Source organism: Chenopodium quinoa, unplaced genomic scaffold, assembly GCF_001683475.1.
Source record: "Chenopodium quinoa cultivar QQ74 unplaced genomic scaffold, ASM168347v1, whole genome shotgun sequence".
Classification (NCBI taxonomy): Eukaryota; Viridiplantae; Streptophyta; class Magnoliopsida; order Caryophyllales; family Amaranthaceae; genus Chenopodium; species Chenopodium quinoa.
This window is the reverse complement of record NW_018742556.1, coordinates 293,519-365,607: the sequence shown is the minus strand read 5'-3', so window position 1 is coordinate 365,607 and position 72,089 is coordinate 293,519. Positions and strand designations below refer to the sequence as shown.

Here is a 72,089-nt window from a genome sequence, read left to right as displayed (position 1 = left end):
CAACCCGTTTCAAATTTGGAATGTATTATCCCAAGTTAGGAATGTAATCTCTTCATCCACCACTAAAATATATACTCCAACCGTTTCTAATTGTTAGTCTCATACTCTTTTTTGGATGTTTAAAAAAGATTTACCCAAATTGAATATATTTCATTTTTTTTTCCTATTTTACCCATGTGGAATGTATTCAAAGCTTGTAAATTGAAGACACGCTAATATATATATATATATATATATATATATATATATATATATATATATATATATATATATATATATATATATATATATATTATTTGTACCAAAAAAAAAATTTAATATATATTGTTTATTATTAAAATTAAAACTCAATGATAAGGTATGAAATCCCGCTACATGTCGCCATTGCTTATGCGGCATCATGTCATCCTACAAGCAAACTTTAACTACTGCTCCAATCAGTGGCGGACCCATGAGTCCAAACTAGGGTAGCAATGGACAATAAAAAAAAAAGATAAAAACAATATAGCGTTGTAACGTAACATAATATAATCTGGCAAATATGGGTATAATGTGTTGTGCAGTCGTATAATAATTAACGATCAAATTCAAATATTTATATTGACAAGGTTATATATTTTTTTTACAAATAATTTATATTGTAGATACAATTATATTATTATAAACTTTCCACCTATTTATTTTTTATTTTGTCAAAGTTGCATATGAATTTGTACTTAAAACTTTGGTATAAATTTTTTCCTAGTGCACGTATGCTAACATTAAACTTTGACAGAAAATATCTTTAATAATAAAAATTATTACAATTGAATATTAATAAATTTTTCATTAAGAAGATTCCAACAAGTACTCACATGACTATATTTATTGTTATCTATAAATCACAAATATTAGTTAAAGGGGAATTAAATGAATTGTGGAAAAAAGTCAAAACGTTTCATTTATTTAGGAAAAATTTGATTCTAGTAATCCCAACTTTGGCCGGTTCATAGATAATAATCTCATCTTTAGGGGTCATATTCTTCTAATGGTCCCAAATCTATTGGTAACCGGTTAGATAGGTTAACATGACATATGTCCTTTCGTGATTCGTCTAAATATATAATTTTTATTTATACAAAAAAAAATATTATAACATTTTTCCCTTTTCCTCTTTCCTTTATTTTTTCCCTTCCCATTATCCTCCATTATAGAGGTGATCAACATTGGCCCAGCCCGAAAATAGGGCGGGTTTGGACAAGCATAAAAACACATTTTTAGTTAAAAAAGCCCGAACCCGGCCCAAAAATCTCACTTAGGCCCGACAAGCCCACTACTTTTTTGCGGGTTTGGGTACGAGGAATTGTGTTAAGGCTCGACCCAATTCTTTATCACCTCTACTACATTAATGTCGGTGACCTTCATAAAAAAAAAACCAAACTCAAATACCTCCTCCATTGAAATCGGGCACCCACATGTAAAACCGGACCTACAACCCCCCCCCCCCCCATTTTCTGCCCCACCCACATAAATGGCCAGCCACCTCCACCCACAAACCAACCTCCCCTACCTACGAAAAACCCTACCCAAGATCGACCAGCCACCCAACCCACGAAACCCTCACCCCCGCGATAGTAACTTTACTGCTTGATACTCAACGACAACAAGTAATGAAGTTACCTTAGATATAAGTACACTGCTGCCATTATTGTAGGAAGAGAGATAAATTGAGGTGGGATGGGAAGGGAAATGGAGGAGAGTGAATTGGGGCTAATTTTCTATGGAGATGAGGGAGAATAGAGAAATTTTTTTTACCTAATCTTCAGTTTACGGTCACTAGGGACCATTAGAATAGAAGATGACTCTTAAAGGTGAGATTATTAGATAAAAATCAATAGATGGGATTATTATCTACGAACCGATTAAAGTTGGGATTATTAAAATTAATTTTTCCTTTTATCTCAGCCACCCCAACCCCACGCCACTCCATCCCAACTTCCGGCAGCCGTCCCTTCCTACCCTCTCCCCCTCCGACAACCCCTTTCCCCATCCCACCACCACCAGAATATTCCCCTCTTCACGACCCACTGAACGACAACACCCCCCCTCCACATCACTTTCCCTCTTCTGTTCCCCTTTCTCCAACTTTCTCACTGCTCCTTCAATCTCTCTCCTTACTGAAGCTTTATCAATGGCGCCCAAAATCCCTAAACCTCCGCAAAAACCCCTTCAACGTCCTAATAAACCTCAACCAATTCAAAATTCTTTGAAGCAATAACAATCGCAACACCCTAACATCAAGCGAATTTGGTCAATAGCTAATTTCGAAATTGGAAATCTACCTTGCTCGCGAAATAAAGGATTTTCCCCAATTTTTGCAGTAGTAATAGTTTATTTATTCAATTGTTTTGAATATGTTTTTAATTTGCGACAACCAATTTGGAAGCGGTTCAAACCCTCAAAAGGGAAGCGGTTTTGAACCGCTCCGGCTTGGGGGGCTTCCCTTTAGGCTTTGGAAAAGGAAGCGGTTCAAACCGCTTCCCTTTTTGGGTGAAAAGGAAGTGGTTTTGGCGCCAAACTGCTTCCCTTTTGGATTTTTGGCAGCATTATGGTAAGGGTAATGGAAAGCGGTAAAACCGCCAAACCGTTTCCCTTTTGATTTTTTTTAAATTTATTATTTATAATAATAATATAATAATTATATTAGTGACCTGTGACAATAATAATAATATTACTGGTTAATAATAATATATATTAATTATTATTAACATTAATATTATTATTAATTAGTAATATTAATTAATAATAATATTAATATATTATTAATTAATTAATATTAAATACAACAAAAATACAACTAACATGTAATTATCATAAATATCAAAATGAGTAACATCATTAATATATTTAATTAAAAGTATTATGTCATTACACCAAAATATATAAAGATAAAACTCACGAATACTTCGTACTATTTAATTATAAGTACTTAACGTTAATATATAATTGACATAATAATATTTAAAAACATAACTAATAAAATAATGTTCACAAGTAATCTAAACTAGCTCGATCTCACTAGATGTCATCAAATGTCACGAAAAAATCCTAGATGTCGCGAATTTCATTGATTTCTTTGTTTGTTAACGGGCCTTCCCTTTGAATCTTGCAAACCTTTAGAAAAAAAATCAACCAACCATTATTATATATCAGTATATCAAGCGTATGACATGAAAAAGTTAAAAAAATATTTATTTCACAAACTTGTATGTCATGCATTGACAAATCACATCAAACATAGCAATTTACTAAGTTTTATGACACATTACATCCAAAATGGGCCACATAAGGCCTATACGACTTCTACTTTGCCCATTTTCTACATTTCTTATCAAATGAAGTGTTTCTTTCTCATAACATGTCAATATTACCTAGTCTTAAGTGTTTAATGTTTGAAATCACATCAATATAGCAATTTACTAAGTTTTAGGACGCATTCCATCCAAAATGGCCCATATAAGGCCTATACGATTTCTACTTTGCCCATTTTCTACATTTCTTATCAAATGAAGTGTTTCTTTCTCATAAAATGTCAATATTACCTAGTATTAAGTGTCTAATGTTTTAAATCACATCAATATAGCAATTTACTAAGTTTTAGGACGCATTCCATCCAAAATGGCCCATATAAGGCCTATACGACTTCTACTTTTTCCATTTTCTACATTTCTTATCAAATGAAGTATTTCTTTCTCATAACATGTCAATATTACCTAGTCTTAAGTGTCTAATGTTTGAAATCACACCAATATAGCAATTTACTAAGTTTTAGGACGCCTTACATCCAAAATGGCCCATATAAGGCCTATACGACTTCTACTTTGCCCATTTTCTACATTTCTTATCAAATGAAGTGTTTCTTTCTCATAACATATTAATATTACCTAGTATTAAGTGTCTAATGTTTTAAATCACATCAATATAGCAATTTACTAAATTTTAGGACGCATTCCATCCAAAATGGCCCATATAAGGCCTATACGACTTCTACTTTGCCCATTTTCTACATTTCTTATCAAATGAAGTGTTTATTTCTCATAAAATGTCAATATTACCTATTTTTAAGTGTCTAATGTTTGAAATCACAATAATATAGCAATTTACTAAGTTTTAGGACGTATTCCATCCAAAATGGCCCATATAAGGCATATACGACTTCTACTTTGCCTATTTTCTACATTTCTTATCAAAATAAAGTATTTCTTTCTCACAACATGTCAATACTACCTATTCTTAAGTATCTAATGTTTGAAATCACATCAATATAGCAATTTACTAAGTTTTAGGACGTATTCCATCCAAAATGGCCCATAAAAGGCCTATACGACTTCTACTTTGCCTATTTTCTACATTTCTTATCAAAATAAAGTATTTATTTCTCATAAAATGTCAATATTACCTATTAATAGGTGTCTAAGTTTTATAATCACATGAAAATAGCATTTTAGTAAGTTTAAGGACGCATTTCCATCGTATAAGGCACAAAGAATATTAAAATGACTTATTAACCAATTTTAGCAAAAATTACGCACCAAGTTCACAAAAATCAACCAAATTCACGAAAGGTAAACACATTCACAAAAATCACCTCGGCCACTCCCCGGCAGCGATGCAGCAGCTGCCTCGGCCACTCCCTGGCGGCGATGCAGCAGCTGCCTCGACTGCTGCCATGGCTGCTGCTGCAGCTGCCTGGGCACCTGCCTAGGCTGCTGCTGTAGCTGCCATGGGCAGCGTTGCCTTGGCTGCTGCTGCAGGTGCCTGGGCTGTGGCTGTAGCTGCCATGGGAAGCCCTGCCTTGGCTCCTGCTGCAGCTGCCTGGGCACCTGCCTGGGCTGTTGCTGTAGCTTCCATGGGCAGCCCTGCCTTGGCTACTGCAGCTGCCTGGGCAGGTGTCCTGGGTGCAGCTGCCTCCGGTGCAGTTGTCCTGGGTGCAGCTGTCTCGGGTGCAGCTACCCCGGACCATGCCTCGGGTTCAGCATATTGTTGGGCTGCTGCCTCGGGTTTTCTCTTTCCCATTTATGTGTTCGGTGCAATAATGGAAGGTAGTATTGATCGAACGGAAAAAAATAATAAAATAAACCGATACCTCATCAATGTGTTGAGCTTCCGTGCAACTATTGACTATGTCAAGCATAAACCACATCACGTACAGGGCACAGTCAACTCCGTTGTCTTGTTACGCACACTAAAATACCATGTGTTAATGATATCATGCATAGCCATTATCGATGTGAAGTTTATTAAACAAGTCACTATGTCAAGGCATTACATTTGCATATTTCAACGTAGGACCCGCAACCGAACGACAATTTAGCTTCTTCATAACACTGTAGGAAAATAAGCTTAAAGTTAGAAATATAACTAGCCAATAACTTAGGTGAGGACATTCAACAAGGGGTTGCAATTTGTACCTATTCAGTAGGTTCTTCACTAGCAGCTTTCGCGGTGGACTCACACGAGCCAAATCAAAATGGTAGATTGTGTTATTGGAAACACAAATCACTAAAAGAGTCCAATGAGCACTACACATATATTAACCAAATAACAATCCATTAATGATTAGACGTCAACATAATTACTAAGCAATCAATTGAATTATGACATATTTAGACGTACTTCTCAAAGCATGGCGCTAATATGAACTTGTCTCGCGCTCGGGTTGATTCCTTAATACTCCGCTCGAGGTAATCTTGCACATCACGCGGGTTGCATAAGCATCTGGTAACGGAGGTCTGCTTGGGGCATAACCACCCACCTGTAGCCTCAGAATTACCTTTACTAAGAAGGTGCTCCTGTAGTGACCTTCATGAAAGCAATGTGTGGATCATTTATTAAATGCACTATCTACATTCGAAAAGCAACAACAATATAATTAGGAATAGTGCCATTGAATTACCTTATGAAATTTTGAATGATGGAAATGTTAAGCATGGAACCGGTTAGAAATTTCGTCACATCCACTCTTGAAATAAATGCGATTGCATCCTCATCATAGTGGAACAATGCCTTAGGTAAATTCACTTCAATATATCTACCAAATGGCAACTCACTAACGCGGTTGTGAAGAAAAGTACAAGCCTTAGAGAGCAAACGAAGGACATCATCTTCAACTAGTGGAGTACAGCTCAAGGCAGAACCTCTCGAGCTCTTCTTCGACAAGTGTTCACCCTTCAACCCCTGTCCTTCTTCCATGCTGTTTGGAGGTTGGACGACCTTGGATTTTGTCTTCTCCACCTTCTTCCTTTTTGAGGATTGATTTTCCTTTGAAATCTAGTAACATAAAAGCACATGTCATATTACAAGATATGTTATATTTGTTTTTAAAAAATGGTATTTGATACTTACCCCTCCTATCAACCTCACCCAATCACGTGGCCATTGCACAAAGCTGCCCGTCGAATCTTGTAGCTTAAAGAAGTTATACTCTTCTCTAGGCACCGGTAGTGGTAAGTCCTCAAAACCAGGTAGTATAGAATTGATGCCGACCGAGATATATCAGGTACTAGTATTAGACTTGAAATGGACCTTGTCAAACGGTTGTGCGCTACCATACCCCCACCAACTTCAACTTTCCATCCATGTTTTCCCCACGGTGAAGAAGCTCACAAGGTGTCTCTTCCTACACATTAGATTAGGACATGAATTATGAAGTGACCGACGTAAGTCTAATAGAAGCACATTTGATTAGTTATTGACGTTTACCTTAATATCTGGCAAAGGATCAGGTGTTGGATGTGCAATCTCCAATGTGTCTGCATGCATAGGACTAGGAACCTGCAATAGTAAAATAAGTAACTCGCTCCCAACAAGTGTCTGGACCACGTTCATATTTTCACCAAATTTGATTGTAATAAAATTACCTCTCTCTCAACAACCGGATCATCCCCGACGCCTTTTGGATGACTACATGAGTGCACTTGAGTATTCGAGGGCAACAGCAAGATCGGCAAGTTCATGTGCTTTAAAATGGCGTTGAATTGACTTTGCAATTGTTCTTGCACCTCTTTGCGTATCTCCGCCTTAATTGATTCCTTTTCCTTTTCATTCATACGGTGTGGCAAATTGACACTTGATTTACTTCTTCCTGATCTGGTGTATTTTGGACCCATCACCTTTTCCCACCCTACTTATTTTCCTCGCGATCCAATAACTCGCCCATGGTGATATGGTTTTCCAAGAGCTAAGGTGAAAGGATCGTTGTCTATGCTTGGAGTGAGATTGCCTTCAACCACTTCCGACGTATGCTCGAGCTGTAACAACACCAAAAAATTCTAGTTCAAAGTTAGGTTGTAGTTTATATGAAAATACATAATAATAAAGTTGTAATATTATCATAAGTATCATAGATTGCTCACAAGTGCATCTGCTACGACTTTAGTATCCGGACGCGAGATGACATACTTGTCGGTGCCCTTGTCGATACCATGCATAGCACACCACCAATCAATTGGACGACATACCAAAGTGGAGACTGTGGATGACATTGGTTTATCAGATGTTGATAGCTTTGATGTGGGGTATAGACCCTCTTTGATCCACTTTGGTCTACTTTCCGCAAATGTCTTACAACCCATATGATGGCTATACGATTTCTTCCCCGCATTAATTCTAGCTTGCTCACTTTTTACCTACACATTACGAAATGTTAGCATCATTATTTGTATTGAACCATATTTATTTGTCAACTCTAATTGATAGATAGATAACTACATACAAGTGCAGTAAAACTAGTTGATTTCGCCACAAACTTCTCCCACTCCATCACCGTTATTTGTGGATATACATCCCATGGTTTCTTCTCAGGTTCCTCCTGTTCTCCATTGGCTTTCACTTTTTTCTTTGAACTTTTACGTCTTGTCTTATGGATCCATCTTGTTCTCAAGGAACTTTTGAAGTTTTTGAACCTCTCTTGTACAAATGCGAAAAAAGATTTTCTCTTGGCCGGCTCATCAACAATATTGAACATACTCTGGAACATTATATGAAAACGTCCTCGTTAGGCAATGGCAAAATAAAGAAAAATAATAAAACAAAAAAAATCGGGACCACAAGCTGTAGCCTAGGCAGCTGCCCAGGGAGCTGCAGCAGTGTAGACACCCATTTGTGTCTCCCCAAAACCAAACCCAGTGATGAGTACCTTTCTAATGTTGAAAGGTCTAGTGTTGCGGAAAGTTTTAATTTCTTTTCTCTTCTCTCTGTTTTTGAAAACTTATTTTAAGAAAACAGCTAATCTAGTTTGGTTGGTCCATGATATGGGTTCTATAGTACTGTAGTTGGATGGGGCTTGCAAAGACCTTTCCAACGATATATTATAAGCCCAATTCCGATGAATATTGAGGAAGTTATGGCCAACTTACTAAACTGGGCCCGGTTTGAGCTTTATGTACGGCCCAATGATCTAGGGGAGGGCCTAATATGATTTATCATTCCTAATGCAATTAGGAATGGTTTTAGTCTTCTAGAATCTTCTAAAAGGTTCTTTTCATTCCTAATTCAATTAGCATTGATAAATTGACTTTTGTTGACTTTTCAGAGTTTTAATCAAAATCAAATAGCATTTTCGAGGAAATTATATTATTTTATCCCTCAGTACGGTAAACTTATCGGATTTTCGAAAACGCGTTGGAATCAGGCTTGGCGCCTAACCCCAGGCCTTGGCGCCTGGAACTAGGCCTGGCGCTAGTGTTGGTGCCTGGCGCCAGCTAGCCAGGGTTGGCGCCTGCCCTGTTTTCTGAGCGTCAGACTCTGTTTTGTTTAATTTATCTTTTTGGTTGATTTTCTCTATAAATATCGTATTAAAAACTCCGTTTCATTCATTAATTACCATCATCTACATTCACTGATTCTCCTCATTCACAAGTTTTTATTAGCATACATTCAATTATTTCTTACCTTTGCTTTTTCATACAAAATCCCGCATTCGCAAAATCTAGAAACACCTAGCCATATTCGAAGTTGCCTTCGCCCTAGACGTGAAAGGTTTAATTTCTGAGGGTTTGGTCCCAAATCTTTATTTTAATTATTTAATTTAATTGTTGTTTTTTATTTTCCTTGAAGTTACTAACGTGTGTATTTTGTTATTAGAAAGAGGTATGAGGCATCAAAGTAAGTACTTTAATTGGTTTTTATTGATATTATGATGTAGAAATCATGTTTAGATTGTTATTATGATATTCCTAGTATCATGTCTAGGGTAATTTTAATATTAAATATGATTCCTATGATGCTTCCTAATATTTATGATTGTTAGTATCATGTTAGGGTTAAAGATTTGATTTTTATTGCTTAGTGACATGGTAGGGTTTGTTATTAATCTTGTTAGTATCATGCCTAAGATCTTGCTATTTTTATTATGCTTTAATGTTAACATGAACATGATTATGATTATAATTGTTATAATTTATGATTATTATTATTTTGATGATGATTATTTTATTATGATTATAATTTTGTTATCGCTATAATAATTATTATTATGATTAATATGGGTGTTATCATGATGATTATTCTTAATTATATTTGTGATGATTATAATTATTATTTTTTATTATTTATTATGTTGCTTTATTATTTATTATATTGCTTGATCACGCCTTTTATGCATGTTTAAAGGGAATTGGTACTTGTAATCACGCTTAATAAGATAATTAATAATCTTGTTAGGGTTAATATGATTATAATTCAAGTGATCGCCAATAATAGTTTATTTGTGCATTAAATTTAACCAACATAGATAAACAGGTTTAGGGTTAATCCTATTGATTGTATGTTAATTAAAAAGCGCACATGAATACGATCAGAATAAAGTAGAGGCCTATTATTAGGGCAGGTTCAATCTCTTTTAGGTTGGATTTGTACCTTCATCTCCGAACCCTTATTTGGTTCATGACCTTATGGAGTTGACGATCTCTTGGATCGTTAAGGGGTGTAACCTTCACCTCGTGAACGATTTACAAGTTCCTAAAAAACTTGTTGGCGACTCTTTTGCTCTATCTTCTTCCCTTTTGGACGCCACCGTACTTTAGTGTATGATCACAGTGGGGTTCAAGCTAGTGGGATTTTAAAGGCTTGAAATTATTCCCTACAAGCAGCACCCCAAACAGCTGCCCAGGCAGCTGCACAAGGAGCTGCAGTAGCACCCCAGGCAGCTGCCCAGGTAGTTGGAGCAGCCCAGGCAGTTCCACAGGGAGCTGTAGCAGGCCCGGGCAGCGGCAGAACCTTACCACTTGACTTTTTTTTTTTTTTTCCGTGCAACATTTGCCACTTCACTTATCATTTACATATACAAAGCTAATCGGAAATAAAACCACTTACCATTGTATCATCCCAAAACATCTGAAGCAACCCTTCAGGTACCTTGGCCTAATCAAGTGTAATGGGTATTTTACGAGTAAGTATGCCAATGTGACTAGAATATTGGCGGAGCCATTGGCCAGTAGGTTGATCAAACTCATCCCACTCGAGAACCATGGGAACCCCGGGTTTCTTAAAAGCTTTTGTTGCACCCCGTCCCTTTTTCTTTACCGGTGCCTTTACCCCCCCTCCACCAACGATGGTCTTCAATTGAGTTTGTGTTTGACTTTGTCCTTGTGAATCAGTTACAAACTCGGTAACAACATTATCCGCAATAGGGGGGCACATTCAGCTGATCTCTCATATTCGTCAAGCCTATGTAGCAACTCATCGTGAGCTTGGTCTTCTGGTTCACCCAAATTTGTCTCCTTATTGATATCATACGCCTCATCATCAGATTGAGAATTCCCATGGTCTTCATCATCCATATTGTCATCACAATGAAGGTACTCATCATCACTGCCCATTATATATAAACACCTAACATCACAAGCAAACAAAATCATTAGTCATCATTAAAGACAATCAAATTAATGGTGAGTACCCAAAATAGCCAAACAGTTACCCAACTTCTTTGTTTTGAAAACAAATTCACATCTAATTCATCTAACAACTCATAATTGGTATATATAACATGTTTATAAGTACAAAATTCTCACAAGTAATTGTTTTCAAGCTGCAGAAGCTCCTGGGAGCGAAATAAATTTAAAATGGCTCAAATGAGGTTTTAACTTCCCTAATTCTGAATAGTCATTAAATGTCTATATCTAATTCATCTAACAACTCATATTTCGTATATATAACATGTTTATAAGTACAAAATGCTCACAAGTAATTGTTCTCATGCAAAAACAAGCTTCTAGGAGCAAAATAAGTTCAAAATGGCCTAAATGAGGTTCTTACGTCCCTTATTCTACATAGTCATTAAAAATCACATGTAATTCATCTAAAAACTCATAATTGGTATACATAACATCTTTATAAGTCCAAAATGATCACAAGTAATTGTTTTAATGCAATAACAAGCTTCTAGGAGCGAAGTAAGTTCAAAATGGCCTAAATAAGGTTCTTACTTTGAAAAAAGTTGAAATTGCTTACAAGTACTTGATTTCATGCCCAAACAAGATTGTAAGAGTGAATTAAGTTCAAAAACGCAAAAATAAAGTACTTCATTCGAGTATTCCCTCGTTGTGGTCACATCGAATATAATTTGCATCATTGTCTACATCATTTGCTATATCAACTCTGGGAGCAGTGAAAGGGGTCTTCCACATCTCCAACCCCTTAAATCCTTCGTTTTCCAGCTAAGACGATAGACCATTTTGGATCGGCTGGGTCGGTTACATAGAACACTTGCTTAGCTTGTGACGCAAGGATGAATGGTTCCAAACTATCCCGCAAATGGCCAAGGTCTACAAGAGTGAAGTCGCCATATCTTACGTTGCGCCTATTATTATCAATCCATTTACACTTGAAAAGACCTACCTTGAACTCACGGTAATCCAATTCCCATATTTCCTGAATTCGACCGTAGTAGGATAATAGTGCGTCAACTGGTGATGTATCCTTTGCACTTGCAAACTCTTTTGATGAAGCCACTAGAGTCACACCACTATTTTGAGTCGATGAGGATTTCTGATCCCGACGCTCAGTCCAAAATGTATACCAATTTATGTCACATCCCTCAAATGAATGAACATCTTCCTTTGGACCATAAGCTAGCCACTTTATTGTATCAGAGACATTGTCATCCAATTGACGCACCACTCGATCATGGAACCACGTCACAAACGTCTAATTATGCAACTGCATTAGTGCCCTTTCCCCTTTTGATGGAAATTCAACTCGCAAACTTTCCATGTGCTCTTTTAAATATGGGTGAACCTCCGCAACATGATGAAGCACAAATAGATGAGCTTGCAAAAATTGTTCTCGAGTGGGTGAGATCCGTTTCGACTCGATTGTGCCATGACCATCAAGTCTTACTTCATGTCGGGAAGTGGGAAGCCCAATATGTTTGGCAACAACAACATACTCTGCAACAAAATTACCAATCTCCTCATCAACAACCCCTTGAATCATACTACCTTCCGGATGGGCTGGATTTTTAACTTTATCTTGCAATGTACCCATGTGTCTTTCAAAAGGGTAGCACCGTCTCATAAAGACTGGAACACACAACTCAAATTTGCACAAAGTAATAACAACATTCGCCTGAAGAGCATCAAGTGTAAAAGGATCAAGCACTTTGCTGCATATAGTATTGAAAAACGAACAAAGACTAGTAATATCTTCTCTAACGTGCTTCGGTAAAATACCACGAATTGCAATGGGTAGAAATACTTGCATCATCATGGGACAATCATGGAATTTCATACTTGTCAACTTCAATTCTCCATTTAAGGAAATGAATCTTTTCATGTTTGACGAGAACCCAGATGGAAGCTTGATGTCATACAAACAAGCACAGAACTTTCGTTTTTCTTCCTTTGACAATGTGTAGTATGGTGGAGGTAAATAAACCTTTTCCTTCTTGCCGGGTCCATCATCTGTCTTCTTTGATACACCCGTGGCCTTTCCCTTGCGCTTCCCCTTACGTGTTTTGCCAGCATCTTCGCTTCCTTTTTCCTTTTCCTTTGCCTTCCCTGCCTTTGGTTTAACCCACAATTCCGAACGAACCCCCCACACTTCCAAATCTAATCGCGCACCCTTTCCATCCTTTGTTTTGCCTGGAATGTTAATAATTGTCCCAACAATTGCATCACAAAAATTCTTCTCTATATGCATCACATCGAGACAATGTCTGACATCATGTTTTTTCAAGTACTCAAGCTTCCAAAAGATTGATTCTTTTTTAAAGAGAGCATGTGGATCAACAGGTTTTGATGTTTTACCAAACACAGTTGGTATACCCTTCACTCGAGCATAAACCTCCTTTCCACTTAATGGCCTAGGAGCAGCATCCTCTTCTACTTTCCCATTGAAGGCCTTTTTCTGCCTATGATATGGATGATCCCGCCTAAGAAATCTTCGGGTCCTCACGTACACATCTTTGCCGTAGTGATCAAGGTACACGTTCGGTGTGTCATCGACACAAATGGGACATGCTTTGTGCCCTTTGTTCTTGTACCCGGACAGGTTGCCATATGCTGGAAAATCATTAATGGTCCACAACAAGGCTGCACGCAGAACATCTCGTTCTTATGGGCATCATAAATGGAAACTCCTTTGTCCTACATCTTTCTCAAATCATCAACCAGGGGCTCAAGGTAAACATCAATGTTGTTTCCAGGTTGCCTTGGCCCCATTATCAAAAGTGAAAGCATTACATATTTGCGTTTCATGCATAACCATGGAGGCAAGTTGTAGATCACTAAAAGAACTGGCCATGTGCTATGTTTGGTACTAAGAGTGCCAAATGGATTCATACCGTCCGTGCACAACCCAAGCCTTAAATTTCTTACTTCATCACCAAATGCCTTAAACTTCATATCAGTGTTCTTCCATTGTCGAGAGTCGGTCGGATGCTTCAACAAACCGTTTTTCTTTCTTCCCTCTGCATTCCATCTCAAGTTCTTAGCGTCTTTTGGAATTGAAAATAGACGCTTAAACCTTGGAATAATGGGAAGATACCACAACACCGTAGCAGGAGGTCTCTTCATCCCAACATTGCAACTTGTTCTCTTGTAACACGACTTACCGCAACGTGGACACTCCTCCAACTCTTCATATTCATTTCAATACAGAACACAATCATTAGGACATGCATGAATCTTTTTATACTCCAAACCAAATGGACACATGAGTTTCTTTACATAATAGTAGGAATTAGGAAGTTCATTCCCTTCTGGAAACATGTCGCATAACGCAGACAACAAAGAAGTGAAACTAGTGTCACTCCAGTTATGCTTTGACTTAATGTTAAAAAGTGTTAGCACGGCCGAGAGTTTTGTGTATTTTTTGGACCCATGATACAAAGGCTTTTTGGCAGCCTCTGATAAGGAATCAAATACATCGGACCGGTCCCCGAAGTCACCTTCAACATCATGCATCATCTCATCCAAGTGATCAACGCCACCATCCTCGATCTCATCCCTCCCCTCATCCCCATCTCCCCCATCATCAGTCCCATATTCCTCTTCCACACGAATCTCGACACTCTTATCATGCGTATCATTTCCAACAACATTTTCTCTGTACGATCCCTTTTCACCGTGCCAAACCCACACATGATATTGAGGTCTAAACCCATGACATTGTACATGAACCATGATAGTATCAACACTATCGACCAATGTGACATTATTACAATTCACACTAGGGCAATAAAGGGCATTGACACCCGTTCTGAGCTGATATTGTGAAGCAGTCTTGCAAAACTCTTGAACACCATTAAAGAATTCCAATGTATCACGTCTACCATACATCCAACCGCGATCCATCGACGTTTTAAATTGCCTTTAAGCATACCAATACATATATGATTAAGCATACCAACACATTTATGATGTCAATCAGAGTACAATCCATATATATCATTCATATTGCGTAAAAATGAATTCTCCAAAAAGGTCCTTATCACTCCAACCTAACCCATCCTTGAACGTTTAATCTCACTAGTGAATGTATGTCAACTTTCCAATTTTAGGGAAAATCCGGCAGCATTTCCCCCCAGTTCTCCAAGTACACTATGTAGGTAATAACTTACCTACATATGACCTAGAGAACAAGGTGGGAAAATGATAAGCCATGATATTCCTTAAAATCGAAAAAGAGACATACATTCACTACCTAAGTGAGATCAAACGTCCAAGAACAGTCCCAACCGGGGATTATTCAAGACTTTCTCCTAATAAGAAAGACTTGAACAAGTATCTAGGCAAATGATGATGCAAGCATTCAATAATTTGCAATTATTTGACATTCAACAATACACAAGTTCATTCATTTATATAGTGGTAATTAGAGTAACTACAAGCAAACTAATGTTACTTTACAATCCATACATTCATTTATAACAATCCATTCATAAATTATATTTTACTAACCAATTTTAACAAACTAACTAGTTAACTAACAAGTAATATATTCAATAAAATTAATTTAAAGCTACTTTAATTTACACAACATATAAATATATAACATGTAAACAATTAAACAAAAAATTAACAATATGAAATAAACAAACAATTAATTAAACAGTTAAGTAAAATTGTGTTAACTAAATTTGAAACTCTAACTTTTAAGTTTGGAATAAACAAACAATTATATCAAATGAAAGTAAAATCGAGCAACAACTCACCCTAATTTGAGAGTGAGAAAGAGAAGGAATGTGGAGTAAGAGAGGGAGGAGTAGTGGTGGTGCTAGGTACTTATGGCAGGGAGGAGAGGTGGACACCAACAGCAAACCCGAGCAGCAACACCACGAACACCACCAGCTTCCGGCTGCAGCAACCCACCCACATGCAGCAACACCACAACAACAACCATAGTAACACGACCAGCTCCACCACAGCACAACACCCCCGCAACCACCTACGAGCACCAGCAACCCCGCAGCAACAACCACGACCAGCAGCAACACCCACGAACAGAGAAGGAGTGGTGGTGGTGGTGGTGGAGTCTCGACGAGACTGAAATGAGAGGGGAACGAAAGTATGAGAGGAGTGGAAGGAAATGTGAATTTGGAATGAAAAATGAGAGGATGGAAATCGAATAACAGAGAATGGTTTTTGTGCTGGGCGGCAAATGTTTTTTTAAAAAGGAAGCGGTTTGAACCGCTTCCCTTTTGATTTATGGAAGCGGTTCAGTTCAAACCGCTTCCCTTTGCAAATCTTTGGTTTTTTTTGGAGGGTTTTTGTGGGTTTTTGGAAGCGGAATTGAAAAATTGCTTCCAATTTAGGGCTTCCAAATTGGTTTTTTCTACTAGTGAAAGTATATAGTGGCGTTGAAAGTGATATTTAAGGAGCGAATTGAGAAATATGGATTGCATCATCAATTTTGGTCAGATAAATATGGAGGCTTTATGGGTGGTCATGGTGAAGAAAGGATTGTTTTGATCCTTGAAATGGAGAAATTCAGATGGAGAGGGGGGGCGTTGTCGTTGGTGGGTCGTGAAGAAGGGAATGAAGATCCCGGTGGTGGTGGTGGTGGGGGTGGGGAAGGGGCTGCCGGAGGATGGAGAAGAGAACGGTTGTCGGAAGTTCAGGTTTGCCTCCCATGGGGTTGGGGTGTGAAGACACCCATTTGTGTCTCCCCAAAACCAAACCCGGTGATGAGTACCTTTTACGTCGAATCATAATGGAATGAAACGAAAGTGTGGAAAGGTCTAGTGTTGCGGAAAGTTTTATTTCTTTTCTTTTCTCTTCTTCCTGTTTTTGAAAACTTTATTTTAAGAAAACAGTCAATCCAGTTTGGTTGGTTCATTATATGGGTCCAATAGTGGTGTAGTTGGATGGGGCTTGCAAAGACCTTTCCAACGATATATTATAAGCCCAATTCCGATGAATATTGAGGAATTTATGGCCAATTTACTAAACTGGGCCCGGTTTGTAAGTACGGCCCAATGATCAAGGGGAGGGTCTAATATGATTTATCATTCCTAATGTAATTAGGAATGGTTTTGGTCTTCTAGAACATTCTAGAAGGTCTTATCATTCTTAATTCAATTAGGATTCTTCAGAGCTTTGATTAGATCAAATAGCATTTTCGATTGAAATTATATTATTTTATCTTCCAGTACAGTAAAATTATCAGATTTTCGAAAACGCGTTAAAAGTCGGTTTGGCGTCCAACCCAAGGCCTTGGCGCCTGGTATCAGGATTAGCGCCAGACGCCAGCATTGGCGCCTGGCGCTAGCCATTGGTCTTGGCGCCAATGAGCCAGGGCTGGCGCCAAATTAGTTTTGTGGTCTTCAGACTCTGTTTTGATAAATTATCTTTTTTGGATGATTTTCTCTATAAATATCGTATCAAAAACTCTGTTTTCAATCATCAACACCAAGATTCACCAATTCTCTTTATTCTTAAGTTTTTACCAACTCTCATCAATATTTTCTTGATTATTCTTTCTCTCTCTCTTTTCTAAACTAGCCTTTTCTCAAATACAAAATTCCGCATTCGCAAGATCTGGAAACACCAAATCATATTCGAAGTTGCCTTCGCCCTAGACGTGAAAGATTTTAATTTCTGAGGGTTTGGTCCCAAATCTCTCTTTCAATTATTTAATTTAATTGTTTTGATTATTATTTTCCTTGAAGTTACTAACGTGTGTATTTTGTTATTAGAAAGAGGTACGAGGCATCCAAGTAATTACTTTAAAGTATTTTATTGATTAATTGATTTATGATGTAGAAATCATGTTTAGATTGTTATTATGATATTCCTAGTATCATGTCTAGGGTATTTTTAATATTAAATATGATTGTTATGATGCTTCCTATGTTCTTCCTAATATTAATTCATGTTAGTATCATGTTAGGGCTAAAGATTTTATTTTTATTGTTTAGTGACATGCTAGGGTTTGTTATTAATCTTGTTAGTATCATGCCTAGAATCTTGCTATGTTTATTATACCTTAATATTAACATGAACATGATTATGATTATAATTGTTATAATAATTTATGAATATTATTATTATTATTTTGATAATGATTATTTTTATTCATGATTACTATTATTATTATGATGATTATTATTATTATTCATAATTATTATTGATTATGTTACTTGATACATTATTTTATTGTTATTGCTTGATCACATCTTTTATTGCATGTTAAAGGGAACTTGGTACTTGTAATCACGCTTAATAAGATAATTAATAATCTTGTTTAGGTTAATTGTGATTATAATTCAAGTGATCGCCAATAATAGTTTATTTGTGCATTAAAATTCAACCAACATAGATTAAACAGGTTTAGGGTTAAATCTATTGATTGTATGTTAGTCAGAAAGCGCACATGAATACGAGCAGAATAAAGTAGAGGCCTATTATTAGGGCAGGTTCAATCTCTTTTAGGTTGGATTTGTACCATCATCCCCGAACCCTTATTTGGTTCATGACCTTATGGAGTTGGCGATCTCTTGGATCGTTAAGGGGTGTAACCTTCACCTCGTGAACGGTTTACAAGTTCCTTAAAAACTTGTTGGCGACTCTTTTGCTCTATCTTCTTCCCTTTTGGACGCCACCGTACTTTAGTGTATGATCACAGTGGAGTTCAAGCTAGTGGGATTTTAAAGGCTTGAAATTATTCCCTATAGTTTTTGGCGACTCCGCTGGGGAGGATTTCTATTTTTAATTCCTGAATTTGTTTCGGCAATGATTTAGAATGAGTGGATGAGACTCGAAAAGTTCTAAGTATTTCATGTGCGTAATTTTGATTAACATTATTGTCATATGCATAAAAAGGTTCTTATTGGAAAGACCATCCGTAATGAGTTAAAAACATAGGATTTTACACGTAGGAAATTTGAGAAATGTCTTTCACAACTAGGACTGAAATAACACCGCGAGAAACTGGATGATTTTATTGAGCACAGAAAGCTGCTGAGGCATGTGGGAAGTAGCGTCAGGGGCCAGAGCTTGGCGCCAAACTTTTAGCCGTAGCACCAGACGCCAGTATTGGCGCCAGGCGCTACAGTTAAAAGTTGGCGCCAGTCTCTATTTGCTGGCGCCAATTTCCCCCAATACCGAGCCAGAAATATGCGTTCTAATTTCGACCGGTTTTTCGTATTGTTTGATCGATCCTACTTCCTGATTGAATTTTTTCTCACTTTTCTGAAACCCATATGTGTTCTACATATGGACATAACCCTCTAGGAATTCATGCTCTATCTACCCGATTGAACGCTCCTGGCAACAAAGGGTACATCTGAGAGGTTGAATTCACCAAACCATGGAAGCGAGTTTTTTCTAAACTCGCGGTGTTCTATCCACACGCGTTAACCCTTCACGATTAGGCTTCTACGAGGTGCATCTGGACAATTAACCATGGACCCTCTATTGACTAAACCCTATCCCGAACTTTAGAGAACTAGAGCCATGGTTAGGTTGCGAACTCATTGCATCATATTGTGCCTACTTGACTAATTGTGCATTATTTGTTGTGCATATATATCCTATGCTCTCCTAACCGTTTGTTGATTTGTGTTGAGATTAAAATTAATGACTTAAAGAACTTTGCCTAATTAATTAATTAATTAATTAACTCGAGTCAATAAAGTTTTTTCTTCTTTTAATCGGAATTGACCTAGTACGACTTTAGGCATACCCCAGTTGACTAATAATACCGAAAACAGTCCCAGACCAAAGCTCCAATGTTGGCGCCAAAATCTGAGCTGTAGCGCCACTGTATAGTGTGTAGCACCAGACAATTACTAAAAAGTCTGGCGCCAACCACCATATTGTGACGCCAGTCCTGTCGCTTGGCCGACAGTCCGGATTATTTGTCGAGTCATCACCTAGGGTCTAATTAACCAGTTTACTAATTAATTCGGTTAATTTTTGCTGTCAATAACACCTTGTCAAGTCATTAATCGAGTCTTGGTCACATAATCTAGCCACATGGTCATGACACGAGTCTTAACATGTCACCTACACTCACTAGTCTTAGCACACACTTTGAGTACACATCACCATGACCATGTCTTAGGTCCATGCATGAGTCGGTCTTTCCGTCATTTGAGTTGAGGGGTACATTCTATTCCTAATTCTTCATATCCCTCCATCTAAATCTTCTTTCACATTCTATTCCGATCTTTCTTCACCTCCTCCATCCATTGCATGTTGAATAAAGTTTGAGTCAAATAATTAACAATAAATATCCCCAATTTCCTTTTCCACAGTACTTGGTCGAGGAGAGAAGAGCGATTAATCAAGGACAACCTCTTTATTCAGGTCTAGCTTTTTGATAAACCGATTCGTCAAAAGAGGAAGGCTAAAAAGATAATGGCAACTCAAGAAGAAGTCAATGAGCTTAGGAACCAATTGGTTACCATGACTGAAACACTGAAGCTCCTCACACTTAAGGTCGATGGTCCCGTGAAGCAACAACGGATGGATCTCATGAAAGAGAGTCTAAGCAAGCTATCTAGTGACTATAAATTTCAGGGCATGAGTTCGCAAGGGGTCTCGCTGGACAAGGAACTTCTTCCGCATAAGTTCAACGCCACTGACATCCCCAAATTCAAGGCAACATATAACCGTTATTTCCATATAAGAGCTTTTGAAACAATAATGAACATTAAGGGTATCAATAAGAAGGTTTTTTCCTCTTTGTTCCCACTATCTCTTGAAACTGTTTGCCAACAATGGTTTTTCTCCCTTGACAAGGAAAAAACCTCTACCTGGGAATCAATAGTGAATGCTTTCGTTGATAGGTACAAGGGCAATATCCAAGTTGAAACCGACCATAGACAACTTGAGATGCTAAGACAAAAAGAGAATGAAGGCTTTACTTCTTTCTTTAATAAGTGGAGGGAAACTTCCGCCAAGATGATTGAGGTCCCCACTGAAAAAGAATCCGTGAGGATGTTTATCAAGAATCTCCAAGAAAAGTATTCAAAGCACTTAAAATATCAACACAACTTGAATACTTTCAAGGCCGTCTATGACGTAGGTATCGAGATCGAAGATGACCTCGCAAAGCAAAAAGCTAATAACAATAGTAACCACGGTGGCTGGAAAGGAAAGAAGAGCGACAATCCTTCTTCTTCCGAAAACGCCCACTCTAGCAATAATGTTAGTACCTTTGACCATAATGACGTCTTAGCCATGGACAATCAAGGATTTAAAAGGAAACCCAGGCGAGAGTTCACACCCATTGGAATGACCTACGATGCTGCTTTCGATCGTCTTTATGATCGAGGATTAATCAAACCTATTGGCCCTACCGAGGATCCAACACCAAAAAATCGATCTTCGAGATGGAATCCAAATTCCTATTGCAAGTACCATCGAGGAAACGGTCATACCACTGATGAATGCTATAGGTTTCAAAATCTCATTCAAGACCTCATAGAAGCAAACAAGGTCCCATTGCCTCTAGCTAGCGAGAAGACTGGGTGATGATGAAGCGAATGACACAAGACAAGAGGCGAGCTGCAACGACAAGATTTCATGGCCTCTTTTTCTATTTCTTTTTCATCTTTTCTTTCCCCAATAAGTCTAGCATAGGCACCTTTTCTTTTCCTTTAGATTATTTTTGTAGTTTTTCTTTTCTTTTCCCTTTTTTAAAATGAGCATTTATTTCCTTATATATGATCATTTCATTATATTGCATCAAATATAAAAAAATAAAAAAATAAAAAAAAACATGTCGAATTAAGCACAAGGTATACTAAGGATTTGAGGCACCCCTTGTAGCCACATCATATCTCCTTTCGCCCTTCAATTATACAATCCTTTCTTCATAAACCACTTTGAGCCTCGTCTAACGATATACCCTTCTTTTTTCAACCTACATCTACCTAACCTTGGGATGGGATGGTGTGCAACTTATGCAATTCTAAAGAAAGCTTGAGCAAATTCAAAAGAAAGCAATAGCAAAAAAATAAGCAATAATAAAAAAAAACGAAAACAAGTGTACAAAAGGGCAAGTGTTCCAATGTCTTTGATATGAAAATATCTTTGATAAGAACACGTCTCAGATTGCGTCTCTTATCGAGTGCTCGGTACCGTGCCTGAGAAACATGAATGCCAAGTGAGTGATAGACCGCATGATCGAGATTGCCCACACTTATTAAAATAAAATAAATGCTAAAGCAAAAGAAAGAGCTAAAAAAAAAAAGAAGAGAAGAAAACCTCAAGCATGAAAATACAAATATTCAAAAGCAAGGTTGCACACCTTTGGGGCTTATCTAGGGTCTTGAGCCTTTATCCCCTTCTTCTTTAAACCTTTAGCCTAACCACGTTACAACCCTTAAAAAAACCTTTTTGAGGTATACACACTTGTGCGAGGTTTGGCTAGAGCTACGTTCGGCCTAATTCCTAACGGATACGTAGGCAACCTCACATCGAGGTGCGGCCGTAATAAACATGCATTCATATTCACATTCACACACTTCCACCATGATCATATCAAGGGATTAACTATTCTCATCCCTTTTCACTTAGAGCTAGACTTGGGGGATTGATCCCTACATCATTAGCTTACCTAGCCTAAGAGTCACCATTATTTGGCTCTTCTAACAATAATATTTTCCCACACACTTAGCTCTTGCGGCCTAGGTTTAGTGTCACTTTCACACACCGCACAGATACATGACCAAATAGTCTTTCCCTTAGGAACCCTTTGTCATGAAATCTTAACACAACATTGAAGCATGCCTTATCGCTCATCACTCATAATTGTCGTTACATAGAAGTATGAAGTGCTTAGCCTCCGTGCCTAAGTTACCCAAATACTTTCATCATGGAGTCAACATTTGAGATAGCCTAGGATGAATTAATCCTTGAACCTTGAGAGATAGTATCAAACAACATTCGACTAAGCTCATTCAACATGCATCTTCAAACTTTTGATTTTCTTTTTCACGTCTTTCTTTTTCGGGAGAAAGTCGGTACCCTCCACAAAAATGATGGAAGATTTTTTCTTTTTTGCATTTTTTCGAGTCGCACGATCACATTACAATGCACACACGAGTCATGTACACATTGAGTCATGTCGTGTCATATAACTTTGATTTGAGTCTAACACATGTCATTACACTTCGAGTCGAGTCAACCTCGAGTCGGTCAATCAGCGACTCAAGTTTATACCTTGAGTCGTGTCAATTCGATGAGTCAAGCTACACTAAACCTTAGGTCAACCCTAAGATAATTAAAGAAATTAGCAAAGTTCTACAGTCAAAAATAAATACAGGTGCAGCAGAATAGGGAAGACCCTACTCCAATTCCTAGCGCCAGAGATATCTCAGCAACGACAGAGCTCAAAGCCTCTCAGATTGGTGATTTCGACCTTATGCAGCAATTTCGGGTTCCTTGGTACGCCAGTTAGCCCCTATAAGCAATTTGACATGATTAAGTAGTCGGTTTGATTAAAATTGCAATAAGTGATCGACCTGATGAAAGATCGTCTCGCTTAGCTTAAAGCGCCTAAAACACTGGCTCATTACAATCGGTTCAAAAGCAAGCACTTAAACGACAATATTTCCAAATATGGATTTTCGCGCATTCTTATTAAACGACAAAGTTTTCCAAAAATTGGATTGTCATCCCCAACTGACAATATTTCCAAAAATGGATTGTCGTGCATCTTCTTTAACGACAATTTTTCCAAGATCGGATTTTCATCTCTGGCAAAGTTTCCAAGCGTGGATTGTCGTGCTCCTTCTTCGTTTGGCAATTTTTTCCAAGTTCGGATTGTCATCGCTGGCAAGTTTTCTGAAATTGGATTGTCATACACCTAGTTCCCTATAGAAAAATTTCCTAAAGGATTGTTGTAGGTCTCTACTCATCATAAATTTTGGCAAAAGTTCCTCAACGTGGATTGTCATTCATTTCAGTAAGTGGCAAATTTTCCCGAAGTGGATTGTCGGTCGACTCTTTTTTGCAAATGTTCCAAGACGCGGATTGTCAATAGTGGCAATATTTTCCCAAAAGGATTGTCGCACAGCGTTGGCAAATTTCCAAGGTGGATTGCTTTCAAGAGTTATATTCCAAGATGTGGATTGTCGATCGTAGCAAAGTTCTTATGAAAGATTGTTACGAAGCATTGACAACTTTCCCTAAATCGGATTGTCATACATCATACAAGAGTTGTGTTGGCAACTATTCCCAAAGAAAAGAGGATTGTCATCACAGCAAAAGCACCGACATACTGGTTCACAAGCAGCAAAGCGCCGACGTACTAGCATAGAAAACATTAAGAAGCAGTGATCTTTTCGAAGACTATCACAGCGGAAATTAGAGACATATAAAAAAGAAGCTCTTTGTTCAGAGACGAGTGAACATCGAAACAGCAAGGTGGCGTTCCCTAGATTGTGGAGAGTTGTCACAAACGGATGGAGATTGTTTCAAGAGAAATAATCTTCGATGGTATTCCCTTGGACGTGGAATATTATCATTGCGGAGGAGGATCGTTTTAGGCGAAGCAATCTTCTAATTTGGAAGCAGTTACAGGTGTAGCGGTTTTCAAGCGAGATGGCATTCTCTAGCTTGCAGAAGGTCATCAAAACAGTACAGCAACAATCGGTTACTTTCAGAGACGTGTTCTCGACGGTGCAAGATACACGTTTCTTAACTCTTTTATCTGTATAACTAACGCTATTTTTGCAGGTATCGGCGTTACAAGATTGATTTAGGATTGCAGCACGTTCTGAATCATTCTCCGTCCCTATTGCTACTTTGACTTTCGTTTTCGAAACTTGCGTTTCTCCAAACTCAGTCAAAGTGGGGGCTTCTATAGACACTCATTTGTGTCTCCCCAAAACCAAACCCGGTGATGAGTACCTTTTACGTCGAATCATAATCGAATAAAACGAAAGTGTGGAAAGGTCTAGTGTTGCGGAAAGTTTTATTTCTTTTCTTTTCTCTTCTTCCTGTTTTTGAAAACTTTATTTTAAGAAAACAGCCAATCCAGTTTGGTTGGTTCATTATATGGGTCCAATAGTGGTGTAGTTGGATGGGTCTTGCAAAGACCTTTCCAACGATATATTATAAGCCCAATTCCGATTAATATTGAGGAATTTATGGCTAATTTACTAAATTGAGCCCGGTTTGAGTTTTAAGTACGGCCCAATGATCTAGGGGAGGGCCTAATATGATTTATCATTCCTAATGTAATTAGGAATGGTTTTGGTCTTCTAGAACATTCTAGAAGGTCTTATCATTCTTAATTCAATTAGGATTCTTTAGAGCTTTGATTAGATCAAATAGCATTTTCGATTGAAATTATATTATTTTATCTTCCAGTACAGTAAAATTATCAGATTTTCGAAAACGCGTTAAAAGCCGGTTTGGCGTCCAACCCCAGGCCTTGGCGCCTGGAATCAGGATTAGCGCCAGACGCCAGCATTGGCGCCTGGCGCTAGCCACTGGTCCTGGCGCCAATGAGCCAGGGCTGGCGCCAAATTAGTTTTGTGGTCTTCAGACTCTGTTTTGATAAATTATCTTTTTTGGATGATTTTCTCTATAAATATCGTATCAAAAACTCTGTTTTCAATCATCAACACCAAGATTCACCAATTCTCTTTATTCTTAAGTTTTTACCAACTCTCATCAATATTTTCTTGATTATTCTTTCTCTCTCTCTTTTCTAAACTAGCCTTTTCTCAAATACAAAATTCCGCATTCGCAAGATCTGGAAACACCAAATCATATTCGAAGTTGCCTTCGCCCTAGACGTGAAAGATTTTAATTTCTGAGGGTTTGGTCCCAAATCTCTCTTTCAATTATTTAATTTAATTGTTTTGATTATTATTTTCCTTGAAATTACTAACGTGTGTATTTTGTTATTAGAAAGAGGTACGAGGCATCCAAGTAAGTACTTTAAGGGATTTTATTGATTAATTGATTTATGATGTAGAAATCATGTTTAGATTGTTATTATGATATTCCTAGTATCATGTCTAGGGTATTTTTAATATTAAATATGATTGTTATGATGCTTCCTATGTTCTTCCTAATATTAATTCATGTTAGTATCATGTTAGGGCTAAAGATTTTATTTTTATTGTTTAGTGACATGCTAGGGTTTGTTATTAATCTTGTTAGTATCATGCCTAGAATCTTGCTATGTTTATTATACCTTAATATTAACATGAACATGATTATGATTATAATTGTTATAATAATTTATGAATATTATTATTATTATTTTGATAATGATTATTTTTATTCATGATTACTATTATTATTATGATGATTATTATTATTATTCATAATTATTATTGATTATGTTGCTTGATACATTATTTTATTGTTATTGCTTGATCACACCTTTTATTGCATGTTAAAGGGAATTTGGTACTTGTAATCACGCTTAATAAGATAATTAATAATCTTGTTTAGGTTAATTGTGATTATAATTCAAGTGATCGCCAATAATAGTTTATTTGTGCATTAAAATTCAACCAACATAGATTAAACAGGTTTAGGGTTAAATCTATTGATTGTATGTTAGTCAGAAAGCGCACATGAATACGAGCAGAATAAAGTAGAGGCCTATTATTAGGGCAGGTTCAATCTCTTTTAGGTTGGATTTGTACCATCATCCCCGAACCCTTATTTGGTTCATGACCTTATGGAGTTGGCGATCTCTTGGATCGTTAAGGGGTGTAACCTTCACCTCGTGAACGGTTTACAAGTTCCTTAAAAACTTGTTAGCGACTCTTTTGCTCTATCTTCTTCCCTTTTGGACGCCACCGTACTTTAGTGTATGATCACAGTGGGGTTCAAGTTAGTGGGATTTTAAAGGCTTGAAATTATTCCCTACAGGGTGGTTGAGCTTTTTTATTTTTAAAATTTAAATTTTTTTTGACCAATAATGTAATAACAGTGTCACCTAAATTAGAATTAAAAAAATTACACATTGTACAGGTAATCGGTCACAAAGACCATTAGAAGAGAATCTCGTATAAAGGTGGGATTAAATAATAATAAAAAGGTGGGATTATTAACAGCGAACCGGTCAAAGGTGCGATTATTAGAATCAATTTTTTCCTTTATTTAAACAAAAATGGAGCATACTTTTTTAATATTCATTCTCCTAAAAATAAAAAAAAATAAAAAAAAAAAAAGGTGTAACTTTTCATTTGGTTACTTGGCCTTAGTTTTTTTTTTAGTTGGCTGTCGGTTTTTTCTTTTTCGTTTTGTTTTTCTTTTCTCTTTGTAGTTTGTTTTTGTTTGTTCTCTTCTTTTGGGGCTTGCCCCTCGTGCTCACCAAAAAAAAAAAAATAATGGCCAAATAAATGCAATAAATATTATGTAATGAAAATAATTTTATAATATAGAGTAATAATTTTAAAGGTTCGTTTTTTCTATTAATCACGTACAAAGTAAGTTTACTTTATAAAGGAATTTTTTATGACAACTGAAGAATAAAATCATTCTAACAAATAAATTTTTTGGTGCAAATTCTAACAAATAAATTAAATATATATAAAATTTAAGTTGTTGTAAATTAAATACACAAAGTCTTATATGTGACTAGTCACATGGTGTGGCCATTTTACATAATCACATATAAGACAATTATTTAAATAATAGGATGGTTATAGTAATGAGCAAATGGTGTTACCTTAACATATCTAGGTTACTTAAATGAGAATAAGAGGTTACTTTCTTAATTAAGTGTAATTATTCTTTCATTTTCAAAACAAAATAATAGGAGTTAATCGAATGAACAAATGGGGTTACTTATTTCTAAATTACTTGATTTTACTTGTATAATGAATTTTTGTTACTTTTATGAACTACATGGAGTTAGGGCCTGTTCTCTTCCGCTGAAATTCAGTTCAGTTCAGTAACTTCAGTTCAGTAACTTCAGTTCAGTTCAGTTCAGCTCTTGATTTATGTCTAATGATATTGCTAATGATATCAAGCCAAATTTCATTCTTTTAAGCTCTTATTACAACGACAACGACAACAACAACAGTAGTGGTAGTGGTAGTGGTGGTGGTAGTGGTAGTGGTGGTAGTGGTGGTGGTAGTGGTGGTGGTAGTGGTAGTGGTAGTGGTAGTGGTAGTAGTAGTGGTAGTGGTAGTAGTGGTAGTGGTAGTAGTAGTTAGTAGTAGTAGTAGTAGTAGTAGTTAGTAGTAGTAGTAGTAGTTAGTAGTAGTAGTAGTAGTAGTAATAATCAATAAGTAATAAATAATAATAATAATAATAATAATAATAATAATAATAATAATAATAATAATCAATAAATAATAATAATAATAATAATCAAAATTAATAATAATAATAATAATATGTACATTTGTATATACACATATGTATAGTAAAAAATAATCAATAGATAATCAAAGATCACTAATCCGTAGATGGAAATCACTAATTAATAAGTTCAGTTCAGTTCAGTTGATCGAGTTCAGTCAATCGGAACAGGCCCTTACTCTTATGAAAAAAATGAGGTTACTCATACATATAAATGAAGATTAATCTTATAAATCAATGTGGCCAAACCGTGTGGCTAGCCACATACAAGACTTGTCCAATTAAATAGGGGTGAACATGGGACGGGTACCCATACCGTTAGTACTAACGATTCGGGTACCCGATAACCAAAATCTCTAAAAGTGATATCCATAACCCGAACCGATAAGTTCGGGTACCCGGATTTTCGGATCGGTTATCGGGTACCCAATAAGATATCCAATAATGATAATTAAACTTAATTATGTAGTTATTATGATATAATTTACCACTAATTAACAACAATATCATATGGTTTTGACCAAATTATTGATAATATTACTAATAAATTGATATTATAAAGTAATTATGAAGTAAAGTAAGAGTTTAGATTATAAAAAAATTGATTTAAGTAGGGGAAAAAGCAAAAAAATGCTTATTGGAACGGATCGGATAACCGTTAATTTTAAAATGATACCCAATAACCATACTCGATAACAAATTATCGAAACGGGTACTTGAACCAGTATGATTATCAGATCGAGTATCCTAATTTTCGGAACGGTTACAGATCAATTTTTCGGGTAGTTTTTCTCAGCCCTACAATTAAATATTGTATTTTGATGTTCAATACTTCGTAATATTTACAAAAATAAACAATTGCTATATATATATATTTGAAACAATTGATATATTTTTTATTATTATAGCAATAAATTGGGGTATCAGCTGGGCTAAAAACTAGTCTATTAAATATTACTAAAATAGAAGATGATGACGTCACCACTGCTCACTTGTCGCTCTCATAATATAAATTTTCCCACCTAAATGCAATGATGATGTCATTTTTTTTTTTTTTTTTTTGTAGAGCTATCATATTTAACATTTTTGAAATTTAAATATTAGATGCTTCTACCTTACAACTAAAACCTATCAATTTATCATAGGAAATTGAAATTATTTTAAATAGCACACTAATAAATGATCTCCTACATTGAACTATGAATTAGACGACGTTAAATAGATACTATATCATAATTTTGATGAAAATAAAAGATTTTAAATTACAAAATGTACGTAATTTTTATTTATATTAATGTATAATACGGAGTAGCGATTTGTTTTTAAAATGTACAAATTTAAAATAGGTTTTATGTAAACCGTGCATTGAACAAGTTCTAACTTAATTTGTTACTCTGTAATAAAATGTCAAACTTTTAATTTTCCACGGAGTAAAGTACGAGTAATTTTTTTGGGGGGTTTTTCAAGTTATGCCCCCAAACTTCTTCGGTTTCTAAGTTGTGCTCATGCTTTTTCAAACGTCTAAGTTGTTCCCTTAAACTCATTAAGGCCCCGTTCTTTAGAGCTGCTCTGCTTAAAAATAATGCTTAATATTGAATTATTATAATAATAATTAATAGTAAATAATAATAATAAATAATTAATATTTAATAATAATAATTATTATTGAATTATAATAATAATAATAATAATAATAATATTTAATAATAATAATAATATGAAAAATTACTATTTAATAATAACAATAATTAATAATTAATATTTAATAATAACTTTATTATTAAAATTTAATATTTAATGATAATAATAATAAATAATTAATATTTAATAATTATAATATTAATAATAATAATTAATATTTAATAATAATAATAATAATAATATTTTCTCAAAAAAAATAAGGATAATAATAGTAATAATAATACTTATTATTATTAATAATAATAATTGATTTTTTATAACAAAAATTAATATTTAAAGATAATAACTAATATCTAAATATAATACTAATTTTAAATTTTTAATAATAATTATAATAAAAATAATAATTAAATAATATTTAATAATAAAAATAATTATTAAATAATATTTAATAATAATAATAATTAATATTTAATAATAATAATTAATGATTATAATTAATGCGATAATATTAATAATAGTAATAATAATAGTAGTTTTTTTATCCAAATGAGGAAAAATTCCAAAAGCAAAAGAAAAGCGCAGCAAAAGAAAGAACAAAACAGAAAGAAAAAAAATAAACAAAAACTATAGCTAACTAAGCAGGAACTAATCTAGGGAGAGACACTCCTCTAGCATCCTCTTGCAGTATCCTTCCAAGCTCATCCGGGACCATGTTCATGATAATAAGTTGTGAGTCTTGAAAGACGCCGCGGTTGGCCAACCAATCCGCCGCTCAGTTTCCTTCTCTATATATATGCACTACATGAACTTCCCATCTATCATCTTTCAATAGATTTAGGCAGTGTTGTATGTCGTGAACACATTCACCCCTGCCATTAGTTCCATTTTGGAGCATTCTTGCACAGATTGATTATCCAAATGAACTTGTAGCTTCTTAATTTCCAGATTATGTGCTAGCTCAAGACCTCTCACTAGAGCCATTACCTCTGCTTTAAAGGCCGTGCAGTAGCCAAAACTTGCAGACAATCCTGAAATAAATTGTCCCTCATGATCACGAATAATGGCTCCTCCTCCAGCAGGTCCAGGACAACCCTTCGCCGCGCCATCACAATTCAACACAAACCAACCAGGAGTAGGGGAGTGCCAAGAGACATTCACCTCAGTTTTCTGATTGCTGCTGCTTGCAGATTTAGCAGCATTCTTCGCTAAACTTTTTCGAACTTCTCTGAACCTTACTCTTAAGAAAGCTCCTGTGTCAATTGGTACTTCATCTCTTCTGTTGAACACACGGAAATTTCTCCAGCGCCAAATCCACCAAGCTGCAGTACAGAACATGGTATCCCATCCCTCAACATTAATATTGCTCGAATTTTCCAGATTATAACTCAGCCAATCTTTCAAATTAAATCGAAAAAACTGATCATGGAACCTTGGGTGCAGAATTTTATTCCAAGCCAGCCTTGCATTTGTGCAATCTCTAAGAATGTGTAATGTACTCTCATCACCATTACCACAGATTGGGCATTTAGGATCAACAGTTAGTGTTCTCTTGTACAAGTTCAGGTTACCAAGAATTCTGTCGTGGCAAGCCAGCCAAAGGAAGGCTCTGACCCTTTGTTGCACAGGGGATTTCCAGATCATATCCCAACATTTCTCATCCAAGACATCTGTTTCATGTCTCATAATACTCACCACGGATTTTATAGTAAATTTGTCTTGAGAGTTCCCTTTCCAATAGACTAAGTCACCAATTGAATTGTCAGCACGAATTTCATGGTTTTGAATGTGTTTAAGAGCATCTCGTGGAAGAAATTGCGCAAATACATTCCACCTCCAGCCAATTCCCTCCTCCCACATATCCTCAACAGTAGCTTCAGTAAGCTCCATTGGTATTGGTTCAGAAACAAGCTCCTTCAGAGGCTTTTCAGTAGCCCATTTATGATCCCAGAAACGTGTGTCCTTGCCATTACCAACTGCAACACGCACACCCTCACCAAGAACTTTAGCATTTTCTGTAATTCCACTCCACACATTCGAGCATCCATGTTTAGGAGTGAACATGTCCAGGTCACATCTTCCCTTACAATATTTAGAGCGCAAAACTCGAGCCCATAATGAATGTGGCTCACTAAGCATCCTCCAGCCCAGCTTTGCAAGAAATGCCGAATTGGCCTGTTTAGCAGAATAAATCCCAATTCCTCCTAGCTCCCTTGGTCTCTGTAAGCATTCCCATGATAGCAAATGAACCTTTCTCTTGTCCTCATTACCACCCCAGATGAAGCGCCTAGATTTTTTATCAATTTCTTCACAAATCATTTTTGGGATTTTTGCCGTTTGCATTGAATAATAGGCTAAAGTTGACAGCGATGATTTAGCCAAAGTTATTCGTCCTTCCAACGACAAATATTTAGCTTTCCAACCCGCAAGGCGTCTATCGATTTTCTCACACAGGTGACTAAAAGTTGCTTTGGTCACCCTACTAGTTAATGTAGGCATTCCCAAATACATACCCAAGTCATTAGTCACCTTCATTCCTAATTTAGCACAGACCTCAAGTTGCTTTCCCATATCCACATTATTTGAGAAGTAAACTCTGGACTTTGGCAAACTGACTTTCTGCCCCGATGCGTTGCAAAATCTGCTTAGGCACTCACGAATAAGACCAGCTTGTTCAACACTTGCTTCGGCAAAAAGGACTATGTCATCAGCAAAAAATAGGTTTGAAAGTTCTGGCCCATCTCTACTTGCACGAGTAGTCTTCCATTTGCCACAAATTATTGCTTCCTCAATTACTTGATAGAATCGTTCCATGCACATCACAAATAAATAAGGCGACAATGGGTCACCTTGACGAATTCCCCTAGTAGGCTTGAAGGTTTTGGAGGGCTCTCCATTCCATAGAACTTGCAAAGAGACTGTTGTGACACAGTCCATAATTACTTCAATCATAGTGATAGGGATATTCATTTGAACAAGGGTATCTCGGATAAATTCCCATCTAAGCCTATCGTAGGCTTTTTCAAAGTCAATTTTAATGGCCATGTATCCTGTTGTCCCTTGTTTCTTTCTCATGGTATGTAGAACCTCTTGCATTATCACTATGTTGTCAGTTATTTGCCTTCCCGGAACGAAACTTGATTGAGTATTCGAAATAAGGTGAGGTAAGACCGGCTTGATACGGTTGACAATAACCTTGGTGATTATTTTGTATGCCACGTTACAAAGTCCAATTGGACGAAATTGAGAAGCCATCTCAGGTTGTTCAACCTTTGGGACTAGAGCAATGAAAGTATGGTTAAGGTCTTCTGCTGATTTCTTTCCCTCTAGGATCGGAAGGACAGCCTCATACACATTATGAGACACCAATTCCCAGTTTTTTAGATAGAATAAAACTTGAAATCCGTCAGGCCCTGTTGCTTTTAGAGCACCCATGTCCTTTATCACCTCATCAATTTCATGCCTCGAGTAATATTTGGTGAGTAACCTCTAGTCAGAATCAGATAACTCAGGGAATATGTCTTGCGGGATGTCCAACAAGTTCTGTTCTCCGTCTTCAGTAAATAAATTAGAGAAGAATTCAACTATGATATTTTGGATTTCACATTTGTCCTGCACCCAAAGACCATCTTTGTTCTTCAATGCTGACACTTTATTTTTCCATCTCCTCACAATTGTACTAAGGTGAAAAAACGTTGTATTTTTATCCCCTTCTTGAAGCCATGTAATTCGTGATTTTTGGTACCATAGCATTTCTTCTCTATCTAAAATTTCATCCAATTCTTTACGGAGTCTAGCTTCCAGCTTTAATAATCCTCTGTCAACCCAAGTTGCTAGTTTCTTTTGAATCCCACCAATTCGAGCAAGAAGTATTTGTTTTTGCTTGAAAATATTCCCAAAGGTATCCCTATTCCAAAGTTGCAAATCAGAAGAGAGTTTAGCAAGAGCCGGGACTAAGGGTCTCTCTTTACACCAGTGCTACGCAACAAATTCACTAAAATTCTCATGTTGTAACCACGCAGCCTGAAAGCGAAAGGGCCTGTGAAGGGACTCCATAGGAACAAAGCCATTCGGGGAAATAAATAAGGGGGCAGTGATCCGATGTAGCAGCAGTTAGGTGTCTCATCGAAGCATTCTCAAACCTCATAGCCCATTGATCATTGCATAAGGCTCTGTCTAATCTACCACTTTGTCTAGTTTCAGGGGTCTTGCCTCTAGCCCACGTATGAGCAGCCCCCGAGAATTCCACTTCAAGCAAGTCCATATTTTCAACCCAAGCATTGAATAAAGTTGATCTTCTATTTGTTTCACTACAAGATTTGTTTCTTTCCGATGGAAAGCGAGTGTCATTGAAATCTCCTGCCACAAGCCACGGTTTGTCATGAGTTTTAGCAAAATTCTCTCACTCATCCCATAATTCCTTTCTTTTTTGAGGATCCGGACTTGCATACACTGCTGTAAAGTACCAAGGTATAGCCCCTACTCGAGAAATTTCCATAGTGATATGTTGGTTATGTTGGAAAATAGGACTTACAGTAACCACATCCTTTCTCCAATATATCCAAATCCCCCCACTAAAACCAACTGCATCAGTTCTAGTATGCCCATCATAGCCAAGAATAGAAGCAATTTTCACAGCTTGCTCCCCTTCCATGTGAGTTTCTACCAAAGCAAGAACATTCGGTTTGTTCACCTTGACCAAATCTTTCAAATTAGTCACAAAATTTCTACTACCCGCGCCTTGCACATTCCAGATCATGCAAGTAATCGGTAGTGAGTCCGGTGCTAAATTTGGGATTGTATCTTCCATAGAAACTGGGATAGAGGGTAAAGAGGTCATATAAGCTTGTATAATGAATCTAAGCAAACTCTTAAATTCATGGGAATCTTCATTGTTGCCACCAACTCCTTTGGGTAGTAGTATTAGAAGTAGTAGTAGTAGTAATAATAATAATAATAATAATAATAATAATGAAATTTGATCTGCTCTGCCCAGAAGGTTAAAAGAATAGGGTCTAATTTTTATTAACAATAACCTTTGACATTAACAATAATTTTTTTTTTATTATTTTATTTTTTGATTTTTTAAAGTGTTAAACCAATTAGAACTGGACACTTGTCAAGTTAATAACGCCACGACACCATTGTTAATGAAATAGTTTAACTTTCGTTCACGGATATGACTGTCAAAGGGTATTGTTGATAAAATATCGTGAGGTGGAGGACACAACTTATAACTTTGAAAAAACATGAGTAAAGCTTAAAAACCAAATAACTTGGGAGGCATAGCTTAGAAAAACCTTCTTTTTTTTTTAAGGGGGCGTTTGGTTCGCAAATTATAGGTATTAGGTATGAGTTTAGAATGACCAAAACCCATACCATATGTTTGCTCGTCAAAAATATGATTTTTAAACCCGTACCTCAAACCCATGAGGTATGGGGTTTAGAAACCTTGGGGGAAGGTGGGTTTGACTTAATCCATTCCCTTAGGTATCAAATATATGAAATTAAGGGGATGATATTTCATTCCAGAACTGAACCAAACACATATTATTAAGTATCAAGTTCTAACCCGATACCACCTTAACCCTATTCCTGATTCCAAACCTATACCACTCTGCGAACCAAACGCCCCCTAAATAAACAATACCATTCTCTCAAAAAAAAAAAGTAGTAGTAGCGCCCCCGGGATCCGGAAAGGGAGAAGGAGCGCGCTCGTCTTTTACTTTTATATAAGGCCCCATATAAATAAATATCTAATACAAGAAAAACGTAAAATAAATAAATAAACAATACCATTAATAACACTGGTCGATTAAAAAGACGGGTGTTCTTGGCTTTTTCATTCTTCCTCTACAATCTACAGTCACAGGAAAATCAAAGAGACTTCCGGACTCGTAAAGCCGAAAACTCCGAAGAACTTAGAACTTATTAAAGCTCCAAGCTTCCAATTTCATAACTACAAAGAAATTAAATTGGGAAATAAAAGAAAATGGAGCAAGAAAAAGCATTAGAACTGGTAAAGCAAGGCTCAACTCTTCTCTTTCTCGATGTTCCTCAGTACACTCTCATTGGCATTGATACCCAGGTCATTTTCTTCATTTCTTTCTTTTTCTCTTCTATTTTCTTGGTTTGTTTTAGAAATTTAAGATTTTTGTTATATTTACATGTGTTGGCATAATTTGTTATTTATAATTTGATTATAAGTTTTGGGGTTTAAATTTCTGGAAGGTTGTTAATGTGGTTTTCCAGAAAAAAGCAATGCTTTTGTTTAATTATATCTCATTTGAGCAATATATGCTTTAATGTTAATGATTATAGTGATGGGGTTGTCTTGTTTTTCAGCTGAATTCGAATTATTAGTTTTTTTTTTTGTTCAAGTATTGATAGTTATGGCAACATGGAACCTTAATTTCTGAGTGACAATCTTAGGAAATATCATAAAATTTTTGATACTTGGCTTGTACCTGAGCTAGTGACCTAGAATTTGAGCAGGAGGTTTGGAAAATTGCAAGGAAAGTCGGAATTTCATTATATAATTGTTAGTTTCTATTGGATTAATACTTAATAGCCAGCTTAATTAGGTTTAGGTTGTTGAGACTTGAGAGTATATTTTCAATAAAAAAAAAAAAAAAAAAAAAAAAAAGAGAGAGAGAGAGAGAGAGAGAGGTTGTTGAGAGGATGATTTTGGAAGTTGATCGTTGTGAGGACTGAATGTGTATTTTCCAAGTGAATTTCGCTTCATAAATCTTGTGTAGCGCATTATATGTTTAATTCTCTCCATCAGATTAATGATAATCTAGATATCTTATTGAAATTGTATTCGCTCTCAGCTTCTTGGCCCCGTACCTTTGCTCAAAAAATTGCTTAGCATGTCATTGTACAATTTATCTAACAAGATGGGGTTATAACTTATAATCTTTTTGTCATGAGTTTGAAAGCTTGCACTTCTTCCTAGTAGGTTTACATTGGACATTGATGACAAGATTTAAATGATTGTAGATATGCAACTTGCTAAAAATATGGGTTTTATTCCCTTCAGGTTTTCTCCGCTGGCCCTGAATTCAAGGGTATTAAGATGATTCCTCCTGGAGTTCATTTTGTATTTTTCAGTTCATCTACCAAGTATGTTTCCCTGCTTATTTCATTTGTTCTTTTCAGAGCTTTTGAGAGTTTATTCGTCTGCTTGTATTCGCTGAATTAATCTTCTATTTAGTGGTACTTTGTACCCTTTAGCTTTACCTTGTTCTGTGTCTGACATTTTGTCTACCAGCTATGTGATTTGATGGTATGGAGTTTTCAATTTTCTGTGCAGAGATGGAAAGGAGTTTTCATCCATCGTTGGCTTTTTTATTGAGACATCCACATCTGAGGTTTGATTGCTTACTAAATACTATGAGCAGCTAATCCATTGGATTCCAGTTGTTTCTTCCATTTCATTTTCTTTGGTTCCAACAGGTTGTTGTTCGTAAATGGAACCTGGAAGAAGAAAGACTGGTGAAAGTTCCAGATGAAGAGGTTAGTACTTGTTAGTTGTAACATTGGTTTGCTAATGGGGGTACCTTAAGGACTTAAGGTCACTCTTACATTGCATCGAAGAATTTCGTAGCTACAATGCTAGCTTCCGGTTGAGGAACTTGATTCCTGTAACCTAGATGGCTTCCTGTCATTCCTTGAACATCTTTGATGTTATCATTTGAGTGAATGAACTTGTACCTAGAAATAGTTATGCTTAGTTCCGCACTCATATTAAAAGTAATTTTTTTTTATTCATGTTAGTGTAATAATCAAGTTCATAACACTCATTTTGGCAAGGACAGCAAATACATGTCGGTTGTTGCTTTATATCTGAAAAGTTCTTGATGCGACAGCTCAATTTGCTTGGACTTGTGTGAGAATTGATTAGTTAATACTCTTGTAGTGTTGTGTGTTAAAGCTTCCAACTATAATAGTCTAACATCCTTTCTCTGCTTCAATATAGGAAGAGAGATATGCTCAGGCTGTGAAACAGTTTGAATTCGATAGGCATCTTGGCCCTTACTCACTGAGTGATTATGGAGATTGGAAACGTTTGTCAAATTACATCACTAAGGATGTCATAGAGCGTATTGGTGAGAACCATCCTATTTTTATGAAGCTTTTCTGAGAATTATTTTAATCTTTGACTGCCTATGATTTCATTCTTGTCCTGTATCACAGAACCAATAGGAGGGGAAATCACAGTGGCATGTGAATCAAGCCTAGTTGGCAACATTCCCAAAACTACCATGGAGATAGCTTTAGCTGAACAATTAAAGAATAGTAAATTCAATAGAGAAGCTGAAACTTCAGATAAGAAAGGATGCTACTATACACCTGTTCCTCGCGTAATCAAGCAGAAAGGAATTTCTGTAGCAGAACTTACCTCTGTGAATCTAGACAAGGTAGTTTTTAGAGAGATGCTTATACTTTTGCCATAAATTTTGGATCCCATTTTTTAACACTTCTGTCTGTGATTTTCAGACTTATATTCTGGAAAGCATTCTTATGAAAGAGTTTGAGGGTGATGAAGACAGACTTCTTGGTGAGCTGCAATTTGCATTAATTGCGTTTCTGGTATGACATAAACTATTACAGTTCATCAAATGAACATGTCAAGTTGCTTTTAATGTCTTTCTGTCTAGTGCCTTAATGACAATTGGATCTTCCACAGATGGGGCAATCACTCGATGGATTTTTACAGTGGAAATCTTTGGTCAGTCTTCTGTTTGGATGTACCCAAGCTGTAAGTGTTCTCATTCACAATTCTCACTGCTTTACATTTTAGGATTTCCTTATCTGACGTCCATAAGTATCTAAATCATATTGCAGTTTGCAAATACTCTCCTTCAGTTTTTGGGTCCTCACGTTAGTTGTGGGTTTTAAACTGTTGTACACTTGTACCTTGTGCATTACCTGTGAGTATTTTTTGGATTTGGGAAGCTTTTTAACAATCATTCCTCATAGCATTACCTCGATGATTTCACAAGGTTCATATATAAGTGCTCTTGTCCTTGTTTAACCATTGATGGGGAATATGTTGGTTGCTTGCTGTTTCATAGTACAAGGAGAGGAAAATCTTAGTCATTTGATTCACTCTAGTATTTGAGCTGGAAAATTACCCTCATCATAAGACTGAGATGTTAAGCAAGAGTCGATGGTTGGTTGCTGTATGTTACTAGAGGTCTTGAATTTGGATTGAAAAATGCCAAAAATCAATAAACGAAGTTAGGTACTGAAGAAAGGGCGGTGGACAAAAGAAGATCCAATTCATCATACTTGGAAGTTGGAAGCAGAACTATAGGGCCCTTTAAGAGTAGCTGGGCTCATCTTTTAATTGGCAGGGTCAAGGGTCAAGTAAAGTATTTTCATCTTACCTTGATATATTTGAATACCTCCAAACTAAATCATGGATGCTCTTCAAGAGCCTAGTATTTTGATATTGTAAGATTTATAATAATGTCATTTAAAGGCTGGAACTTTAGTTGTCAATATGAGATTTCTGACAAATGTGAGGTTAGGTCTCATTTCTAATAAGCTCCAACCCCCCTAAGCACAACGTCTGGTGGGTGTGGGTCATGTGAATTTCCATAGTTTCATTCTGGAGCATACGAAGTGTGCTTGTAATGAAGTTCTGTTCTTGAAAGCGAAATTTATCAATTTTGTTTTTTCTTCTTGCAGCCATTTCATACCAGGAGCCAGCTTTTCATAAAGGTAAAATCTACTACCTAATTGTTTATAAAACTACCCATATATCACTTAAATTTTTCAATAGCCATTGTCCTTTTGGAGATAAATGGCTAGTTGGATTGATGTGCTTTTGGTAGACTGCTACTTAGAGGATGACAGGACATGGTGCACTACTTTTCTCTGTTTCTTTCCTTCCTAATGTTCAGGACACTTCTTGCAGTTCATCAAGTGTGTATATTATCAACTAAAATATGGATTTCAAAGGGGTCATGCAAATAATAGCACAATAGAGAAGGAATCGTCATTATTGCTTGACGATTCATGGTTTACTTCTGATAGTTTTCTGCATCACCTTTCCAAGGTAATTATTTCATCAAATATATATTCATGTATTTAGATAGATTATAGAGATTGACTCTGCTGAAGAACACTGACTTCTTGCTTATGAGGGTTGTGTCCTGGAGTTATTGAGATGAAATATTTTTTCCTCCAGCAATATTTGTTTTATTTATATTCCTGCACCAAATGAATGTCCCTTGCAAGCCTTACAGTGCATCTCCATAATATTTTTTTTTTTTTTTTTTTTGTTTGAAAAGCTGAGGGCTCTTAGTATGTCATAGTTTATCTAGTAGCCTACAATCTGTCCTGTCTCTCTGTTGACCTTGCCCTTTGGTTGTGAAAGTAGATTGCAGCAATTAGGAAATAATTCATTCGTTCAATATAAAGTATTTCTAACCTCCTCAAACCCTTACCCTGAAGAAATAGAATTGTGAAGCAGAATTGCTTCATAGGATCATACTTAGTGACAGATTAATAAAGTTCAGCTGAAATTTAATTGGTCATCTGGTATTGAATCTAGTCATTTTTCTATGCTGATATGTGCAGGAATTTTTTTTGCTGGTTGATGAGGCCTCAGTTGTTGATGGCGATCTTTTAACATGGGTGAGTTCTATATTGACAGTGTTTCTGCAATGCTTTTTTAGCTCTTACGTGACAATGGAAATAATGGAATAACTATGTCTTTCATTTACTTCTTTTTTGTAATCCATCCTCATTATATCTGCATGGAACTATGGAAGTGAAAGAGTACATACGAGGCCTTGGGTCTGTGTGTGGTTTAGTGGGTGTGAGTAGGGGAGGTACTGGGCGAGGGGGACTGGATTGGAGAACGTTATGGTTCTGTTGCACTATTGGAATTATGTACATAATGTTCTAACAATATGAAATTTCCTTAATAGACGTACGTTGTCTAGTATGTGGAACAATTGAAAAATATACTCATGCATTATGCATTTTGAAACCTAAGAATGAGGTCTGCTGTGTTCATGCTTCCCCGTTCCCATATCCAGTTTATTTATTTACACTGATCAATATAATTGATGAAAACCTCTACTTTTTCTCTGGATGACCTCAATAGACCAGAAAACTAAGAGAATTGCTCGAGAACACACTGGGTTGGAAATTCCAGCGGAAAGGTGCAGTGGACGGATTATATTTTGAAGATGATGACGAGGTCAGTATGATTTCTGACCTGTATAGCATAATCCGGTTCTATAAAATTGTATATTTTTCGTTCTCTTCACTTATCTGAATTTACTTTTGCAGTATGCTCCAGTGGTTGAGATGCTGGATTAATTTAACTAGATGAATCAGGTTTCATGGGATGATTTACAAAAATATAGCTTTTAAGAAACTTATTTACGGTTTTGCATTGGAATGAAACTTATTTACGAAAATATAGTCCACGTAGGCTTGGAGATACATTTGGGGTAATTTTTTTCTTTAGAGACAAACCGCTACCTTAAGTAGCGGTTATAGTCCAAAACCGCTACTTGAGGTAGCGGTTTGTCATTACTACTCTAAGTAAAGAGACATTTAATCAATCTATGAAGGGTAAAACCGCTGCCTCAAGTAGCGGTTTTAGTACATAAACCGCTACTTGAGGTAGCGGTTTTACTTTGAAAAATAAAAAAATAAAATAAAAACTTATCCGAGCCTACGTAGACAGTAATTTCGTAATTAAGTTTCATTCCGACGCAAAAGTGTAAATAAGTTTTAAAATAACCATATTTTCGTAAATCATCCGGTTTCATGCACCTTCTTGTCTACAACAGAGAACAGACACGCTGGAAAGGAAGATTAGAAATACAAGGTGGATTGTGTTTTTTTTACAGAATAAGTATGTAACACAGATTCTTGGTTGGATAGTTTTTTTTTTTTTTTTTTTTTTTTTTTTTTTTTTTTTTTTGCGGATAGGTGATTGTACATATCTCTCAACTAGACAAATAACAAAAAATATTACTTCAGTTCAATTTTTGCTTATTGGGCAGCTTTGTCTTCTCTTCATTTTTTTTTTTTTCGTTTTGTTATCCCATCTTTGATACATCATATTTTTAGTTTCTCTCTAATCTCTATGCTAAGTCTTGGTAAGTTTTTTTTTGTTTTTAAGTCTTGGTAAGTTGTACTAGCATGTTTTACACTTTTAGATAAGCATGTTAATGCATTTCATGTTTGAGAAGAATACTTTAAACAAAAAGTGTATAGATCAAAGGATTCTCTTCCATAGTTACCAATGTTTTTACCTTCAACTAAATAGTAAATACGCATTAAAACTCTTAACCAAGAGTTTTTTTTTTTCTTTTCTTTATTTATACGTCAAATAAAATAAGAGGTTTTCCATAACTATATAAAAATAATAATTGTTCAATAGTTAAAAGCTTTTGCCATAGTTCATTGCAAATGTGATCTTCATAAACGTGCCTTAATGATCCACCATGATAATCTTTTACAGACTTTATAATCATCCACCGTTGATACTTTGATCTCTCTAATTTTATTTTGACATTTTGCAGTATTTATCTAATTCACTTTTGATAGTCTCATAATATATTCCCTTCTACTTTAAATAATGAGAAATTATTAATGGTACACCCAAGGTATGGTACACCCAAGGTTTGAGCGTTTATCAATAGTACACCTACTGAATCATTGATTATCAGCTGTACACTCAAGGTTTCACACACTCATCTACAGTAACTACTCCGTTAAACAAACGTTAATTCTAGTTTTTTTTTTGACTTTTTTCGATTTTTTTTAACTTAAAAACCCCCTCCTTTTTTTTCCCTCTTTACTTTCCCTCCTTTATTTTGTATGTGTTGGTATAGGGGGCATTCGAGGATCGTAATGAAAATCAAGAATGACGAAGTGAGGCACAAAGAGATCATTTTAAAGATAGAAAATGTAAATTTTTCTAGTAAATGAATGTATATCTCTTATTTTTCTTTTGTGTTGTCAAAATTACCTATAAACTTCTAGCAAATTTTTTATTGGACAATAATGTATCATGTAAATTTTAATAATCTATGAATGAGTTTCACTTCCTAATGCCATCTATTGTTGGAAATATATCCATTATTTCTTAATCTATACTAATATATTATAAGACGTTCCTAAAAACATTTATACACCACGTAGGCCCCCTCATTTTGCCACGTCGCTTACTCAACTTTTTATAATGCAACATCATCCACTCAGCACCTCAATATGCCACGTCATCCACACAATCAACAATAGTCCATATTGTCTCAATTATATTGAAAAAATATATGGATGAAAAGGTTTGAACACTTGACCTCTTAGAAGAAAGGTTATTGTTTAACCATCTAAACTAATTGTCAATTATATTTTAATCTTGCACAATAAATAATATTATACAATAAAGTATTGAAGATACATACTACATACAAACTATTAGGTGCTCTCAAAAATTAACAGTTGAACAATTATAAAAGTAGTAAACCCGAGCAACGCCCGGGCTACTAACTAATTATATTGTTATAAGATGGTATAATTTGAATATAAATGGAGTATAATTTACATTTATGAATCACAAGATAATTTAATTCTCTTTTCAGCAACAAAATTTGTTATTGCTAAAGTAAAAATGTTTTTAACAACAACTACTATTGTTGCAGAAAACTTCTCAGTATAGAACAAAAAAAGTTTCAGCAACAAAATTTGTTGTTGTTAAAGTAAAAATATTTTTAACAACTATTATTGTTGCGAAAAAATTCTAATCACATATCAGGTAATATTGAAATTTGGCAACAACTACATTTTAGCAATAGAAATATTGTAGCGAAAAATTTATTTTTGGCAACAAAAGTAAGTCGTTGCAAATACCTTTGGTAACGGCGTCATGGATAACAAGTGGAAGTCATTGCAAAAAATGCAAACTTGTTGCCAAAGATATATTTAGCAACAACTTCTTTCGTTGCCAAAAAGCAAATTTAAAGTTGGTGGGTGGGTTAGTTTAAGGGCGTGTTCGGCGCTAGCTTTTGAGTAGCTTTTAGGTAGCTTTTAGTGGTTTGACCAAGTCAAACCACTACTCAACAAAAAATGTGAGTGTTTGGCAAAGTAATGGTTCAAGTAGCTTTTAGTGGTGGAGGTAGCTTTTATTAAAAGCTAGGATTATTAGCTTTTGAAGTTAGAGGTAGCTTTTAAAGTAGCTTTTGAAAATTTAATGTATAGTTTTAAAAATAAAATATTGATTCTTAAATGTAACAGCTAGTCAACCACTACTTTACCGAACAATCATACCTAAATTATCTTTTTTCACAGCTAACAACTATTTTCACAACTCACAGCTACCTCCACAGCTACAGCTACATTTTGCCGAACATGCCCTAAATAAAAAAGGGAAAGTAAAGAGGGAAAAAAAGGAAGGAGTTTTTTAAGTTAAAAAAAATCGAAAAAAGCCAAAAAGAAACTAGGATTAACGTTTGTTTAACGGAGTAATTATCGTTGATTAGTATGTGAAACCTTGGGTGTACCGCTGATAATCAATAGTTAAGTAGGTGTACCATTGATAAATGTTTGAACCTTGGGTGTACCATTGATAATTTCCCTTAAATAATTGAAACAATCAAACTTGACTTACATGTCAATGTATTAATTCGACCTTAAATAAAGTAAGTAATAAAAAGGTTGTATTGTATTGTGAAACTGTATAAAAGTACCTATTTAAGAATATATTTCATAATAAATTTTGTTTTTTTTAAGAAACTAAAAAAAAAAAGATGGTAAAAAGTAGCATGTGAATAGTGAAAAAAAAAAAGGTAAAGCATGTCAATTATTTAGGAATAAAGGGAGCAGTTTCCAAATATCAAATTCTATAAGTATACTTATTGCTAATTAAAAATGGTTTTAATCAAAGTGATAAATTGATATATTGTTTGTTGGTGTCCGATTAAAATAGAACACTTAAATTTTATTTTTTACAAAAAACATAGGGAATTAGCTAAGGGAGTAATTTTCCTTACAATTTTTTAGGGCCTAAAGAGTTTTGAGGTCCACCTTTTAGCCAACCATGTAACATTGATAATAATATCATATGAGATATTATTGTGAAAAGATATATATGATATATTGTAGGAAGTTATGATAATAAGGAATATTAGGATTAGATATTTATATTATTTATGTATATTGTAATGTGACCGAATATTATGAATGGGAAAAATACAGAGAACGATTTTCCCCAATCTTTACATGGTATCAGAGCCTAGGGAGATCTAGGAGAGGATGCAAAACACGAAAGTTCGTGTGAGAGGAGGAGAAAAATATGACGGGTTCGAAAAGAAAGACGCTCTCGTTGTATTGATTGATGAGTTCGAAAAGAATGACGTTCTCATCAAGGGAGAAAATATCTTAAACACGAAAATTCGTGTAAAAGGAGTGATCAATTGCACGCATTATTTATTACTTGCATCCAATACAAAGTTATTGTGATAGTTCACAATACTAATTTTTTTTTTTTAAAAAAAAAACGTGAGTTAATTGACTTGTGTGAGATTTGTGCATGAGAGTTCACAACTTTTGTTTATGACATTGTGAGAATTATTGCGAGAGTTCACATTAATTTTTTATTTTTCTAATATCGTGGAGAAATGGATGATTTTAATGAAGAGGAATAACGTGGCATGCTAATCAAGTTCAAGGGGATTATTTTTGTTATTTTCGCCGGATCGTTTGATGATTACATATTGCCGCTTGATGGTGATATGATGCAGATTTTATTTTATTGTCCAAGTCAGACGTTCGAGAACTACACGTCCGACTTGAGGGAGGGTATTGAGATAGGAATGTATATTGTGATATGATATTATGATAATAATATCATATGAGATATTATTGTGAAAAGATATATATGATATATTATAGGAAGTTAAGATGATAAGGAATATTAGGGTTAGATATTCATATTGTCTTTGTAATGTGGCCGAATATTATGAATGGGAAAATACAATGGAAAAATACAGAGAACTATTTTCCCCAATCTTTAACAAACATTGATATGTGTTTTTTCTATATTGTCGAATACTTATCAAGCTAAGTTTGGTTTAGTGGTAAGGATTGTACTTTTCCCCTTGAGGTTGGGGGTTCAATCTTCAATAAAGACACTTTAAGGGTCAGGATTCCTTACCTTTCCCCCCTTACTCTCAAAGTGTTTGACCCGCAAATATAGGACCAGAAAAACCGTGAGAGTTGAGGTATGGTCAAGGTCTTTCTACTTATCTTTTAAAAATGTCGAAATTACTTGTACTCCGTCGTTCATAAGGTTTTCAAACCAGAAAATAGGCCCACTACTTCACCTTCCTTCTCTAGTCTCGACTCGAAAGGTCTTCCACCTCCTCGGCAAATCGGCTCCAACCCTCCAAGTTTTCCTACTTTCTAATCTCTTTTTGTTTAATTACTTAAGTAAAACTAGTGGAAAAAAGCTCAATTGTAATGAACTATTTGTAACGGGCATATTGATAAATGTTACAATAACAACATTTAAAACGGGAAAAATTAGTGTCCATTTCCAAAAAAAAAAAAAAAAAAAAAAAAAAAAAAAAAAAAAGTAAATTGCGTAGACAAAGGGCTTGTTCACATTTACTGAACTGAGTTGAACTGAACTGAACTGATTGGAACTGTACTAAACTGAACTGAATAGAGCTGAAATGATTTTTTTTTTAAGATAAGGAAATTAGGAGCTAACTGAACTGAACTGACTGGAGCTGAGCTGAAATGAATTGAACTGAACTGGTTGGAGCTGAAGTGAAATGATAGGAGCTGAGTTGAACTGAACTGAACTGAACTGAACTGGTTGGAGCTGAACTGAAATTAAGCTAAAGTGAACAGGCCCAAAGTATTACTTGTACCGGTAGGATAGTACTCGCTACAAAAAAAAAAATAAAAAAAAAAATAAACGGGCACGTATGTTGTCCGTTTTAAATACTACCTCCGTTTCATAAATGAAATTTTGAATTTTGGTACCTCGAAAATGATCCTAATTGAATTTTCGCATCTCTTTAAAGCTTTTTTATTTTTATTTTTATTTTGGTACCCATCAAATGTAAAAAATATAGGTTTTGGTACCTCTATCCATGTTCCGTTAAGTTTTCCGTTAGTGGGACCCGTTATTATTTACTAATTTAATTTATTTTTTTAAAAAAAACTTTTTAAAAAAAAAAAAAAAAAAAACTAACCAGCCACTGCCACCGTTCCCCCTTCCCCGTCAGCCACCCTTCCCCCTCCTCGTCCCGGCTGCCGGTGCCCAAACATTCCCCCGAAGCTAGCGAGCCCACCTCCGATCTCAGCCGCTGAACCACCGCACACTGCCACACAGCTGCCCTCCAATACCACCACCTTTCACCGAAAACAACCCCCTCCTCTGTTCGCCGACCTTCTCTCTCCCCCTGAAACAACCACCCTCCCCTTTTCGCCTCCCCCCGAAACCCTTAAATCCACCTAAATTGAAACAACCCGGAAAAAAAAACCTGTTTAGGGTTTTTAAACCCAGAAAATGAGTGGTTTTCTAGGTTGTTTCAAATGGGTTTTGCAGGGACGTTTCAGGTGGGTTTTGCTGGTGCGTGTTTGATGAGTCTATTATATATATATTTTTATTCCCCGTCCCACAGTCATATTTGTTCTTATTTGAGCTTTACGGAGCTATTTTTATTACTAATATACGTTTTCTAGTGTTTTTTGTAAAGTTGGTATTATTTTGTAGGAATTTGTAGAATTATGATGATTCCCGAGCTTATTGAGCCACTACAAAGATATTGGAGTTTGATCGTATTTTATGACTGTATTTTTATAACCTAAGATCTAGTCAAAAGAATTTGGTTTGGTGATTAAGGGCTCAATTGGTGAAGAAGTCCAAGTTTTACAAGCTATTACTACGGACCAAGTAATGATGAGGTCACAAATCATAAGACAACAAAGGTTAAACCATAGGTGGCTGTAACACCCCCAAATTACTCTCTAATATTTACAATAATAATCCAACTTTAGGGAGTAACATGGGAGTATTACCGCCACGTGATTACGTAAGGCTTAACAGAGTTTTGCAGCGAAAAATAGTACTTAACTTTCATTAATAATAATAGTAATAATAACAGTTTGATACACTTTCAAAATAGCTACATCACTAATACTATGTATACTAAATTAAACTAGGTGACCACCGCCCATCATTCCCAATGCAGCATATAGTTCACGTTGTCCGATCGCCATCACCTATCTACTTATCAAAATGATAAGTAGGGCCAAGCCAAAACAAAACAAATACGTATTAGCCAAAATGCTAATTACATACAATGTTAGACATGTAAAATCAATTTAATTAATTAAACATGCTTTCGAAGAGATTTAACTTTAATAAATCATAATTTATCCAAACCATTCCTGAATAGAAATTCATGTATAAAAACTTGTCAGAAGAACCAATTTCCGAAATAACCAATTTTCCAAATATAATTCCGAATAGGATGGATCAGTCCATATTTTCATAAATCATTTTCCCATCTAAGTGTGCACACCCCCCAAGCTAGTAACTCCTTTACATAGTGCTATCAAGGGGAAAGACTAGGTCATACAAAGTCCATAGTCTTCAACTTACTCCGCGTAGTGGGAGTTAAAAATCCAAAGATCCAAGGAATAAATCCTGATAAATAAACTTTCCAATATCCCATACTCGGGATAAATTAAAACAATAAAATTTCATTCTTGAATATCAATACAACTTTATAATCAACCATAAAATATTTTAACATTTGAGATTAAACGATTAAAACATGCTTCACCGAAATATATTTCACAATTATTTAAACATGGTTCGAAATTACTTAACATGTAAAACACGTTGCATATAAAAGCCATTTTTTAAAAGATCTAGCCACGTGTACGTACCTTGATCCTTGCACACAAGTACAGAACTCCTAATTTCGAACCCGAAATTCCTCCTATAACAAACCAATAATCCTAATCAAATACTTTTCAACCCATAGACACAAGGACTTAGACTATCGACTTTGACTAGTTGTGCATGAACAATTTATTATTATAACCTTTTTATAAAATTAACACTTATATTTATGAAATAATCTTTAACTATCCGTAATAATAATAATAATAATAATTATACTATTAATAATAATAAGAGTGGTATTAGTGATACGTAGGTAAGTAGTAGTATGATAGTAGTAATTGTAGTAGTAGCAACTCAACAGGACCACTACAATACTAACAACAACAACAACAACAATAATAATAATAATAATAATAATAATAATAATAATAATAATAATAATAATAATAATAATAATAAATGGAAAGGTAGTAATAGTAGTACGTGGAATAAGAGTAGTAGTAGTAGTATAAAATAGGAGTACTAGTCATGCTAATAATAATAATAATAATAATAATAAGGTAGTACGTAGGTAGTAGTAGTAGTAGCAAAAATATCAACAGCAACAACTACAATACTTACAACAACAACAACAATGATAATAATAATAGTAATAATAATAATAGTAATAATAATAATAATAACAGTAATAAGAAGAAGAAGAAGAAGAAGAAGAAGAAGAAGAAGAAGAAGCAGTAGTAGTAGTACTAGAGAAAGAAGTATATGGCTTACGGTGCAATACAAGGAAGGAGGGGGGGCTGCTCTTGTGGTGGTCGGTGGCCGTCGACGGTAGGCGGCGGTAATGGTGGAATTTCGGCCAACTCTTGATGAAAGAAGGAAGCTAGAATGAAAGAAGATATAATGAAAGAAAGAAATGAAGAGGAAAGAAGGAGGAGACGGTTTGGAAGGAGATGGATTCATGGCTATTTATAGGAAAATTGGGGGAATGCTTCAACCTTAGTATTAATGAAGAAGGCAAGTGGGTAATTAACTCCCACCTTACTGACATCAAAACAAACATCATTTATATATATATATATATATATATATATATATATATATATATATATATATATATATATATATATATATATATTGAAGTAGATATTTTTGTGTAGTACTAACGTACTATACATATGAGTTGAACTCATATATAAATAGCGAATTTTGTACTTTGTCGTTTGAATCGGGTACAATTTAACGGTTGAAAATTGATTTGGGTACGACAAATTTTGACTTGGCTCGTATAATTAAAATCATCATAAAATATAGATATAAAATTATCATATAAATATTTTGTATGATAAAATATATCAAAAAATCCATATTTAATAATTATTAAACGACTTAAAAATACGGGGTATTACAGTGGCCCAAGTGGAAATGGCCCGAAATCTGCTGGCGTGAAGGAAGCAAGCCCGATCGGGCGACACGATGCCCGATCGGGTGAGAGGTCCTTGCAAATTCTTAGCTACACACTAGTGTAGCTAAGCTAGCTGCAACAGGTTTAAATATGAACATATAGTATATAAAAAATAAACATACGTTTTTTTTCTCTTCCTTATAATTTAACTTTATCTCTCTTCTTCTTTCTTAGCTCTATTAATTTCCTCTCTCTTCTGGTTTATTCTCAATTCAAAATTTCTCTCTCCTCTTTTTTCCCTTTTCTTAAAAGTTTACTTTATTACTTTCCTTCAATCTTTAAACTTCTTTGTCCTACTTTGGATATTCTCCATTCGTCACCACTGAAGCATTCTCCATCGTTATCATCTTCGTCGTGATTATGAATCTTGAGGTGATTTAACTTTTTTTATTATTTTTTTTTGTGTTTATGAATATGCATATGAATGTTACAAAATTGTTGATTTCAATCAATTTTGCAATTGTGATTAAAAATCTATCATGTTATTGATCAATAATTATTGTCTATATGATGAATCAAGATTAGAGTTATAGTGGATATTCAAATTTTTAGAGCTAAAATAATTACAATTGAACTTGTGTATAATTTCTGTAAAAAAAATGAACACGAAGTACTTTAAAATTGAACAAGTTTGTACAAAATGAACATTTAGTAGATAAAAATGAACATTTAGTAGACTAAAAATGAACATATTTTAACGATTTATTTTAGCTTTATTTTTCGTAATTTATTATAGGTTTTTTTAGAAATAACACCACAAAAAAACATAAATTTTGATTATAACACCACAAAAACAAAAACTTTTATTATAACACCACAAAAAAACTCACAAATTTGATTTCACCACCACTTAACGGATTTTTGGATGAAATCCGTTAGTGGGGCCTTTAGAAGACACGTGTCAAGTGTTTATTGGTTTAAATGATTAAATTAATTAAAAAAAAGGAAAAATTAAAAAAAAAAAAAAAAACTAACCCCTAACTGCAACCCAGCCAGCCCCGCCACCGGCACCACCTGCCCAGCTGTCGGAACCTCCTACCCTTACAAAAACCGGCAAACCAGCCAAACTACCACCCCTATAACCGCCTACTCCACCGCTTACCTCTTCCCCCTCCCCGAAAACCCCCCTAAGCCCTTCAAACTACTGCAAAACCACTGCAAAGGCCGACCTAGCGCTACCACCGCGAAAACCTCCCTTTCCTCCACACTTGAAACGTCCAAATCAGCCATGGAAATAGACCTTTCGGGGTTTCCATGGTCGATCTCGACCGTTTGAGGGTGAAGGGTTCCCTTCGTCGGTTTCCATGGTCGATTTTAGGGGTTTTCAATCATTGCTTTTCGACTTTGATGGGTTTTAACGCCAGTTTTGTGTTGGTGGTTGGGGCTGGTGTGTTTCAGGGACGACTCGTGATCGGGTGCTGGAGATTTCGTTGGTGGGGATGGGATGGGGATTGGGGTCACTGGCAGTGGATGTTAGGATCGTCGGTGGTGGTGGTTAGGCTGGGCTAGGGTTTAGTTTTTTTTTTTTTTTTTTTTTTTAAAAAAAAACCAATAGATTATTGACACGTGTACGTGGTGGGTCCCACTAACAGATTTCATCCAAAAATCCGTTAAGTGGTGGTGAAATCAAATTTGTGAGTATTTTTGTGGTGTTATAATAAAAGTTTTTGTTTTTGTGGTGTTATAATCAAAATTTGTGTTTTTTGGTGGTGTTATTTTCTAAAAATTATATACAATGAATTTGAACCTATATGAATATATGAAATCATGTTCATTTTAATATATTAAAATGTTCATAATATTATTTGATGTGTTCATTTTTTTTACGTTTTTTTTATACTAAATTATCATTTATTTAATGTGCTCATATATTTTTACGAAATGTTCATTTTATTTGGTATGGTCTAGCTATTTTATGATTGTATGATAGATGTTCATTTCTAATACTCCCTCCGTTACGAATTACTCACAACAAAGAATATGATTGCGGACTCCTAGGCAAAAGATTGTTAAGTGTAATTAATGAAAAATAAGGGCATGTGTTTAGTATTAATCCAACTCCCCCACAAAAAAAAAAAAAAAAAAAAAAACCAAATCAAACACAACCACTCAGGCAGCACCACGAAACCACCAACACCTACCAGCACAACCACATAACTCCGCGAAACCACCCAGCACCGTACCACCACCACCACCACCACCACTTAGCAGCACCACAAATTCAAACCCACCACCACCACCACCACATAACACCATGAAACCATCCACAAACCCAGAAATTTGAACCCACGAAACCAAACCCACCATCACCACATAGCACCACGAATCCAACCCACGAATTCAAACCCCCCCCCCCACCACCACAGAGCACCACGAGACCACCCACGAATTCAAACCCAAAAATTCGAACCCATGAAACCACCCATGAAATTCAAACCCAACACCACCAAACCCTGAAATTCGTACCCAGAAATTCGACCCACCAAACACACAACGAACCCAAAAAAAGTCAGATCTAGAAAAGGAAGAGAGAGAAAATGAAGGCGTCGTCAAGGAAGAAGACAATGACAGTGATTTCCGGCGATAGTAGCGATTGGTGGTGGTGGTGGTTGTTGCCAATGAAGGTGGTGGTGGTGGTCGTTGCCAATGAAGGTGATGATGAATTTAGATGGGAGGTGATTAAATCAATGTTAGGGTTTAAGTTAATAAGATAAAATCAGTAGTTTAATTAGGGTGTTTAGAAAAGAAAAAAAGTAAGGGTAATGTTGTAATATCACACAAAAAAACTTACCATAAAAGGAAAGAAATAAGTTTGTTGCAAGTAATGTGTACCGGCCATTTTTAGTAATTGTTGCGAGTTATTCATAACGGAGGGAGTATACTAAATGTTCATTTCTTTTTTTGACATGTTCACTTTTTATTACTAAATGTTCGTTTTTTTTACGCGTTCATTAACTGAACATTCCTTTTTTTACATGTTCATTTTTTTTTACTAAATGTTCGTTTTTAAGGTCGTGGTTTAGCAAATATATGATTAGATAATCATGTTCCTTTTTAATAAATAATCATTTTTTTTATAACATGTTCACTTTTTAATATTACATGTTCATTTTTTTACATGTTCATTTTTTATTATTAGATGTTCATTTGTTTAAACTAAATGTTCATTTTATAGAGCGTGGAGTTGATTTAGGCGGGTCGCAAATATATTATCTGGGTTATTTGATTTGGGTCGCGCGTTTGGTTGCAGCTATAATAGCTACATTAGTATGTAGCCAAGACTCATTGAGATGTCCTCCAGCGTTCTTTCTTGCCAATTCGGCTTCGTTGTTTTGCTCCAAATTCACGCAGCCTTGGTTTTGAGTGGGAATTAGAAGTAGTTGACTTGGATTAAAACTCCTATTTCTTTTCTTATTTAAGTAGGAGTAATAGTAGTTTTTCCTAGGTAGTTTTAGATGGTTAGATTGTTTTAGTTTAGATTGTTTTCTTTGTTCGTTTTCCGCAACTCTGTTTTATGTTTTTATTTTACTTCAATTCTTCTCCGATTGCTTTTCTCTAGTTTTCATTATTATTGCTTTTTACCTTCTTTTTATTGTTTTTATCATGCACTTTAATTGCTTTGTTTAGTTTAGATTTAATTATGTGCGAATAGTTTATTTCTAGGGTACTTGGGGGATCCATAATTAATATGAAGGGATAATTTCTTTTAGTTGATTATTGATATTGCATGATAATTTCTTATTGAATTGTTTTAATTCTTTACAATTAGATTATGAATCGAGCAGATGTGCTTTGACTGTAAAAGTATAGCAATATTGAATTGATGAATCGAGCAGATTTTAATTTGATATTAAAGGCTATTTTCAATATGAACTTAGATCTAGTAAATTGCGAGAGCCTGTTAGATCTATGTTGATTAATAAATTGCGAGAGCCAGTTAATCATGTTATGTTTGCAATATTAATTATTAATTATTTTGTTTTATCCCGAAATATTAATTATTGGTGAACCTGTGACCCTAGGCTTTTTATTATTGATTTCTCCCTACTTATTCTCCTTAGTTTAATTCCCCTCACAACAATATTTTGGTTACATGATAATTTAGATTATAATAATTAATTAGGGAAAGAAAAACTTGTTTCCCTGTGGATTCGACCCTACTTCCCTATCTACATTAGTTAGAAGACTTAGGAATTACTTTTGATTAGGTGATACGACTTTAGCTTGTCAGTGTTGTAGGAGGTAATTTTGGTGGTGGTGATGTGATGGAGCGGCAAATTTGAGGTAAATTAGGGAGTTTCGAGTGGTGGTGGCTGGAGTGTGTTCGGTGTCTTTGGTGACTGTGGGCTGCGTGCTTGGCCGCGGCGGCAGGCTGTTGTGGCTAGGCTTTGGCCTGGCCGTGGAGACAGGCTGATATGGTTGGTAGCGCACTTGATATTTGGTGTTTTGGTGGCTGGAAGGTGGTTATCGGGGTTGCCGGCAGCCACACAGGGAAGTGGGAGGGAGGCTAAGGGTGGCTGGGAGGTGAGAGGACTATGGCTAGGCCCCACTTACGGAAACGTTAACCGAACATGAACGGAGGTACCAAAACCTATAATTTTACACTTTGATGGGTACCAAAATAAAATAAAGTTTTAAACGGGTGCGAAAATACAATTAGGTCCATTTTTTAGGTACCAAAATTCAAAATTTTCTTTCATAAAATCTACTACAAACTTGGTTGCACATTCCCCAAGACAAAATTTCTTAAGCAAAGATTAGTAAAAAAAAGACATTTGAGTAATTGGATGAGTGAGAAAATAAACACCACCAACACCCACCTTGTAACCACCCTCTCACCACCATTAATATCTAAAACCCCACCACAACTACCCAAAACCCACCCAACCACCTCGCACCACCACCAATTGAATCCCCACGTCACCGACCACCACCAACGAACCCACCCAACCAACTCGCACGATCACCGACTACCAGCCAACCACCTTACCACCTCCAACTAATCGAAACCCCAATTAACTCGCACGACCACCACCAACTAGCCAACCACCAACGAACCTATCCAACCAACTCGCATGACCACCACCGACCAGCTGACCACCAACAAACCCACCTAACTAACTCGCACGACCACCGTACCACCGACCAACCAACCACCAATGAACCCACCAAACCAACTTGCACGACCATCAACGAACCCACCCAACCAACTTGCACGACCATCAACGAACCCACCCAACCAACTCGCACGACCACCGTACCACCGGCCAACCGACCACCAACGAACCCACCCAACCAACTTGCACGACCACCACCGACCAACCGACCACCAACGACCCGAAACAATCACCTTACCACCTCCAACAAACCGAAACCCCAACAAACCACCACTAATTTAGATTTTAAAAGTGGTGGTGGTGGTGTGGTGGTTGTGAGAGAAGAGATAGAAAAGAGAATAAGGCTGCTGCTACTGGTTGTTGAGAAGGAGGAGAGAGAAAATTTGGTGATGGAAATGGTTGTGAGGGAGGAGAGAGACTGTGGGTTAGGGTTTTAATTATGGATAAATTAATTTGGGTTAAAGAATTAATATGTTGTTTATTGAAGTTAAGTAAAATTTAATAAGGGTATGGTGGAAGGTTATTAAAATCGGGATTCTACTTTGAATCGGAAGGGGCTATCAGAATCGAATCGTGAAATCGAGTCGTATAATCGTAAGATTCTATCGACATGCATAATCAAGACGTCAAATCTAAATTTAATTAGATATATTGAAATTATGAGTTGAAACCTAGAGTAATTATTATTGGTAAATACTAGTTATTTTACCCATTAAGCAATCAATACTTGATAATATATATTTATAAAACTATATAAACATGTTTTAAACTTGTAAGGATTTCGTTAGTTAAGAAAAATATGTAAAATCGGGTAGATAAGTGAATCGAATTGTATGACCTATATGAATCATAAAATCGTAAGATCCGAAGATTTAAATCGGGATTTTAATAACTAATTTCACACAAAAAATTTACTAAAAGAGAAAACTTGTGATTTCTGTTTTGGGAAAATGTTACAAATAACATGAAACGGAGGTAGTAATAAGTTTTTTGTAACGGATATTGCCCGTTACAAATAATAAGCTTTCTGTAACGCCGCGTTATAAATAATAAAGTTAAAGCAATTTGCCTTCTGTATTCGTAACTAAGATAAGATGAGCGTTGCAAATAATTTTGTAAAATCAAACCCTTAACTTTCCCGGTTTCCCCTTTCTCTCTCTGCTCTACTCGGTCCCCTTCTCCATTGAAGTGCAACTCCCTTTCACCATTGAAGCGCAACTCCCTTTCTCCCTCGCTCCTCCCTTTCTGGTGGATCTCTTCTCCTCCTTTCGTGAGTCCACCGCGGTCTCCAGGTGCTGGTAATTTTCTCTCTCCTCTACTCAAATTTCAAATTTCAAATTTTACAATTTCTTCCTTTCATTATTCTCCATGATTGACTATAATCTCACACAATTATTGATAGGGTTTTCCGATTAAGTATGAAAATCCAAAATTGAGATGTTATTTTTCAATTGTTGATTTTAAGGTATTTCCGAATTTCGTTTGTATTTGTTTTATTAATTCCAATATTTTGTTGGAATTTGGCGTGTATATGAAGCTTTTAACAGGTTAATTTTGACTTACTTACTGATTATAAATTTTTGATTTTCTTGGATTATTTTGTTAAATACTGTAAAAGAGTATTGTGGAATTATTCAGAATTTTGATTTTAAAGTTTTTTGTTGTTAAAATCAATTTACTTTCCTAATCGGCATATCAGGTAATTCGCTCATTTATTCTCGACCATATACAACTTTTATTATTTATTCGGGTATGTCTACAATTTAAGTGAGCAAATAGTGTACTAATTGTGATAGACTGATTAAATTGTGTATTGTTCTAGTTTGTGTCCCTTGTATTTTTTTCTATAAAAGTGAGCCAATAATGTTGTATTTGTTTCAATGCTGGTGTTGATTGCTACCCACATTAGTGTCTACATTTTTCTGGGTTAGTGTCATTTTTAGTTGAGATTTCTGTGGGTTTTTCTTCATTTCTTATTTTTCAATGTTTATTTATTTTTATTTTCAAAAAAAAAAAAAAAAAAAAAAATTCTGGGTCATTTTCACCAAATGAAAAAGTTGCAAGTTTGCTGACCTTTTGGTTGTTTGTTGGCTCAAAAGCTTCTGTTCTGGTAAGGAAGAATTACCCCTTTTACTGTTTTTCTCTCTCTCTCTTCTTTTTTTTTTTTTTTTGGTGGATTTGGATTTTGATAGTTGCATTTGTTGGACTATTTGCTTCAAATTGTTAGAGTATAGTCAATGGTTGCCCATTTTGGGTGGGCATGAAGAGAGAGAAAAATAAAAAAAACTTAAAAAATAAAAAAGTTGTACTTTTCGTGAGGTTCATGACCAGGTCATGGCCATGACCATTTGTTAAGTGTGGGCATTTAGTGGTATTTCGCTACTTGTCCAACAAAGAGAGGAGGTTTAGTTTTTTTTTTTTTTTTTTTTTCAATTGATGAAGACTCACATGGGAATGGAAGGAAAGGAGAATCAATGCCCACAAATTTGGAGGGCAACCAATGTGAGTGTATGGGCATGAGAGTTGGGCATAAATGAGGTGAAAGAGAGAGAAAGTAATAAAAAATATGATGACCACCATTAGCTTGGGCATCCATTGACTATGCTCTTAGTGGTTAGTTAATTCCTAATGTTAGTGGAATCATAACAATAGTGGGTTAGTTTAGTGGGGGGTTAATGTTAGCATGATCAATGATCATGGGATTATGTTCCTTATTTTTAGTTATATTTTGCACTATATATATGTTGCAATGTAGTACAATTTTAAAATGGATTGAATACAACTTTTATTATTCTTTCCCTTCTCTCATCTCTATTTTATTATTTCAAGTATCAAGAGCTTCAGGTTAGATCCGGGTAAGAAAAAAAAAAAAAAGGGAAGGAAAAGAGATGAAGAAAAAGAAAAAAGAGAGAGAGAGATAGAGAGTATTAAAAAAAATATATATCGAGTAAGGAGACAAGCAACGCAGCTTGATCTCATTGTTTGAGAGCAATATTTTTTTTTTCGAGTGAAATATTTTTGTGAGTATTTTTTTGTGTGTTTAACCATGGAAGTAATGGTTAGTGTGGTGTGTTGATGGGTTCCCTTTTAGCCCATGAAGGTATGGAAGTCGTAATCAATGAAGAGATGGTTTCCAAGATAATACCAAAGATGTTTGGTATGATGCAAGGTGACATGGTCAATTGGAGGACAATGTCAAAGAGAGTTAATGGAGAGATGTGCTCCATTGAATATAAGTTGATGATAACGTGCATCAACAAGATCAAGTAATTGATGAGAAGTGCATCAATAAAAAAATGTCGAGGATTAGTTGTGCGGAGAGAAGTGCTCCGAGAATATCATGTTGGTGATAATGTGAACCATCAAAATTGTGTTGGTGATGAGATGTGCATCACAAAATGCTGTAAAAGCAAAAGAAAATTTCGTCGAGATCAAGCATGAAAATCGAATAGTCATTGTAATCCAATTTGAAGCAAGGGGGTGTGTTGGAATATTTGCTTCAAATTGTTAGTGGTTAGTTAACTCCTAATGTTAGTGGAATCACAACAGTAGTGGGTTAGTTTAGTGGGGGTTAATGTTAGCATGATCAATGATCATGGGATTATGTTCCTTATTTTTAGTTATATTTTGCACTATATATATGTTGCAATGTAGTAAAATTTTAAAATGGATTGAATACAACTTTTATTATTCTTTCCCTTCTCTCATCTCTATTTTATTATTTCAACAGCATTTTACTTTTTTCAATTTGTAGCTTGCTTTTTTGATGAAGGGAACGAAATAATGCAATGTTTGGTTGTATAATATAATGTCAGAAATGTGAGGAATTTGAGTATGATTTTTTTTAAAAAAATTATTATTATTATTATTATTATTATTTTGCAATTTCAAGTGAGAAATTAGCTTAGAGGTGTGGAGGTAGAATGATGAGGCTTTTAAGGTTTGTTTTGATGTGTCTATATTTGGTACTGTATCTACTATGGGGCAGCTTCCATCGCCAGATATTATTGCTTCAATTAGTGTCAATTTGATTCTTTAGAAGTGGGAAATTGGGAATTGGTGTTTAAATTTAATATCATGCACAATTTGGTCTGCCGTGGCTCATGATTGGCTCCTACTATATGTTGCAAATTTTTGGTGTTCAAATTTCGAGTTTTGGGTATTTTTGTTAATTTGGTACGAGTAATTGATTTGGGAACTTGTTTGTGGTTTAATTAGTGCATTGCATTGTTCCATTGAATTCTTGTCATATTTAATTGATTTCAAGTCATATATACCAAAATATAAGTGTATTAAGGATGCTATGAGTATTTCTTTAATTTGGATGAAAACATGAAAGATGGGAAAGGTAGAATTCCCTTAGGCTACTTTTGATCCCTCTTTGGCTTAAATTGATCTCAAAACTTATTAACTTATCTTATTTAATTGATTTCAAGTCATATAATTCAAAATATAAGTACATTAAGGATTTTATGAGTGTTATTTTTGTTATTTGGATGGAAAAGGTAGAATTGATGGGAAAGATAGAAGACTCTTTTGTTATTAGAAGACTCTTTTGTTATTTTTGAACCATTTTTTGCTTCAAATGCTCCCAAAGCTTACTAACTTGTCATATTCAAATAATTCAATTGATTTCAATTCATATATACTAAAACATAAGTATTTTAAGGATGTTATGAGTGTTATTTCATTAATTTGGATGAAATCATAAAAGATGGGAAAGATATATACTTTTGAACCCTTTTTGGCTTAAAATGCTTCCAAAACTAACTGACCTGTCATATTTAATTGATTACAAGTTGTATTAACCAAAATATAAGTATATTAAGGATATTAGGAGTGTCATTTCAATAATTTGGATGAAAACATGTAAGATGGGAAAGATAGAACTATAGAAGCCCCTTAAGCTACTTTTAAACCCTTTTTGGCTTAAAATGCTCTGGAAAATTAGTAATTGTCAAATTTAATTGATTTCAAGTCATATATACCAAAATATAAGTATATTAAGGATGTTATAAGTGTTATTTTTGTAATTTGGATAAAAACACAAAAGATTGGAAAGATAGAAGTCCTTTAGGCTACTTTTGAACCCTTTTGGCTTAATGCTCCTAAAACTTACTTTGTCATATTTAGTTGATAAGTCATATAAATAAAATATAAGTATATTAAGGATGTTATGAGTGTTATTTCCTTAATTTAGTTGAAAAGTCTTTAATGATGATGTCAAGTTGAATGTGATTCAAGAACTAGTGCAATACTTTAGATCAAAATATTTATTTAAACCATAATTATTAGGTAGAAATGTAGAATAATGTAACGAAGGTTGTATGTTTTATTAACTTATACGAGTATAAGTTTAATTTATAAAGTTTAACTAAAAGAAAAATATTTTACATATAGGGTTGTATAGGGCATAGGTTTATAATAACAGGTTCTAAATTGTTCAAATATATATAGGTTGTCGAAATTTACTCAAAAAAAAAAAATTCACTATTTGTAACGACCGGCAAAAGTGCCTATTACAAATAACTACTTATTTGTAACAGGTAACACAAGTGCCCGTTAATAAATAGTTATCTGTAACGACCGTATACGTATCGTCCTTTGCCAGTTACATACGAATAGGTTGTTTTTGCCCTTTACAAACAGACACTTTTCTACTACTGTAATAGGTTAGGTTTTGTTCATTACTGGTTAGAATATTTTGAATATGAATTGAATGAAGTTTGATGTTGCTGTTTTTATGAATTTAATTTGCTATGTTGATGAATTGTGTATTTATTTGATGTTACATCACACAGGACATCATCCAAGTATTAATTGTCAAATTCAACATTTCTTTAAAAAAAAAATGACGAGAAAGAAAGGAAAGAGTAAGTCTTGCCTTTTATTTTAGGTTCAGTGTTATTTTCCATTTTTTTTCCCAATGTAATACGTAGTAGCTCTATATACTCAGAGAAGCAACAACAAAACAGCAACAATAAGGATAGCGAGAAAGTTTCATCAAGTGCAACTCTGGTTGAATCTGAAGACATTCGGTGAGGAACATTTTACATATAGATTCCGTCTTACGATACATAGAACTTTATTAAAATTCTAAAAAAAAAAAAAAAAAAAAAAAAAAAAAAAAAAAAAAAAAAAACGAAACTCCATAAAAAATACAACAATTCTTAATACTATAAAATAATAATTAGTTACTAATCGTATTATATATATCCAATAATAGGGCAACCTGTAAAATGTATCTATCAATCTATGTCTTGTTTAAAAAAAATTAAATTTAGAAGTTGGGATTTTTTTATAAAAAAAAAATAGCGCTTTTTTGTTTTGCGCAGCTAGCTTAGCCAAATGGTATAACATATAAATACTTGTTAAAAACGAAGAAACCCTTATTATACTAACAGGGTAACTTCTTATTATTCTTATTGAGTTATTCTTAAATAACAAGTTAACCTCTATGACAATTATGACATAGTAACCCCAATATTATTAACTAAGGACCTGGTCACATTACTGAACTGAACTGATTGGAGCTGAACTGAACTGATTGGAGCTGAACTGAACTGAACCGAATAGAGCTGAAATGAATATTTATGAGAGAAGGAAATTATGAACTGAATTGAAATTAAGTTGAAATGAACAGGCCCTAAGTAACCTCTATAACCTAATAAAGTTACCCTTAAAACACACTAAATGAATAACCCATTGGTGACGGATCAAATGATATAAAATTTAATAATTAGGAATTTAGAATATAGAATTTACATGTACATGTATATGTAGAATAAGTAATATTTTTTCAAAGAATAGAATAGGCAATTTGTTAAACTGACATTATTATTAAGTACAGAGTAGATTTTTTTCAATTGCGAAATTAATAAATTAGAACAAAACTGACTTGTGAGTATTGTGACATACAATATGAAGTATATACTTCAATTCAATTACACTTATCTTTCCTCCACTCCTTAAGGGCCTAGCCCGAATTTGGGTCGAGAGACCTATTACTCGATGAGAAGTTTGATCCAATAAGACTATAAACCCTACCGACCAAAAATATTAATTAAATAGATAAAAGGTAGAGTTTGATATATACACTCGATGAGAAGTTTTAATCCAACAATACTCGAATGCGTTAGTTGCAAAAGCGTGAGGATAGTTTGAATGTATTCTATATGATGTGTTGTGAATTGGTGGGTCCGAATTCTTTCTTTAACACATTCAAGTGCATTTTATTCTAGTGTTATTAAGTTTTTAATGGTTATGGGTTAATGGTAAGCTATATGCTTATAATTTAATTTAATTTACAAGTAAGTTTCTATTTGTATACCATTAGAGATGCTTTCATAGGTTTTAACTTTTGTCAAACACCTCCTAATTTAACTTATACTTTCTTCATTTTTAGTTGCAACATAGTCTTATAGCATGTATTTTGAGGTTGAGATTAACACAATGTAAATAGTCAGATTAAGAAAATACTTAACACATGGTACATACATATCCTTATTACCGGTGTTGTTATTTTTTTTAAAAGAAATTGTTCATCCTAAAAATACATGATTAAAAATTGTGTTATATATATATATATATATATATATATATATATATATATATATATATATATATATATATATATATATATATATATATATATATATAAAGCGGAAAAAGTATAAAAATAATAATCTTGAAACAAATTGAAGAATCATTTTCAAAATTAGAAGATCGTTAAAACCTTCATTCTGATTTTACTAAAAAGAGCATAAGATACTTTATTTCATTGAAGTTAATTAATACTTTTACATATTATACAATAATGTGTTCACATATCATTATTATTATTAAATTTACAATAAACAATTAAATATGATACCTAAGTATAAGCTTTCTAATTTATTATTTTTGTAGATGTATTATAAAGAGTGAGTTGGCAGGAACATCATTTGGATGAAGATGTTTATGGGGGAAGTATAAGTGGAATTAAAGTCAGTGTATTTGGGTGTGCTACCAAAGAAGAGGCTGTGAAATTAGGGTATAAGGCAGGATATACTTTTGCTTTTACTCCAATATTGTATTCTTTTTCAACTGATGTCAAGAAAGAAGTCGCTATAGGGGAAGACATTGGGATACCTGTATTTGAGTTTATCTTGAATCTTGACCATTCTAATGATGTTTGTGAGAGTTTTGGGTCTACTTACTTGAGGTTAGGGAAAACTCTGAGATGGGTTTTAAGATCTACCGCCAAGTTATTGTATGACATGCATCTTAATGGGCTATATATCGGAGCAGATCTTCTTCACTGTTTATACGTTAAAGGAGACGGCATCAAATCTCCTTTTCGTATGTTTGCGCTGCACTCCAAGTCTTTGAGTGGCTTGGGTAAGTGCTTTAACCATTCGTTTAAATGTCCGTGAAGATTACACCCCTTAATGATCTAGGAGATCGTTAACTCCAATAGGTCTGGAACCATAACTGGAAGTTCAGGGATGAAGGTACAAATCCAACCTAAAAGAGATTGAACTTTCCATAATAATAGACCTCTACTTTATTCTTTTCGTATTCATTTGCGCTATCTGACTAACATACAATCATCAGATTAATCCTAAACCTGTTTTTCTATGTTGGTTGAATATTAATGCACAAACAAATCTTTTATTGGCGATCACTTGAATTATAATCATATTAACCTAAACAAGATTATTAATTATCTTATTAAGCGTGATTACAAGTACAAATTCCCTTTAAACATGCATAAAAGGTGTGATCAAGCAATAAAAATAATAATAAACATCAAGCAACATGATATTATAAATTATATGTAAATTATTCGTTAATTAACAAATTATGTTAAATTATATAATTCGACACAACAACAATTTTATGAAAGACTTAATTTGTCTGAAAGATATTGTTGATTGGGTATGCAATTTGCCAAGTGTTACCAAATTTCCAAAGGCTAGTAAATTTGATTGGTTATTTTTCAACAACCTTTTTCCAACCACCTCACCTTAGAATGAAGACAAAGCAAAGTAAGATATTTAGTATTTGTTTTTGTTATATTTGTTTATAGGAAATTCTTTTGCGATAGTTATCTTTATTTGTACAGCAGGGCAAGTGGTATGATACCATATCATAAAAACGTATACGAACATATAGAGCATATGAAGGTGATTTTTATACTACTGTAGAAATATTTTCTCTTAGTTTTGGAAAGTCGTAATTACTTAAAAATTCATTTGTTCATGGTTTATAGCGGTCTGCCGGAAGGGTCAATGTCGATGTTGAAAACATTGACAAGGAGTTGATCAAGTTATTTCCATTTGCTATTCCTGTTGCGTACTTCGAAATCATGGATAAGCTTGGTCCTGAAATTCCATATCTATTGGATTTATTTCGTAACGGTCCAAAGGGACTCGATTACAGTCAGTTAGATCAGGTAATTTTTACTATTGTTTGTTTTCTGTTCTCAATTTTAGATCTGATTTATGTAACTTGTTCAGGTATAATCTGTGCCTCTTATATTATATAATATGGATGATGAGGAAGTATTGCCCACTAGTCATTACCATGTATGGTCGTCTATAGACTCTATACCGCGGTGGGAACTTTTTGTCGATCACTTAAGTGTTGGAAAAACATCATTGACTGTTTTGATATTGTTATTTAGAGTACAACACTGCTATTAGAATATTAATATCGGTATATGTTACTCGTAATTCATTCTTGTTTTTGAGGTATCGTTTAGTTGTTTCAGTAGTACTCCGTATATAAGTTCTAAAGTACAAAGTTATTGTATTCCGATTAAATCAGCGAGCTTGTGTACTGGTTATAAGTAAACTTTGTTATTAAAAAAATCAATATTATTGTTATTAATTTAAGTATCGATGTATCGTTATGTTAAATTTGTAAGTAATCGAGCAATTTAGGATAATTCTAGGACATATACTGAGTACAAAACGTTATCATATATATACTCGATAATAACACTAATAACTTTGGCTCAATTCTTAATTATGTAGAAGATCAAATCTATAATAATATTAAAATCCAAGGGATTAACTTATCAATAACATGTGTCATACTTTGCCAACATAACATTTATGACATAGCGCCACATAGATGATGACAACACATTAGTATTTGGATTAGATTTGAACCATTACGTCACTTGAAATTCCCAACTTTTTATTACTACTATTCCGCAATTAATGTCACTCTATTACTTAATTAACAATGATATATGAATTGTAACTTTTCATTAAACATTATATGTAATTCCTCACTTAATTGTAAAACAAATATTACTGTAGCTCTCAAGGAATTGGTTAAACTTAAGGAATTGGTTTCAAAATATTATTTAAACTCAAGGTAATTTTTTCATTTTGTATTTAAACATAACCCGGGGCATCGATCAGGCCCCAAACTAGTTATTGAATTTAAAGCATAAGTTGATAGTATTAATTTGCGTTTCAATTGACATACAATCAAAGTTCAATTCACTCCAAACTAATGTTATTAAGTTGGTTGAATATTTAAATATTTAATGCACATATAATTCTAAATATTGTGATCACTTATTAAGTTTAAAATACTAAAAGGGAACACAAATCAATTGTCCAAATTATCTATATGCATGATTTTCAATTACATATTCTTGTTAAAACATGCAAAAGTGATCAAAATACATCAAACATACAACATATATATTGGTAGCAAAACAATAATATTATTAGGAATCAAGGCATCCAAATCATAATTGTAAACTTTTCATGTTACTAGCAAATTAAATAAAAGGATTTTTTTGACAAGTTTAGTAATACCACCAACAGTAGGTTTTTTTTTTTTTTTTTTTTAAATTTACCACCTACTTTATTTTTTCCCAAAACACTAAATTTTACCACCTATATTGTATATTGCAATAATTATAATTATAAAATATAAATTAAATTGCAATAATTATAATTATAAAAATAGAGATAGCTTTAAAACACACGGATATTTGACAGAATAAAGTTGTATCTCCTAATCAAAAGTAATTCCTAACTCCTCTAACTAAAACAGATAGGGAAGTATAGAGTCGAATACACAGGGAAACAAGTCATTCTATTCCTAATTAATTAATATAATCTAAATCATCAAGTAATCAAATTGTTGTTAAGGGAATTAAATTAAGGAGAATAAATAAACTAAAGCAAATTAAACTAGGGAGAAATCAATAAATCAAAACCTAGGATATAGGTTCACCAATAAATAATATTCAAGGGTAAAACACAAAAATTTATCAATGCATTAATTAATCAGATCATAAAGGGCTTTCGCTACGTATTACAATCACAGAATTAATCTACTGGCATTAAATCGCATCTCTCGAATCTTGACTTAACCATTAATAAATTAACCGGCCTATTGAAACTAAGCCTAAACATCAGTTCTCATCTCTCGAATCTCGTATTAATATTGCATATATAACTCATACAATTAAACTTGGCCAAATCTTATTGCTAAGCATTAAATCAATTGATAAGAAATTAATCAAAGCATTGACAATCAATAATAAATAATCACCCCTTCATATTATTTATGGATCCCCAAACCCTAGAAATAAAACTACTCACGCATGTTAAAATCTAAACTAAGCAAATCAAATAAGCAAGACATGATTAATCAAAGCAGTTACATTACTGAAAATAAAAAGGGAAGAAATTGTTACCAAAGTAATAATCGAAAATTATGAATTGCATAAACCAAAAGTATAGAGAGAGAACAAGAGTAATAATCCAAAGCTTAAAATTAAATTAAATCTGAGAAATTAACCAATGAAAAAACGTAATCGTATCTAGCTTAACAAAAACATGTTTATACTAAGCTAGAAAATCCTACGTTGAAAAAAAAACGACGTTAAACATCCCTTAGAAACACGCGCATGGTCGGGCAAGGCTTCACTGGCTGGGCGCACCTTTTTTCTAATGGGATCCTCGCTCGCGCCCGGTCGGGCACGCTTTAGGGCGAAGGGCAGCCATCCTCCTTCTACCTCGCTCGGCCGAGCGCGCCTCAGGGGGAGGGCCTTCTTGGTCGGGCAAAGGACTTCTCGATTGGGCTATATCTTGGCCCAATCCGGATTTCCTCCTTGAGTCTTTATAACTTGGTCCAATGCCTCGAACTCTTCTTCGTCGAGCCCTTAATCACCGGTTTGATTACTCCAACTCGGTCATGGGCTTCGAAATGTTGTCATACTTCTCCAATGCTCATAGTGGCTCCAATAAGTCTACGAAAAAACTCCAAATCTGCAATTTCCTATAAAACAATATCAAATCTACAAAAACAATAGAAAACGCACATTAGTAATAAAAGTGACTCCGTAGAGTCAAAAATACTCCTAAATATAACCAAGGGATGAGGGTAAATCACTATATAAATAGACATATTAATATTAAACCTTTTACACCTAAGTAAAAGAGTAGAACTTCAAGCATTGCAAAGAAATTTCAAATTGCTTGAAAGGGATGTGTCGAATTATGTTGTAATAATAGACTTGTAATGCTGTCATATTATTATGTTTAACCCTAAAAACAAGTCCATATTTATAGGCTAGGTACGGAAAAGATTAACTCTGAAGAAATATTTTTGCTGATGGAGAAAAATTAAATTTGCTCGGTTTTGGATTGCGGTCAAGAATTGAGAAATGAGGCAAAAGTTGTGGATTTTTTTGCTATGAAAGGGTTTAAATGAGTGTTTGGGCTAGCAATGAATTGCATTAGGTGGATTAAAATAAATATTGCAACATGGCCAATTGGCGGTAAAAAGGCCACTCATCACCAAGTTTGGGTCAAGGAGATTTGATTATGTGTCTACACTAGACCTATAGAAGTTGTCCAGCAAAGAATTGATAATAAGTTAGTGAATAATAATAAAATTGGAAAAGAAATTATTAATGATGTAAATAATGTCATCCAAAAACCTAGATATGAAGGAGATCGAAGGAATTTGCAAATGACCAACATACATACCATGTAGAACTACCCGATTTAGTGTCAAATCATATACTTAAAGAACAAGAGTCCAATTCCTCAGCAATATCATCTCATTTCGACCTAGTTTTCTATCCTTCAACAATTGGACTACATGAATCCACAACAAGCTTACAAAGATCAATTATTGATTCCTTGTTCTTTGAGGCCTGGTTTCCCTTAATTCTTCTTCCTCGCCATAGCAGGGGAAGCATGGAGAGATCGAAAGAGAAGATCTAGATAGAGAAAAAAAAATTAGATGGGATTATTTTATTTTCCGATCTTAAAGTTGGCTTATTTAAATCATTTTTTTCAAATGTCTTTTATTTTATTTAAAAGCAAGTGAAATTTAGCCTTTTGCGTTTTTTGTAATGATTATTTTAAATAAAATAAGCGAAAATAGGGTTTAAAAATTTTAGTTTTCTCTTCCTTTGAAAATTGGTCAAAGGTTCCTCCTACCAAGCTAGATTAACAGGGACCTTTTCCTTTATAAACCTAATGTTGGAAAATAAAAACACTATTTCCTTTCTTTTCCCTTTCCTCGATTCTCAATTCTCTTGTTTTTCCTTACCAATGAGGCAATGAGATTAACTCGGTGACCCTAGCAACTAAATAACTCGTGAGCAGCAAAGCTAGAGAAGTAGAAAATGGGTCAATCTCAAAGTCACACTTCCGCGCCCGCCATTGATGATACCTCAAAGGCCCCACCTTCTTCCATGGAATCTCTAATTGCAGGTCTATTTCCTTCCAATCTTCTTTTGGGGTTTCGTTCAACTTTGATATGATTAATTTGATTGCACTTTTTCTGCAAAATTACCCTCCTTAGTTTATTGATTTTCTGTTAAATGTAACGATTGATTAGAATCCAGAAATATCGATGGGAACATTCTGGGGAGTTTGATTGATAACAGTAATAATATTCTAGGAATTGGTCTTGACTGATAAAGTTTGATCCACTGTTAAATTTTAAAGATTGATCAGAATTGATATGTCATTTTTTTTTATTTTGCCTTATAGTTTTCGCCAGAATAATATAGTATTTGTGTATATGAAATTCATAATTAACTCCAATGAAGTGTTTGGAACTTTTGAGTAAATTATATGCAATTTAGAGGCTACTAATAACAACTTTTAGTTTAATGATATGCTGTTCTTCCATCTTCAAAAATTAGCAACAAGTGAAGGATGTTATGTTATGCTTATATAAGATGCTTTCTTGAAGGTTGTTAGTTTGGGTCATGAAATGAGCCGAAAAGACAGGGCATGGATGTATAATAGATGTGAATAGGCATGTTGGTTTTATTTGGGTTGTTATTTATCCAGTGATTGAAACTGTCTGCACTCTGTAGTGTCGTTGGATTCTTATCTTGATTTGTTTCTATAAGACATTGTTGTTGGGTGGTCATTCGGTTGAAACCTCGTACCAGTCGTAACCTTTTAACCTCTTCAAAGTGTTTAATTGTCGTTTGTCCGTAAATAGATGTATGAGATGGGACTATCTTTTTTTTCTGCTAGCATTGACTATAGCCTTCATTTTATGCGGATTTAGGCTAAGGTTGGCTATTTGGTAAGCTTGTTCCCAAAGCATTTGGTCATGTGTGGGTTGTCTACTTGTCTTTGTAGTGTAAGAGATTCCAAAGCACTTTGATGTAAGATATATTGTCTGAACTGTTTAGGGGTTTGAAAAGGGGAGGTCCAGTCTATAGCTGTTGGTTCAAGAACTCCGAATTTCTCTCTTGATAACAGCCATAGAGGACTTCTTTAGGCCTCATTCCCACATTTCAGTGTTGCTGTGTTGTCGCCCTTTTTGCTCTTAGCAAGGCTTGGTATGAATGTATGATGTGGCTTTATGTTATCGTGATCTAGAGTTAATTTTTGTATAGATTAATTGTATATGTATACAGTAAAAGCAGAAGTGAACCACAATCCACCTTAGCAAAGGAAGGCAATGGAGGTAATTGTTCTGTGTAAGTAGTTTCTAGGTTGAAAGATTACTTAGTCATTTAGGCTATATATCCATTGGCAGAGACATGTGCTTGACTTGGTTGGGTGTATGGTTAAGGCTAGTTGTGCTGAATGCATATCCCAATAATTGACAGGAGCTGGGCATTACAGTAGTATCTTAACATGTTTCAAGGCTATTCTTGTCTCTTATAATATGTCAAATTGATTATAATTGGAAATTTAATCTATGTTTGTGCATGTTATTTCTAATGGATGTATTATTAGTATTTTGAGCTTATATCATATCTTTTGGTGTTGCAGAGGCAGCAGCAAACGGTGATAGCGAGACTGAGGTAATTGAGCTCTTTTGAAGTATCTTTGTTATATCTTCAAGATCGTTTCTCCATGTATTTTATTGTTCTTTCCTAAATGAGCTGTATGTATTACTTACAGTCTATTGATTCAAAAGCTAGAAAGGCGTTGGAATGCCCATGTATAGCTGACTTGCAAAAAGGCCCATGTGGTAGTCAATTTTCGGAGGCCTTCCTCTGTTTTCTTATGAGCACTGCGGAAGAAAAGGTGAGTGCACATGGTAGGATAGTGGTTTGTTAGTTTCTCTATAGAATCTATTAACAGCTTTTTTCATAGTATTATCTTTGAAAGGCAATACAGTGATGTGTAATTTAGTTACAATTCATGCAATCTAACTCAATTCCAGTGAAAAAGTTTGATTAATATTTCAAGAATAACTGGTTAATGATCATTAATGTTTATGGGTGGAGGTTACACTATAGTGTAGATGGTGTGACTATTCATGTGAGGACTGGGAAGGAAATAATGTTTGTAAATTTGGTTAATAATCTGTAATGGAATTATCGATGCAATTGATTCTTTCGAGCAATTGAGGACATCTCCTTAGCTGGGTCATGATTGAGTCATGCCTTTTGTTTCTTTGTTTTCAGGGCTCAGATTGTGTGCATCCATTTGTGGCATTGCAAAGCTGTATAAAAACCAATCCAAATGCATTTCCAGAGGATATTGCGGGAGATCATCAAGTGAAGGAGACAGTTGAGTCGTCTTCTAATTACAGAATACATCCACCAAAATGGTCATTGGAATCCCAAAGTCCTCAACCTAGACTGTAGAGCTCAGAGCACATTATTCACCCCAAAATTTGCAAACAGCTGATAGCTGTCAAACTTGGGTTGTCTATCACTCTTATCAAATTTGCATGTTTCAAGAGTTAGAAGTAACAATCAAGAGTTGATATATTTTTGGAAATTGTGATATATGGTTGAATGCATTTACATTTTGCGTAATTTGTACCTCCTAGTCAAGCAAAGTTATACTACTTGGTAACTGCTTTCTCTGTTTGTGAATTGATTCTAGGCAGTGCAACAGAACCATAATTTTTTCCAATCCAAATTGCTCTCACCCCTTGCATTCCCCTCTCACACACAGATTCCAACTAAACAAAGCCTTTAATATGCTTTCTCTTAATCTCTTTCATGCAGGTAATCAGGTATAATGAGTATGCGATTATAAAGAATAAGACGTAGTAATGGATCCTCTAGGACTAGAGGCGGCAAACTGGCAATGGATCCTAGATCCAGATCCGTCTTATAGGACTTGGATCTCTTTGGACCTGGCGAATCCGCAATTTGAATCTAACTTGTGGACCAGATTTTTTTATATTTTTATTTTATAATGATATCGATTAAGATTAATTATTAATTAATTTGA

The 72,089-nt window shown here is 34.7% G+C and overlaps 4 protein-coding genes and 1 long non-coding RNA gene across 5 annotated transcripts; 2 read left to right on the top strand and 3 right to left on the bottom strand.

Moving 5' to 3' along the window:
* Window positions 1–4,740: 4,740 nt before the first annotated feature.
* Window positions 4,741–5,055, bottom strand: LOC110720299 (testis-specific gene A8 protein-like). Its single transcript, XM_021899301.1, has one exon. The coding sequence runs from the start codon at window positions 5,053–5,055 to the stop codon at window positions 4,741–4,743; it is 315 nt and encodes a 104-aa protein (XP_021754993.1).
* A 28,346-nt stretch (window positions 5,056–33,401) lies between these two features.
* Window positions 33,402–34,752, bottom strand: LOC110720298. The gene is made up of 3 exons (XM_021899300.1): window positions 34,356–34,752; window positions 34,055–34,271; window positions 33,402–33,819 (listed from the first exon to the last, which is right to left on the bottom strand). Exons 1-3 carry the CDS (start codon window positions 34,750–34,752, stop codon window positions 33,402–33,404), a joined length of 1,032 nt encoding a protein of 343 aa, XP_021754992.1.
* A 970-nt stretch (window positions 34,753–35,722) lies between these two features.
* LOC110720335 (protein AAR2 homolog) lies at window positions 35,723–41,334 on the top strand. The gene is made up of 13 exons (XM_021899346.1): window positions 35,723–36,000; window positions 36,955–37,037; window positions 37,228–37,285; window positions 37,371–37,430; window positions 37,894–38,023; window positions 38,112–38,335; window positions 38,415–38,507; window positions 38,605–38,676; window positions 39,612–39,644; window positions 39,841–39,981; window positions 40,506–40,562; window positions 41,038–41,133; window positions 41,226–41,334. Exons 1-13 carry the CDS (start codon window positions 35,905–35,907, stop codon window positions 41,253–41,255), a joined length of 1,173 nt encoding a protein of 390 aa, XP_021755038.1. The 5' UTR covers window positions 35,723–35,904; the 3' UTR covers window positions 41,256–41,334.
* Window positions 41,335–48,111: 6,777 nt separating this feature from the next.
* LOC110720280 lies at window positions 48,112–49,857 on the bottom strand. The gene is made up of 3 exons (XR_002511302.1): window positions 49,588–49,857; window positions 48,858–48,910; window positions 48,112–48,189 (listed from the first exon to the last, which is right to left on the bottom strand). It is a non-coding gene; the product is annotated as an uncharacterized LOC110720280 (long non-coding RNA).
* A 19,021-nt stretch (window positions 49,858–68,878) lies between these two features.
* LOC110720334 (mitochondrial intermembrane space import and assembly protein 40 homolog) lies at window positions 68,879–71,725 on the top strand. Its single transcript, XM_021899344.1, has 4 exons — window positions 68,879–69,137; window positions 70,668–70,699; window positions 70,800–70,925; window positions 71,309–71,725. The coding sequence occupies exons 1-4, from the start codon at window positions 69,050–69,052 to the stop codon at window positions 71,489–71,491; spliced, it is 429 nt and encodes a 142-aa protein (XP_021755036.1). The 5' UTR covers window positions 68,879–69,049; the 3' UTR covers window positions 71,492–71,725.
* Window positions 71,726–72,089: the final 364 nt, after the last annotated feature.

What these genes read in the sequence shown, in the direction of transcription:
- LOC110720299 (XM_021899301.1), bottom strand. Translation starts at nt 5,055, where the DNA reads ATGGGAAAGAGAAAACCCGAGGCAGCAGCCCAACAATATGCTGAACCC.
- LOC110720298 (XM_021899300.1), bottom strand. Translation starts at nt 34,752, where the DNA reads ATGACCTCTTTACCCTCTATCCCAGTTTCTATGGAAGATACAATCCCA. An exon ending in CTTTACAGCAGTGTATGCAA is followed by an intron (nt 34,272 to 34,355) that starts GTCCGGATCCTC and finishes GGCTTGTGGCAG; the next exon opens with GAGATTTCAATGACACTCGC. An exon ending in AATGATCAATGGGCTATGAG is followed by an intron (nt 33,820 to 34,054) that starts GTTTGAGAATGC and finishes ACTTTGGAATAG; the next exon opens with GGATACCTTTGGGAATATTT.
- LOC110720335 (XM_021899346.1), top strand. Translation starts at nt 35,905, where the DNA reads ATGGAGCAAGAAAAAGCATTAGAACTGGTAAAGCAAGGCTCAACTCTT. An exon ending in TGTTTGGATGTACCCAAGCT is followed by an intron (nt 38,677 to 39,611) that starts GTAAGTGTTCTC and finishes TTCTTCTTGCAG; the next exon opens with CCATTTCATACCAGGAGCCA. An exon ending in TTCTGCATCACCTTTCCAAG is followed by an intron (nt 39,982 to 40,505) that starts GTAATTATTTCA and finishes TGATATGTGCAG; the next exon opens with GAATTTTTTTTGCTGGTTGA.
- LOC110720334 (XM_021899344.1), top strand. Translation starts at nt 69,050, where the DNA reads ATGGGTCAATCTCAAAGTCACACTTCCGCGCCCGCCATTGATGATACC. An exon ending in CATGGAATCTCTAATTGCAG is followed by an intron (nt 69,138 to 70,667) that starts GTCTATTTCCTT and finishes TTGGTGTTGCAG; the next exon opens with AGGCAGCAGCAAACGGTGAT. An exon ending in ACGGTGATAGCGAGACTGAG is followed by an intron (nt 70,700 to 70,799) that starts GTAATTGAGCTC and finishes TATTACTTACAG; the next exon opens with TCTATTGATTCAAAAGCTAG.